Source organism: Apium graveolens, unplaced genomic scaffold (genome assembly GCF_009905375.1).
Source record: "Apium graveolens cultivar Ventura unplaced genomic scaffold, ASM990537v1 ctg2057, whole genome shotgun sequence".
NCBI lineage: Eukaryota > Viridiplantae > Streptophyta > Magnoliopsida > Apiales > Apiaceae > Apium > Apium graveolens.
In genome coordinates this window covers 1-70,068 of record NW_027417509.1, presented here as the reverse complement: position 1 = coordinate 70,068, position 70,068 = coordinate 1, and the positions used below count along the sequence as shown (strand labels likewise).

At 39.2% G+C, this 70,068-nt stretch overlaps 3 protein-coding genes and 1 long non-coding RNA gene across 6 annotated transcripts; all 4 read left to right on the top strand.

Annotated features, from left to right (window-relative positions):
* Positions 1 to 24,872: 24,872 nt before the first annotated feature.
* LOC141700293 (uncharacterized) lies at positions 24,873 to 25,661 on the top strand. Its single transcript, XM_074504087.1, has one exon. It carries the CDS (start codon positions 24,873 to 24,875, stop codon positions 25,659 to 25,661), a length of 789 nt encoding a protein of 262 aa, XP_074360188.1.
* Positions 25,662 to 36,495: 10,834 nt separating this feature from the next.
* On the top strand, positions 36,496 to 44,304 carry LOC141700294 (KIN14B-interacting protein At4g14310). The gene is made up of 3 exons (XM_074504088.1): positions 36,496 to 38,188; positions 38,380 to 38,993; positions 43,460 to 44,304. The coding sequence occupies exons 1-3, from the start codon at positions 36,635 to 36,637 to the stop codon at positions 43,986 to 43,988; spliced, it is 2,697 nt and encodes an 898-aa protein (XP_074360189.1). The 5' UTR covers positions 36,496 to 36,634; the 3' UTR covers positions 43,989 to 44,304.
* A 17,146-nt stretch (positions 44,305 to 61,450) lies between these two features.
* Positions 61,451 to 67,244, top strand: LOC141700291 (long-chain-alcohol oxidase FAO1-like). 3 transcript variants are annotated; one of them, XM_074504083.1, is made up of 3 exons: positions 61,451 to 62,021; positions 62,120 to 62,392; positions 65,575 to 67,244. In XM_074504083.1, exons 1-3 carry the CDS (start codon positions 61,797 to 61,799, stop codon positions 65,743 to 65,745), a joined length of 669 nt encoding a protein of 222 aa, XP_074360184.1. In that variant the 5' UTR covers positions 61,451 to 61,796; the 3' UTR covers positions 65,746 to 67,244. The 3 variants fall into 3 exon arrangements, with proteins under 3 accessions (XP_074360184.1, XP_074360185.1, XP_074360187.1); XM_074504084.1 differs by having other exon boundaries at positions 61,462 to 62,021; positions 67,029 to 67,244; XM_074504086.1 differs by having other exon boundaries at positions 61,465 to 62,021; positions 67,022 to 67,244.
* Positions 62,403 to 64,379, top strand: LOC141700292 (uncharacterized). Its single transcript, XR_012566281.1, has 2 exons — positions 62,403 to 62,755; positions 62,899 to 64,379. It is a non-coding gene; the product is annotated as an uncharacterized LOC141700292 (long non-coding RNA).
* Positions 67,245 to 70,068: the final 2,824 nt, after the last annotated feature.

Here is a 70,068-nt window from a genome sequence, read left to right as displayed (position 1 = left end):
CCATAAAAGATCCAATAAGGACTCTACAAAGAATCCTTTAAAAGAAGTGGACTTTCCTCCTCCAAAAGCTGATGAGAACAAGCTTTTAGGTAGGAGTATTGCTTATCTCAAAGAGACCATGGATGAGGCTGTAAGGAGAAATAGGGCTATTATCTCTAGAGAGGGAAAGAACATATGTGTGATGCAAGGACATCCCAAATTCTCAATAGCCAAGAAGGAAGAAGTCAAGCAACTAAAGGCTGACAAAAGAGCACAAGCAAAGCTTGAACAACAGCTAAAGTCAAGTCAAGTTGAAGAAGAGAAAGGAATTGAAGTCAGGGGTGAAGACAAGATTGCAAACCTAGATGAGGTTTTTGGGAGTATATTTGGTGAGGGTATGGAAGAAAGAGAGGAATGGCAGAAGGGAAACAGAAGAAAGGCCAAGGCACATAGAAGGAGTGAAGATAATACTGAAGTAACCAAATCTATATCTAAACCACTACCTTCCATACCTGAACCTCTTGTTGCTAATCCCACTATAAACATCCATAGTGAACCAATCATTCCAAAAGAGGAACCTATTGATTGGGACACCATCAAATTGCCTACCTTTCTAACCACTCTTCCACTACCAAAGAAACAGAAAAGAAAACCCAAATCTACACCTCCCATAACCTCTAAGAAATTCACTCAAAAACAAAAGCCTAAGCCTAAGCCATCCATTTCTAAAGATGATTATGTTCACATCTGTGACATAAAAGAAATTTCAGACATTGAACTCTATCTGGATGAGCTGGAGGATGTAAGAGGAATAGCTGCTTACAGACAGCTACCAGAGAGATTAGTGTTCAGATACAAAGGAGTTGGGGAAAGAACATGGCCTCTCCACAGGATTCTGAATGAAGGCTACTCTACCTTGATTAGAGTCTTTTCAGCTATACAAAAGGATTCTGGCTTTACCAGAACTGCCAAGACTGAAATTCTCAACAAGATTGCCTATATAAGGAAAACTTGGAGGGAGCCCAATGCTTTACCCAGGACTTTACTCATTCAAGAAAGGGGAATTACAATTCACAAATCACCTCATTGGTTGATGGAATTTAGAGATGATAAAGGAGTCAGAAGATTTTTCAGACTTGAAGACCAACTCAAGATTGCCAGCAATGAAACTCTCAAGGAAATGCAATCTAAGTTGGATATCAGTGTTGAAGATGAAGCTGAATTCTTCAGACAACTCCAACTCCAAATTGAGGAAAATGACAAAGGGCTAGGAAAGAAAACCAGGGAACAAAGAAGAAAAAGATGATTTGCTCAGGCTAAAGGAGTATCCTTGGAAATACTGTAAATCTTCAATTTCCTCCTAGTACATACATTTTTGCAGCATTTTCAAATTTCTACTTAGTTTCAATTCATATATCTGTTAAGTGTTTTGTTATCATCAAGTTAACACTGAATTTATGCCTACAATTCTTATAGACATAAATAGGGGGAGATTGTTAGGAATATATGAGCATTAGTTTGATGATATGTTTAACAAAACACTTAAGTAGAAATTCAGTGTCTGTAGCCTCAACGGATAAGACCACTTTGGCTATCCGTTGATGGTGTAGCTTTACTTAGAAATAAGTCTAGTGTTGTAGCATATTTCAGTCTCTGTATTTAAGATGTAATTCTTAGAAGTTGAGAGAAACTATGAGTCATGTTGACTACTAGAAGATATGCAGATAGGAAGGCCAATTGTAAATATTTCATGCCTTGTAATTTTGTATAAATGAAGTGGTATCAACGGATGACTTAAAGACCTTCAACGGATGAGAAGCTAAGCTTCAACGGATGTCTCTAAAGCTTCAACGGATAACATCCTTCAACGGATGAGTGCATCAATGGATGAAAGCTTCAACGGATGTTCTGTTGATTAACCGTTGATAAGTGGTAGTTGTACCTACAAACAGAGGCACGTGGGTGAACAGAGATAACTGAAATGTGGCAGCCTAATTTCAGGAACATCAGAAAAAGCAGCCGTTCTACTCTAGTATAAAGAGACATTAAGTCAACAAAGTACTGGAGTGAACTGGAGAAGAAACAAGTGGAGATCTTACTTTATTATTTTATATATCCTTATCTTCACTTGTAAACTTGGTAATATATAAACCAAGTAGTAGCTAGTAATTAGATAAGAATTTTTCCAGAGCTGTTTAGAAAAATCTTGAGAGAAAAATTATCTAGTTTGTACTAGGATGCAGCTGTGATCAAATTCTTAGATCACAGAATTTCTGAAATACCATCTCTGGTGGAACAACAAATCCACCAGAAAAGTTTTTAAAGGTTTATTGTGTTCTTTACATTTGTGTTTGAATATATATCTGTCTGTATCAGCTTAAAGTAATTCACACACTTGTTCATCTTGAACACACAGTCTTTATAAACTGCTCAAAACTTGAAAAAGTTTTGAGATTTACATTCAACCCCCCTTCTGTAAATCTCATTGTTAGTTCTCTAGAAATAACAGCTTCTCATTATCTTTGCCAAATCAACATGTCTCTTAAGAAGAAATACTTTATTCATTCACTTCACATATAATTCACATTTTATATTATTTAATTCCATATTAGGACGGGTTCCGTTCTACTTGACGGCCCGACACCAAGCTTAACTTCTAAGCTGACTCTTTAAATTGGAACGTTTTTATCCACGCTCCTTAACTCTCGCATACAGATAAGACAAATAATCATCACTTAATCACATATTTATAATCACATCACATAACACACTCTTTATTTTCTTAATTACGACGTAAAATTCTCAGTCGCTACAATCTACCCTCCTTAAAAGGATTCTGTCCCCAGAATCTAATCTAAGCAAACAGATGGGGATACTTTTCTTTCATTTCGCTTTCTAATTCCCAAGTCGATTCTTCGACTAACGGATTTCTCCACAACACTCTAACTAGAGGTACAACTTTATTTCTAAACATCTTTTCTTTTTGATCCAAAATTCACACTGGTTGTTCTATATTGGATAAATTTGGATGGATTTCCACTGGTTCCAACTCGATCACTTGGCTCGCATCAGCATTATACTTCTTCAGGAGAGATACATGAAACACATTGTGCAGATGTTGCATTTGCGGCGGCAGCGCCAATTCATACGCCACTTTCCCAACTTGTCGCAATACTTCAAATGGTCCAATGTACCTTGGACTTAGCTTTCCTTTCTTTCCAAATCGAGTTAAACCTTTCCATGGAGATATCTTCAACAAGACTTTGTCTCCAATTTCGAATTGTACATCTTTTCGCTCTTGATTTGCGTACTTTGCCTGTGGGTCTTGAGCTGCAATTAATCTCTTTCGTATCATTTCAACCTTTTCCTTCATTTGCTGAACTAGCTCTGGGCCAATTAACTTGCGCTCACCAACTTCGTCCCAATAAGTAGGGGATCTACACTTCCTTCCATACAACGCTTCATAAGGCGGCATGCCTATACTTGTATGATAACTGTTGTTATAGGAAAACTCAATTAAGGGCAAATGATCGTCCCAATTTCCTTTGAAATCTATTGCGCAGGTTCGCAACATATCTTCAATCGTCTGAATTTTCCTTTCACTTTGTCCGTCTGTCTGCGGATGATATGCCGTACTCATTTTTAATTTCGTTCCCAAATGATCATGGAATTGTCGCCAAAATCTCGAATTAAACCTTGGATCTCTATCAGACACGATAGATACAGGAACTCCATGACGCATCACGATCTCATCCAGATACAATTTGACCAGCTTCTCTAATGAAAACCTTTCGGTTATCGGCAAGAAATGTGCTGACTTTGTCAATCGATCAATTACCACCCAAATCGCATCATGATTTGACTTTGTTTTAGGTAATCCTGCCACGAAATCCATCGCGATATGTTCCCATTTCCATTCAGGTATGTCCAGTGGCTGAAGCAATCCACTTGGCCTTTGATGTTCCGCTTTAACTCTTTGGCACATGTAACATTTACTTATCCATTCCGTAATTTCCTTTTTCATATTTGGCCACCAAAAATTTTCTTTCAAATCGTGGTACATCTTCATACTCCCAGGGTGAATTGAAAATCTCGAGTTATGCGCTTCTTGCAAAATCTCGTGCTTTAGTTCCACAACATTAGGTATCCAAATACGTGAGTTAACACGGTATATCCCTTTTCCATCCTTTTAAGCTTTAATTTCTTCTCCCGTCATCTTTTCCTTTTCGCGATTCATTATTTGCTCTTGACAGCATCGAATCTTTTCCAAAATTTCAGGTTGAAACCATATTGCATACATAGCTTCATCTCCACATTCTGGAGTCTGCACCTCTATTTCCATCTTTTCAAAGTTCTTGATTAATTCTTCCGATGACGTTAACATATTCAATCTTTCCTTTCGATTTAAAGCATCAGCTACCATATTTGCCTTTCCAGGATGATAGTTTATCGCACAATCATAATCTTTGATCAACTCCAACCACCTTCTTTGTCGCATATTCAGTTCTTTCTGAGTAAAGATATACTTTAACCTCTTATGATCCGTATAAATCTCGCACTTTTCCCCGTACAAATAATGTCTCCAAATCTTAAGGGCAAATACAATTGCTGCCAATTCCAAATCGTGCGTTGGATACTTTTGCTCATGCGGCTTGAGTTGCCTTGATGCATATGCTATTATCTTCCCGTGTTGCATTAACACGCATCCAAGTCCTTTATATGAAGCATCACTGAATATCACAAATTCCCCTTTATCATCAGGTAACACCAACACTGGGGCGGTTACCAATCTCTTCTTTAACTCTTGGAAACTTTCCTCACACTTTTCTGTCCAAACGAACTTCTCGTTCTTTCTCGTCAACTTTGTCAATGGAACGGCAATCTTTGAGAAACCTTGCACAAATCTTCTATAGTATCCGGCTAATCCCAGAAAACTTCTGACTTCCGTCGGAGTCTTGGGTCTTTCCCAATTCATTACAGCTTCTATCTTGGTTGGATCCACTTTAATTCCTTCTTTATTAACTACATGACCAAGAAATTGCACTTCCTTTAGCCAAAATTCACACTTTGAAAACTTTGCATACAGCTTCTCTTTTCGCAGAATTTCCAAGGAAATCCTCAAATGCTCCTTATGATCTTCTTCCGTTTTGGAGTAAATCAGTATATCGTCAATAAACACAATCATGAACTTGTCCAAATACTGCTTGAACACTCTGTTCATAAGATCCATAAATGCAGCTGGCGCATTCGTCAAGCCAAATTCCATCACCAAAAACTCATAGTGTCCGTATCTTGTTCGGAACGCTGTCTTGGGTATATCTTCCATTTTGATCTTTAATTGATGATACCCAGATCTTAAATCAATCTTTGAAAAGCACGAAGCTCCTTTCAATTGGTCAAAAAAGTCGTCGATCCGCGGTAGAGGGTACTTATTCTTAATCATCAACTTATTCAGCTCACGGTAATCGATACACAATCGCATACTTCCATCCTTTTTCTTCACAAACAACACCGGTGCGCCCCACGGGGATACACTCGGTCGGATCACTCATTTGTCCAATAATTCTTGCAATTGAGCTGCCAATTCCTTCATTTTAACCGGCGCCATGCGATAGGGAGCTTTTGATACTGATTCCGTACTAGGAGCCAAGTCAATCGTAAACTCAATCTCTCTGTCTGGAGGTAGTCCAGGCAATTCATCAGGAAACACGTCCGGAAAATCTCTTACTACCGGAATATCGTCGATCTTTACAGATTCTTTTTCCATGTCCACGACATGAGCCAAATAAATTTCGCATCCTCGACGTATTAATCTTCTTGCCTCAATAGCCGTTAGAAATTTCTTCTCTTGCCTCTTTCCTTTAAATATCACTTCCTCACCATCCTTGGTTCTTAACTTCACCTTCTTACTTTTACACTCTATTTGCGCCTCATGGTTTGACAACCTATCCATTCCTAGTATAACATCAAATTCTCCTAACTTAAAAGGAATTAAGTCAGCAGAAAAGTGCCGACCTTCTATAGACACATCACAGTCAGGACAAATCTTATTAACAACAACTTTCTCTTGATTTGCTACCTCTATAATCAAATTAGGCTCTAGAGGGTATGCAACACAATTTACTTTATCAAGAATACTTACAGAGATAAAAGATCTAGTTGCTCCAGAATCCATCAAAACTTTTACTTCTACTGAGTTTATAACAAGCATACCTGCTACCACGTCCACATCTTGCACCGCATCTTTCATTGTCATGTTAAAGGTTCTAGCTCTGGGTTGAGCTGATGGTGCTGGAAGAGATGGCGGTCCAACAATTATGAGAATATTATCCTTCTGCACAGGCTCCTTGCAATTCCTGGCCATATGGCCCACTTTACCACACTTAAAACAAGCCAAATCAGGTTTCCTTACTCCATTTGAACATTCTGAAGAATAATGCCCCTTCTGGTTGCACTTGAAACATGTTATGTCCAGCTTATTACACCTCCCCGGGTGTCTCTTTCCACAGTTCCTGCATTCTTACATCTGGGGTCTGCTATCCTTTCCCGGTTGTCCAGCTTTCTGGAAACGGTTCTTCTGAGCTCCATTCCCGGGTCTAAACTTCTGGAACTTTTGGTTCTGACCTCCACCATTCTTCCCAAACTTCCCTCTGAACTTTGAGCTTCCTTGCTCTTGCTCGGAGCTTTCAAACTTCCTCTTTCTTCCTTTATTTTCTCTTCGAGCAGCTTCCCGCTCACCTTCCACTATCATTGCTTTCTGAATCAAAGCAGCATAGTTCTTGATCTCCAACATAGCTATCTGACTCCTAATCCACGGCTTAAGTCCCTGCTGGAACCTCTTAGCCTTCTTCGCTTCAGTATTCACGTACTCTGGTACGAACCTTGACAATTCTGAAAACTTCACTTCATATTCTGCTACCAACATTTCCTCCAGTCTAAGATCCAAAAATTTCATCTCCAACTGATCTTGCATATAACTTGGCAAATACTTTTCCAAAAACATCTCGGTAAACTTCTCCCAAGATAAGTCTTTGCCTTCCAACAACGCCTTAGACGACTCACACCAGAAACTTGTTTCATCTTTTAGATAATAACTTGCGTACTGAGCTTTCTTATCATCCTTAACTTCTGCTAACTCAAAGGCTTTTTCCATCTCTCTCAACCACGACTGCGCTTTAATCAGGTCTGGTAAACCTAAAAATTCTGGAGGATGAACAAATTGAAAGTGCTTGAAATTTCCAACTTTTGGGGCCACAGGTTGTTGCAAAAGCTGAGCAAGTCTACTCATCATAGTGGTTTCTGGGTTTATTTCTGGATCTTGGGTGGGAATTTCTTCTTCTTGGTGATCTGGTGAGTTGGCCATTTCTTACAAACCTGATTGAGCAATTATTTAGCAATACGATAGCATGGCATCTATATAACAATTTTATGAAATCTCTTTTGTGGGTTTTAAGTTTTACCCAATTTGCACATGTAATCCTATTACTACATAATTCTCATATCAGTGTTGTTTTATCATGGCACAGAATAGGGTTTTATGATCTTTAAGCATGGTTGCATTAAAACATGGCATTGAGAACAGTTTACAAGATAGTCAAGGTGCGCAAAGGAAAGCAAGATAATAAATTTATTTAATCAAAGGTTACATAGGGAATATTTTGGATTTTAAGGTTCTGAAACAAGGTACAATAAATAGCAGGGTTAAACAGAGGAAAAAATTGGAAAACATTCCCCTATCTACCCCTAACTTCCAACTACTACTACTACTACACTGGTCTGAAATACAACAAGATAAATGAAAAGGGATCCCGGCATCTGACCAAGTATCCCAAAGCCTACTGGCGCTGAAAACAACAATAACAATCTACGGGCTCAACCAACAGTCATGTCTAATCATCTAGAATCTCTCTCAACACAACCAACATCCAGCGAATGATCTTATGCAGCCTCCGGGCCTCAGCATCAGCATCACTAGTGGATGGTCCCTCATCCAATCTCCTCCTGGCAACCTGCTCCACCATCTTCACCCGAACTCGCCACTCATCATCCATAACAGAAGCACTCTGCCTAGACTCTCTGGCTAGTCTATCCACCAAAGCTCCCAACTCAGGAATGCGGGAGTACACAAAGTCTCGGTCCTGGGCTAACTTGCCACCAACACTGACAGGAACAGTCTTAGGCATCTCTGACTCTGGCTCAGGGGCAGGGGTCTTTGAATCAGGCCTCAAGGGTGAAATCTGCATGGGGATCTCATTACTCTCAGAAGGGTCCTCCTCTGGGTCTGAACTAACATACACAGGCTCCTCTGGAGAGGGTGGAACGGGGTCCACAGGGGTACCAGTCAAGCTAATCTCTGAGTCTGAGTCACTACCATTACTAGGATCCTGAGAGAAAACACAAAACAACAACCAAGAAACAATGTTAGGGTTAAATAAAGCTTCCAGCTACCTCACACCCTAACTCTAGTTTCCACTTTACCAATCAACACTTTCCTTAGACTATACCTTAATAGTCTAACACAACTCTACATGAGTCGAACTCTCTCGCGATATAGATATATTCCCAAAATACCCTTTTTAAAACCTAACTTGTCTCAGGGTCTAGATCCTGTAGCTCTGATACCAACTTGTGATGCCCTCAATCTCGGGGTTAGGAAATGAGGACTCACACACCTCTATTCTAATAATTAAATATGCATAAACCCCGATTAACTACTAACAGGATCAACAGGATAAAGTATGAGAAAAGATTACAAATACCAATCATAAAATATAACTCACAAACCCAAAATATTATTAAATAAAAATATCGATTCCGGCTGGGAACCGACAGATAACCCATTGTATCCTTATACACCTCTTCCTAGGCGCGAGCTCACTCATAAACACCACTACCTGCTCTGGCAACGGGAAGCCCTCAACACGGTAGGGACCACCAGGTACGCTCTTACAAGCAGTGCGCCTAAGCCTGGCCATCTTCTTGCTTAACTGCCATGGTTAGATTAAGACAAAACAAATGAGTATAAAACTCAGCAAGTAACTATATAGCAGTTCTACAATATCAATTCTTAATATACTTTGAACAAACTAGGGCATTCTACTTTAATTAATCTCGGTGGCAGATTCCCAATTTTTTTTTGTTAGAATAAGGAAAGGTATCTGAAGAATAGTAGGGCTTTCAAGAAACAAGGCTCGAAACAGGACGAAAGCCGACATTATCACAAATCATTATAGGATCAAAATAGATCTTTCAATAGAGGAAAGCAACAGTATTTTAAGATATAAAATCAATCATATGATCAACAATTTCAAGAATTATGGTTCTCGAGCTTTAAGCTCCACAATGACATAATCAACTATTTTCAAAGCAATATAAACCATTTTCATTTCCAAAATCAATTTACTGAATAAAAGTTTCAGTTTCCTTTTAAATATTCAATTAGAACCTTTGATTGGATCACTTTATCTTTCCATTTCATTATATACGGGTGATCAGCCCGTATCGACCTCCATTCCGGTCTTTAAGGTACCAATCGGCATAATTTCAGCCTTAAATTGGACTAGTCCCACTAGCCTCTTACCATGACTGGACTAGTCCCACTAGCCTCTTACGTCTCAATCCAATCCATCAGGAATTCATTTGGAAAACCTTGAGTTGGAAAAACAAATCGATTTTCTAAAATCCATTTTATCATTACCAAGCATTTGAAATCATTCGGATTCTTTCAAGTCGAAACTCATTCTTAAATCAGATTTTAAAGAAACAAGGTTCAGGGAGTGAATCAAAGATACACAAGGAACAATTCTCAAGAATTCTGTATCAAGGACAACAAGGCACTAAATTAGAAGGATCAGCATTAACTTAGGGATCAATAGGGTGATCCAGAGAAACAGGGTATCATTAAACAAAGTTAACCAAGATAATCAATAGGTTCAATATGATTCATGGCATTATAGGTAACTTGAACAGAAAGGTCTGGTTATCAATGAGTGAAGTCAATAGGCTTATCAATAACATGTTATCAAGAACAGGGATTCTTTAAATCAATAACAGGGTTTCATAAAACATGGGTCTCATAAAACAAGGGTTTCATGCTTAAACAGTTCAATACTCTACATGGTATGAACAACATTTCCTTTATAAACATTTACACAAGTAATCAAAGTTACTTGCCTGAAATTGCTTTCCTGAGGGTTGAACTACTGCCACCTAGTAAATCATTTCCTTTCCTAGCCTGAATGCCCTCACGTTCCGAATCTTCAATAAAACCAAAATCTTAATTAGATTCTCAACTCTCGTTCCCGGAACGATCACTCTATACGATAACTCGATTATACCTTTGACTCGAGTATACGAATACAGCTTATACGTATAAGCACATAGCACTTAGCACATAGCATAATCCTTTCTCGTAGTTTTTTTATATCCTTATATACTTAGCAATCAAAGTGTACTCGCTTAACCTTGGCTACTTCTTAAATCATACTAACATAACTCTTTTACGACCACAGCTATCACTATAGCTCTTAGTAACAAACAATTCAATTTCCTTTTTCTTTTATCCCTTAATTCGAACCATACATACAAAACACATCCACATATATTCAATTTCAATTTCATATAAACAAACACAACTACTGCAATTCACAAGGATCATTTAGCACTTAAACTTCATCCCTTTTTAACCAAAAAATCCGAATCCTACTTTCATTAAGATCGAAATCAACACTTCCGTTTAATTACCAAAATTCGAACATAACACTTCTTAATCTTTGTCATTCAATCAAAATCTCACTTAGCAATTCAATCCACTTAATTTCACCTTTTTATTCCTAAGAATCCATTCGAGTTTTTTTTCCATAAATCAATATACAAGAATGGGTTTTAACATGCAAGGCAATACATCACATTTCCCACTTATTTTAGTTCTTAACTAGATCATTCCATTCACTTAAACACCAAATCATGTAACACCTAACTCATTCAACCATCATGCATTTGCTTAATCAATAATTAACCCCTTTTTATCTTATTTTCATTCGGCAAGAACATAATTTTCAACTCAAGAACTAATCAATAACATGCACTAATTGATCTTCTTTAAAACTATCATGCAATCACCTTTAAGCCACATAAACCTATTGTTCAACAAGATTAACCCACAAAACCCGAAGTCCTCTTCTTTATTAGCAAAAGCCGAAGCAAAAAACCACATGCAAATCCTCAATTTTTGATTTTCTAAGCAACAATCATATGCACTCATTCATTTTCTTCCTAACACAATCAATGGAATCATTTAATCAAGCACACACTTGAAATTTCATCAAAGAAACAAAACCCTTTTCTAAATTTTCAAGAAATCATAACATGCAACACTAAATTCCAACGATCACATCATGGAAAATCCACCGGCTCTCCTTTGGATCATGGTCGGTGGTGGTCGAACTTGAGAGAGTCCATAACGGATCTCTTCTCGAGTTTATGACCTCCAATCACGCTTAAATTCACTCTCTTAGTTATGCATCAAGAAATTGTTTTTCTTGAACACAACCATAGTGATTACTTCAACAAAACCTTTATAATCACTTACATGCAAGTAGGAATCAAAGTATATACCAAGAATAACAACTAATGGAAGCAATATCTCGGTGTTTGAGTGTGTTTTAATGGTTGCATGCGAGTGAGAGATGGGAGAGCCGAGAGAGAGTGAGAGAGAGTGTGTTCGAGAGGGAGAGGAGAGAAAAAGAAGAGAGAAAATAGTGAGTTTACGGGAATGAAGAAGAAAATGGAGGAGGAAGGAGTTATTTATACTCCACCAAAATAAGGGCAATTTAGTAATTCAATAATTCCTTTTTGACTTGCACTTTATTTCTCTTTTTACTCAAATGCAACGAAATTCAAAATAAAAATATTTCTCTCTCGGAAAGTCGAAGATTATTGAAAATGATAATTTTAACACGTAGGTCTTGAAATTAGCTATTTATCTATTACTCATGATAAGAATTTGAGCGAACGGTTGATTTTATATGAATTTCGCAAATTATCTTTAATAAATACATTTTCCACATAAAATCGATTTAAAAATGCAAAGATCAATAATCAAATTCACTTATTATTTTTAAAAAGTCTCTAGGATCTTTACGAAGATAACAGAACAAATCCCATGTTTTTATCGTTCTCAGATGATTTTATAAAAATGCGCGAAGGTTAATTAAACCTTTACTTAAATCACATAATTCCTTTAAAATTCACAAAACTGACACAGAACACATAGTTATGCACGCATCCAAGCAATCACACACATACAGTCACATAACGACTCAGGTCTGATCATAGAATCTATCCCTCTTTAATCTTTATCATCTTTTACGCGTACCGGGTCACGTTCAACCTGACGGCCCGACGCTCAGCGTTTCGATTAGGCTTCTCATTATCTTTGCCAAATCAGCATGTCTCTTAAGACGAAATACTTTATTCATTCACTTCACATATAATTCATATTTTATATTATTTAATTCCATATTAGGACGGGTTCCGTTCTACCTGACGGCCCGACACCAAGCTTAACTTCTAAGCTGACTCTTTAAATTGGAACATTTTTATCCACGCTCTTTAACTCTCGCATACAGATAAGACAAATAATCATCACTTAATCACATAATTATAATCACATCACATAACACACTCTTTATTTTCTTAATTGCGACGCAAAATTCTCAGTCGCTACAATCAATATCTCTTTTGATGATAAGAATATTACTGGACTTGAAGATTTCAATGATCATGATCAGCTGAGATTTGAAAATGAAGACTTAAATTATGATACTGAAAATCCTGACAGACTAAATCCTGATACTGCAAACTCCGATGGATTAAACTCTGATGTTATTGAAACTATGGTGACTATGCCAAAGGAAGATGCACCTATGCAGGGGAGCATACTCAAGATATAACCACATCTCAAGAAGCATCAGAACATACATCTGGCTCTTCAAGTTCTGATTCATCAAGTTCTGATAAGCTAAGTTCTAATAATTCTGAAAACTTAAATTCTGAAGAATCCAACTCAGAGAGCATAGTTTCAGGGGGAGCATCAAAAAATGTTGATGAAGATAGCATGGATCATGGGGGAGCATCCAGTTCTAGAGAAAACCTTCCATCTGCAAGGAAGTGGACTAAATCACATACACCTGACTTAATAATTGGAAATCCTGATGCAGGTGTCAGAACTAGAACAACTACTTCAAGTGAATGTCTTTACAATTCTTTTCTTTCTCAGACTGAACCATAGAAAGTGGAAGAAGCTCTTCAAGATGCTGATTGGGTGCAAGCAATGCAGGAAGAGTTAAATGAATTTGAAAGAAACAAAGTCTGGACCCTAGTGTCAAGACCAAAGAACAGATCTGTTGTTGGTACAAAATGGGTATTCAGAAATAAAACTGATAGTGATGGCATAATTATAAGGAATAAGGCAAGGTTGGTTGCAAAAGGATATTCTCAACAGGAGGGAATTGATTATGATGAAACATTTGTACCAGTTGCTAGATTGGAAGCCATAAGGATATTTTTGGCTTATGCTGCTCACAAAAAGTTTACTGTCTTTCAAATGGGTGTGAAAAGTGCTTTTCTCAATGGAGAATTGGAGGAGGAAGTATATGTTGAACAACCTCCAGGCTTTGTAGATCCCAAATATCCTAATCATGTCTACAGGCTTGATAAAGCACTTTATGGCCTTAAGCAAGCTCCAAGAGCATGGTATGAGACTTTAGCTCAGTTTCTTCAGGAAAGTGGATTTAACAGTGAAACTATAGACAAAACACTGTTTTAACTCAACCATGGAAAGGACTTACTTCTGGTTCAGATATATGTTGATGATATCATCTTTGGTTCTACAGATGACAGACTTTGCAAAAAGTTTGCCAAACTGATGCAGTCAAGATATCAAATGAGTATGATGGGGGAACTTAGCTATTTTCTAGGCCTTCAAGTCAAGCAGAATGAAGAAGGCACTTTTATTTGTCAAACTAAGTACACCAGAAACTTGCTACAGAAATTTGGAATGCAAGATTGTTCAAGTGCATCCACTCCCATGGCCACTGCAATAAAACTGGATAAGGATATTGGTAAATCAGTAGATATTACTGATTACAGAGGTATGATTGGCTCTCTACTCTATCTAACAGCTAGTAGACCTAATATCATGTATGCTACCTGTCTTTATGCAAGATTTCAAGCAGATCCAAGAGAACCTCATTTAACAGTTGTGAAAAGAATTTTCAAGTATCTTAAGGGAACAGCTGATCTGGGATTGTGGTATCCCAGAGAATCAGATTTTAAACTAATAGGTTACTCAGATGCAGATTTTGCAGGTTGCAAAATTGACAGGAAAAACACAAGTGGAAGCTACCAATTTCTTGGAGGCAGATTGGTTTCTTGGTTTAGCAAGAAACAAAAGTCAATTTCCACATCAATTGCAGAAGCAGAATACATTGCTGCAGGAAGCTGTTGTGCACAGATTTTTTGGATAAAGAATCGGTTACTGGATTATGGGTTAACATATTTTAAAATCCCTATTTACTGTGATAATCAAAGTGCTATTGCTATGACAAGTAATCCAGTTCAACACTCAATGACAAAGCACATCAGCATTAGGTACCACTTCATAAGGGAACATGTGGATGAAGGTATGGTGGAATTGCACTTTGTTCCAACAGATCAACAACTAGCAGATATCTTCACAAAACTATCGTGTGAAGCTACTTTTACAAGATTGGTAAATGAACTTGGAATGGTTTCAGGTTCTTTCTCTAAATCTGCTTAGCTTTTGTTCTGATGTATCAGACTTTATGATCAGTATTTACAGAAATTACTCTCTTTGTGTATTTTGTGCTTAATTGAAAATTGCTTAAGTACTGATTGTTATTTGATGTGAATTTCTAAACTCTGATAGTGAACTGACTGTTTCTGTGACTATTCAATCCTATGAGGATAACTGTGCTAGATGTTGACCTAGTAGTCTTTAACATACTAGAGATCCCATGTTAGAAGTAATTATTTATGTGGAAATCTATTGACACAAGCAAATTCTGATATTGAGCTTAGTCACGTTTACTTTGTCTATCTTATTACTAAGTCAAAAACTAGAATAATGCTTCTCATCTGTTAAGTTCTGATGTTAGTAAATCTGATGGATGAACTAAGTGCTGATAAACCTCACTTATTAAAAGAAAAAGGAAAAGAAACAATGAATAAAAATCAGGTACTCCTTTGAGATCTAGAGTAAAAATGTGGAAGGGACGACCAAAGTGCATTGCTGGTATTAAGTTATATGCATCAGAAAAGCAAATAATTATTTTTCTTGGTGACTTTTCACACTCTATGATTACTGGAGAAATACTCTGATAATAGCATAAATTCTGATAAGCAGTCATGACTCACTTACATTGAGAAGCCACTGTAAAATGGAATTTCAAAAGATGCATAAAATAAGCACAAAACAGTTGAGGTGGACTCGTGCATGAACTCATTCAAAAGTAAACTTCAGAATAATGATAGATTTTTAGTAAAGTTCTTAGTTATGCCTTATTTCTAAGATGTACTGAAGTGAATCAGACTTTACTCTTTATCTGATATTTTGCTTAATGCACACACTTACACTCCATATGAATGATGAAAATTACTGTGGCGTTCAATGTTGTTTTAGATGAACAGTTTATGTGTCAGATTGCATAAATTCTGAGGACAAGTTCTGATGGAAGTTCTGATAAATAAGTTCTGAAGAACCGAAATCAGAATTTGTGTGAAGAATCACAGAAATAGGCATTCATTTTTCGAGTTAAGAATCCATATTCTGATGACCATTTTAATTACTGATATAAATTAAGTTCTGATTTTAAAATATCAGTACTTGTTTACTTGATTTATTTATTTTTTGGTCATTCTCACACTTGAATATTTTTACAGAATATTGGTTTTGCAGTGAAAATGATTAAATAAGTGGGAACAGTTTAAATTTTGAATTAAAACTGACTTACCTCAATTAATGGGATTACTTGGTAAGTGGAACGATTTTTTCTTGAAAAACTGCATGTGATAAGTAATGATTACTATTTTCCCGTGCCCATTAACTATTCATTATTGCTGCATGTCTGACAGGTGTCCAATAGTTATTTTTTTTAACCATGTATAAGTAAGAGAGAGAGAAGATTATACAATCTTTTATTTACTTTTACACTTTATCTCTCTTTCTTTACTTTTACTCTCTCTCATCTCCTGACGTTGGTTTTCATATAGACATTTTTATCAAATACCTTACAGGAAACCTTAATTCTCAATTTTTTTTCTCATGGCACCTAAGGATTTGATTATAGATGGAGCCAAGTTCGTTCCCAACAACTATGCTGCAATCCTAAATCATGCTGAAGCTCCATCTGAGTTGCACTTTGTGCAAGATCTTCTGGCACATAGTGAAATTGGGTATGCATTGACCCAACCTCAAGTCATTTTCAGCCAACAAGTTCTGACGTTTTGGCGGACTGGGCATTTTGATAATGGTGGTGCTACTGGTACTCCCAGCATTTTTTTTGAAGTCAATGATGTTGAACATGTGGTAACTCCTGGAACAGTTCATAAAGCTCTACATTTACCAGAAGGCTGCATTTTCTCAACACCGGAGGAACCAGTTCTACAGCAGCTCATGGCCAATTTGGGGTATGAGAAGAGTTTGGCTAAGCTTGGACAGTTGAAACGAGCACATATCAGAAAGAAATGGAGCTTTTTCTTCGACTGCATCACTAAAGCCTTCGGGAATAAGTGTTCCAACTTTGATACCATTCCAATAATGAGTCAACACATCGGGTATGCTATTATTAACCAAACTCATTTTGATTTTGCAAGTGCTGTGATAGGCTTTATTGGGGATAGGATGACAGAGGATAGAAATGTAGTTTACTTTGCTAGATTCTGTCAGCTTATATATACCTTTTGCTGTGTTGATGACCCTCAACTAGCCAGTTCTTTATTTCCACCTTTTAAACTTGCAAAACGGGCTTTTAATGACTTGGTAAATGCTGACCTTAAGAAAACGGTGGTTAGAACTTTACAGATTCCTCAGTCTGTAAAACAGATCCTGGTAAATGCTGATCCTCAAACCTATAGATCTGTTTATCCTGATGTAAAACCTACCACCACATCCCAAACACCACAACAACCATCAGAATATACCACTCATACATCTATACCTCAATCCTCTATCAGAACACATCTCCAACTTTCACAGATATCTTAAACTTCATCATCAGCACCTACTGTGAAGCCTTCATCTTCCAAGCCCAAGAGGACAAAGACTGTCCCTCAGACACCACAGAAGAGAAGGCGGATTGTTCTGAGAGATGAGTCTGATAGTGAGGAACAGGTTTCTATATCAGAACCTGTTGTTAAAGAAGCTGAGAAGGTCCCTTCTCAGAAGGACTCTGGAATTGGGGGATCTAAGCTTCTCAAAAGGCTTAGAAGAATGACTTATGCTGAACCTCCCAAGAAATCCCCACCTTCAAAGAGATACAAGAAACAGAGAGCTAAAAGGCCAGCTTCAGATGATGAGGAAGCAGCAGCTAAGGAAGGAGATCAGGAATCCCTGATCTCAAAAGAACCAGAATTTGCTGAAGCTACTGCATCTCCCTCTCCATTATCCCCAACTCGGGAAGCTGCTACAGACAAGGCAAACACACCATCTGTGTCTCCTGTACATGAAACTGTATTACTGTAGACCCAGGCACAAGTGCTAAAATTGATATTCACAACCTAGTTGTGCCTGAGGTTCTCTACTTAGAAGCTCCAACAACAATTAATCCATCAACAACACCTTTTACTGATGCTACTCAAACTCCAGAATTGTCTACAACACCTTCTCTGCATCTAGATGTTGATGATCAAAATATAGGTGATCATCAGGATATGGTTGTTGATCAGAACTTAGAAATATATCAGTACTTAGAGGATGATGCTGAAGCCTCAATTGCTTCTCATACTGTTGTTTTATCAGAAGATGTTGATTCCGTCAGTTCTGATGCTTCAAATGCTGATACTACTGGTGATGCTGCTATTAATGCAGATGCTGGTTAAAAAGTTTGTTACAAGAGCAGCACCAGTACCTTGGAGTGAAACTCCTAAAGGACAGGAGTGGAATAAGGAATGGAACTCAGTTATCTTTGTTCCATCTGAATAGATTCTTGCTGAGCACTTAGCAAAAGCTGATGAAATGTTAATTAATGATAATTTCAAGACACATCTTAGAGTCACTACATTGAGTACTAGACATCTTCAAGGTCTCCATTCAACAACTCATGCAGAGTTACATAAAATTCATGAAGAATTGCTCAAGCAAGAAACGACTCAGAAAATTGATAAGAAAAAATTCTTCCAACCTACCTTTAACAAAGTTGCTTACATTGAGAAGACCCAAGAGAAGCAACAGTCTCAGATTGATGATATTTTGAAAAATCAAGCTTCTCAGCAATCTCAACTCGATGAAATCCAAGCCTCAGTGGAATTGCTTGTCTCTCTTCTCTTACCTGCTGATGCCAAAAAGGGGGAGAAGGTAATTAAGTCCAAATACAAAACTGTTAAGACACTGAAGGGGAAAGATGATGAAAAAGATGATCAGGGAAACTCTGAAATGGGTGGAGGTCATGGTCAAGGTAGAAGTTTCTCATCAAGAAGAGCTGAAATTACAAGTCACAGGACAAGTTCTGATGCTGGAAAAAGAATTACTTCTGCTACTGGTAAAAGGATAAGTTCTGATGAACTTTTGGATCTTGATGAAGAAATATCAAGACAGCTATTTCTGAAAGAAAATCCAGGAATGGACTTTGAGAGTCTGATGGAAGAAGAAGCTAGACTTAAGTCAGAAAAAGTCAAATCTAAATCTGAAGCTTCTGTTGGTAAAAAGAAACTTCCAAAGGCCAAAGGCATTATGATAAAAGAAAGAACAAATCATGAAGCAACAAAGGCTAAATCACAATTGCAGATAGATCCAAGGTCCAAGGGCAAAGAGAAAGTTGGTGAACCTATCAAGGTTTATGTGCCTCCTGTGGATGAAGAAATTACTGTTGAAGATGTTGATCTTGCTCTGACTTCAAGAAAAATTTCTAAGACAACCTCTGACATGGCTCAAGTTGTTCAGAGTCAAGATATAGTTAGTTCTGATATCTCAAAGAAGCAAGTAACCTCTGACATAGCTCAAGTTAACTTAATATCAGAAGATAAATCAAAGGAAACCTCTGACATTGCTCATGTTAAACCTTCAAAGTTACTCCTACCAGGATTCACCAAAGCCAAACAGACTCAACCTTTGAAGACTGCTATAGGTGGTTTTGAAGCAAGAGTGGTTACTGGAAAGGAAGCAAGAGATAAATCTGGATTGGGTAGTGCTGATGAAAGAAGAATACAGAACACAACCAATGATCCAACTTCCTTAAGTGAACCAGGTATTGGAGCAACTCGTGAAAGATTGAATCAACTAGAATCTGTACAGATGGTTTACCATACCTACTTGAGAGAACACATCTTGTTGTACTTCATGACAGATGGTAGGGTTTATCATATAAGGGAAAATGCCATTCCACTGAAGTATTTTGAAGAATTGGAACATGTATTATTCTTACTTCAAGTGAATTACAAAATAACAGAAAGTGCTGCAAACTATTTGAAGAGTCAAATTCAGAGACAGAAAAGGCTTTATTCTGTAAAGTCTGACAGCACATATCTTCCAAAGTACGGAGATCACAAGGGTGATATTGTTGAGATGAAGCCTAACTATGCTAAGATTATAACTACCTTTCTGGGTTACAAGGCTGTGGAATTCAATCTTGAGTCTGACAAGGCGTATTTGATTAGACTGGATCAGGACATAAGGAAAGCTAAAATTAATGATCTCAGGGCTGCAATCTTTCAAACTGGTGAAGATTCTGCAGAACTTAAAGATGCTAAAAGGAGGATGATTGATGAACTCAGATATGCTGAGAGATGTTTGTTAAAGAACTATCTCAGAACAACTCCTGACATCAGAGAGAACAGAAAGTGAAGCCAAGTCAAGATCTACAACTGCTCAAATTATGATAGGAATACAGACTGAAGTTGTTATCAGAAGTTAAAGTTGGTAAAGCTTTAAGGACTGTAAGTTGTAGTTATCTAGTCAAATTCTCATGCATTTGTACTTCATGTTTTTGACATCATCAAATATTTGTTAACTTGTATATTATGCTAATTTACAAGTTGGGGGAGATTGTTAGATATATTTGATAATGTCATGTCTAATATGATTTATGTTTAGTTTTCAGATCTTACTTAAACAGGACAAATCAGTACTTAACTGAAATCAGCACTTATACTAAAGTCAGAACTTAAGTCATCAGTACTTAAGGTTCAGGAGATATTTATCAGAAGATAATATCAGGACTTAAAGGAAACGTTCAGATAAGGAAGGCGGCTGATTGAAAGGAAAAGAAGATCAAGACAAACGTAAGAAGAGATATGCATGAAGAAGGAATTCTATGAAGAATAGAATACTTGGAAGAAAAGATATCTGATTGATATATTTTAGGAAGCAAAATTATATTCCATATCAATTAGCGATTATCTTGTAACTGTGTAGTATATAAACACAAACATAGGGTTTATACTATAAGTGTTATCATTATCGAGAAGATTATTCATTGTAACCTTAGCAGCTCTCGTGATATTTGTTCATCACTGAGAGAGGACAGTTCCATACTGTATCAGAATTTATTGCTTTGAATAAAGTCTGTTTTCTGTTACTTGTGTTATTAGAATTTGATTTGATTGTGCTATACACTGTATTCACCCCCCTCTACAGTGTGTGTGACCTAATAGGGATTTTAGTTGTTGATATGTACTATAAATACAAGTTAAGTGTTAGACATAAAACACACCACATCTACTCAAAAAAAACATAGAATATACGCTCTTGTACTCATAATTATTACATAGTGAAACTTTACTTTTGGTTGGGGAAAGTCCCACCCGCGGTTTTTACTTCTTAACGGAGGTTTTCCGCGTCAACAATTCTCGTGTCTTTAGTCTTTTATACTTGTGCCATATTATTGATCGATTAAATTATTCTTAGAATTAAAACCTACAATTTTATACCAAAATAGTTTGGCGTCGTCTGTGAGACTTTTTCTAAGAATTAACTCGATTAACAACTATGGACGACGACACCCCACAATAGCAGAGAGAAGGGTCTCAACAAGGCGACAATGGTGACTTACTAGCAGCTATAAATAAGTTGTAGACTGACATGGAGACTCTACGGTCTGAGAACGACAGTTTGAAGAAAGAAATAACTACGATCAAGTCCAACAACAAGGGCAAAACTAAATAAGCAACAAAGATCGTTACACGACGACTGTTCAACGATGAAGGAAAGAAGAAAGAACAGCTGCACGAAAACGAGATCATCATAACAGACAAAGATGGACATGTCTTGGAGACTCACACCAACGTAGACCAACAGGGAGAAAGCACACACGATGGTACAACAGAGAAGAGTATCGGAAAAAGAAGTCACAGACACAAAAAATCTAACTCACGTTCAGAAATTTCCGAGTCAGTAAGGAAAGAGTTGCAGGCGGTAAAAGATATGATTCAACGTATCCATGGTATTCCAAAACCATTGGAGAAGGCAAATCCCACAAGTTATGTCGATCGCCCTTCACTGACGACATTGCTTTAGTCGAGATCCCAAAAAGATTCACTGTACCACACATGAAGCAATACGACGGATCGTCTGATCCATAAGAACACATTGCTCAGTATAAACAAAGAATGTTTACGGTGCCAATTCCAAGGGAATATCGAGAGCCTTGCATGTGTAAGGGCTTTGGATCAACACTAATAGGACCTACTCTACAATGGTTCGTGGGTTTACCAAATGGGAGTATATCCACGTTCGCGGACTTGGTTGACACATTCAATCTACAATTTGCCAGCAGCCGATAGTTTGAAAAAACCACGAGTGACTCTACAAGGTGTATCAGAAGTATCGAGAACCATTACAAGATTACCTAACCAGATTCAACAGAGAAAAGGTTACAATCACAAACTGTGACGTCCCAACTGCAATAGAAGCATTTAGAAGAGGATTGGAAAAAGATTCGCCACTCTATGATGAATTGACGAAGTATCCGTGCAAAATAATAGACGACGTGCAAGCCAAGACAATGGCTCAAATACGTCTGGAGGAGGACAAAAGAGAAGACGACGACAAATACTATTGGCCAAACAGAAAAATCACGTCAACAAGAAATAAAGACTACAAGAACGATAACAAGCCATACGTCAGGACGATAAGAGATGAACAATATGTCAACTCATCACAAATTCGTCCAGATTGGAGAAGAGACCCAAATCTACCCCCAACGTTTGATAGCTATGGGTTTAATGTAACCCCTACAGTTCTTGTTAAGGAATTCGCTAAGTTAGGCGATGTGGTGAAATGGCCAGCCAAAACCAACAAGCCAAAGTCGAATCCAGATTCAAAGCCATGGTGCGAGTTCCACGAAGATTATGGTCACAAAGCTATTGATTGCATGGCTCTGAGAAGGGAAATTGAAGCTTTGGTCAAAAGGGGATACTTGACAGAGTACATGTCGTCACATAGAAGTAATCATGTTCGAACAGAGAAGACACATGCGAATTTACCTCCTCCTCCACCTCATCACAAAGTCATAAACTTTATTGCTGGAGGATCATAAATGTATGGGGAAACGTACTCACAAGCCAAAAGACGAGCTAGAGGAAAGGGAATACACGTTGTGCACGCTGAGGTTGTGACATACGACTCTTCAGTGTTACAATTTGACGCATCTGACATGGAACATGTCCAGTCACCACAGCAAGTTGGACTGGTAATATCTTTACCAATCGGAAATTGTTTGATAAAGAGAATTTTGGTGGACAATGGAAGTGTTGCGAACATAATGATGTTTAATACGCTACATCAAATGGGATTATCGGAAGCTGACATAGAGAAATGATTTACGACGTTGGTGGGTTTTAGTGGCGAAACGAAAAAGACTATTGGAGAAATACACCTACCCACATATGCTGGTGGAATCAATTTACTTCAAAAGTTCTTAGTCATCGATGCAGGCTCAACCTACAACATAATTCAGGGGCGAGCTTGGATACATGACATGAGGGCTATACCGTCAACTGTTCACCAAGTCGTCAAGTTCCCAACACCCTGGGGGACACAACAGATTAGAGGTGATCAGGTCATGGTCAGAGAATGTTACAAAACATGCTTAAAGCATACAGTGCAACACGAGCAAAAGGAAGCAACAACCGTAACAATGAAGGGTCCGAAAACTCTCAAAGAAGTAACGGTTATAGAAGGAGAAAAGAAAGTATTAATTGGAGAAGACATCCCAGTTGATATAGAAGCCAACTTGGTGGAATTCTTGACGACACGACTAGACACGTTCGCATGGGAACAAGAAGACATCACAGGAATAGATCCTGACATCATCACACACAAGTTGAACGTGGACCCCAACCACGTTCCAGTCCAACAGAAAAGGTGAAAATTTGGAGCTGAAAGAAATAACATAATCAATGAAGAAGTAAACAGGTTACTAAAAAACGGTATGATTCGAGAAGTAGACTATCCTCAATGGTTGGAAAATATCGTGATTATCCAAAAGAAGAACAAAAAGTGGTGTGTATGTGTAGACTACACTGATTTAAATAAGTCTTGTCCGAAAGACCCTTATCCTCTCCCACATATCGACACCATGGTTGACTCAACAGCAGGACATGAACTATTAACTTTCCTTGACGCATCGATTGGTTTCAACCAAATACAAATGGAGTCATCTGACGCAGAAAAGACGGCGTTCATAACAGATAGAGGAATTTTTTGTTACTTGGCAATGCCTTTTGGTCTGAGAAATGCAGGGGCAACATTCCAACGGTTAGTCAACAAGATGTTCAAAAAACAAATTGGACATACGATGGAAGTAGACATCGACGATATGGTTGTAAAGTCAAAAAATGCAGAAGATCATGTCAAAGATCTAGAAGAAGCGTTCGACATCTTACGTATGTACAACATGAAACTAAATCCATCTAAATTCAATTTCGCCGTATCTTCGGGAAAATTTTTGGGACATATGGTGACAAGAAGAGGAATAGAGGCAAGTCCGGAACAAATAAAGGTCATCTACGAGATTACAAGTCCGAAAAATATCAAAGACGTACAGAAACTAACAGGAAGAGTAGCAGCCCTGAACAGGTTCATTTCACATTCGTTTGACAGATGTCATCCATTTTATGATGTCTTGAGAAAAAACAAAAAGTTTGAATGGACTGAGAAACATGAGAAAGCACTTGATGACTTAAAGAAGTACTTGTCCTCTGCATCGTTACTGTCAAAACCAGGAGATGGAGAAACACTCTACGTCTACTTGTCTGTCACAAATCATGTTATTAGCGGAGTCTTGACACGAGAAGAAGGTGGGTCTCAACTCCCCATCTACTACGTAAGTAGAAGTCTACTTGACGCTGAAACAAGGTAAACGTCAATGGAAAAACTAGTATTGGCATTATCCATGACCTCTGTAAAACTTCGACACTACTTTGAATCACACAAGGTCTGTGTTAGGACGAATTATCCATTACGAAGAGTACTTAGTAGGCCAGAGTTGACGGGAAGAATGGCAAAATGGTCAATTAGATTGAGCACATACGACATCATCTACAAACCACGAACAACTATCAAGTCACAAGTCTTAGCCGATTGTGTGGCTGACTTCAGTCCCAACTTACTGAATGAGGCATATGAAGAACTTCAACAAATGCTTTCTACCTGAAAAATGGAGTCGTGGTCATTGTACACTAACGGAGCCTCAAATGTGAATGGGACATGTTTGGGTTTGGTATTGAAGTCGCCACAGGGGGACACCTTAGCCTATTCCATTTGTTGTGAATTTAAGGCTACCAACAACGAGTCCGAATACGAGGCCTTGATTATTGGATTAACTACGGCCGTGGACATGAAGATCGTACATATAGAAGTAAACTGTGACTCTTTGCTCATTTTCAATCACATAAAGGGGGAATACGAAGCAAAAGATTGCAAGATGTTGGCCTATCTAGAAATTGTTAAAGAATTGCAAGGCAAATTTGACTCGTTCAGTATTCAACAAATACCCAGAGAACAGAACTCTCAGGCTGATGCCTTAGCAGGTCTGAGTGTTGTCCTCAAAAAGGAAAACGTGCTCACAGTCCTGGTAATTCACGTCCTAGAACCTGCCACAGTTAGAGCTAAGAAGGAAAGAGATGTCACAATAATGGCTATCGATAATTATGAAGAGCGTGAAAGTTGGACTCAGAAATATAAAGACTACATCACAAAGGGCGAATTACCAAAGGACAACAATGAGGAAAAATCGTTAAAGATAAAGGCTACGAGATTCACGATCATTGATGATATATTATTCAAAAAATCTATGACGGGATTAATTCAAAGGTGTCTTGAAGAATCAGAAGCCAACGATGTCCTACGGGATATACATGAAGGCGATTGTGGTAATCATTCGGGTGGAAGAAGCTTGTCATATAAAGTACTTCGTATGGGGTATTACAGGCCTACTCTGAAATAAGACGCAATTGGTTATGTCAAGAATTGTGATGCATGTCAAAGGCACGCCCCAATCATTCATCTAGCTTCGGAAGTGTTACACCCGTCCATACCTTCATGGCCATTCATGAAATGGGGAATGGACATTGTGGGAAAGATGCCTCCAGCTCCTGGACAAAAGGTGCATATTAGAACACTTGCCATAGGTGACCTAGTATTGAGAAAGGTGTTCCAAAACACTATGAACACGACGGCTGAAAAGTTGGGCGACACATGGGAAGGACCTTATCTGGTCGACGACATAGGTGGGCGTGGAGCATACAAACTCTCCACCCTTGACGGAATTCAAGTTCCAAGAAGCTGGAACATATTGCACCTCAAAAAGTACCACATGTAATCATCTTACTTCTCATTTATCTCCTCAATTTTTAGGTTTGTTTTGAATAAGTCGATAGGACATTTGTTTTATTCCTATTCAGTAAGCGTCCATTAGCAGTTAAGAACGTTTGTGTTCAATTTGCAACTTATTTGCGTCCTTTTTAAGTACAAATAAAAGTTACATGTGGTATCAAGTCTTAAGCCTGTGCAGTTTTTACATATATTTACTTCCACATGAGTATCTTACTATAATTGTTAGAACTACACTATTAGCTTAACAGCAAAATGCTTGACACAAACGACAAGAAATTACAATAGACGAGAGGCTTAGTTTCTCAACTCTATTACTACAAAGGGCTGATCACCCATTAACGTCACGACGTGAGCAAAGTTCAACTTTCACGATTACAAGAAAATATAACTGACAAGACAGGAAAGGGACATAAAACCACCTGTCAACATGAAAATCCTACTTGATTATTTCTAGAGGGAAAGGCCTCTTAATAATCACTCACAATTAATCGTCTACGACCAACAAGTGATTCAGCAATAATTATTGACGAATGATACAAAAAAAACATATACGAACAATTCAAACTACGAGTTTAAATTAAATCACGACGATAATGATGTCCAAAACACATTAACACTCCCCATCTCCATGAGACGAAATAGGAGTTTAGCCAACAAAAATAGTCTTGAGATTAAAAGATTCAAACAACTAAGAAAATTAAAAGGCAAAAAGCTATTTGCCAGCGACGTCCAAGTCCTTTGCAGACTTGTCGCCTCCTTCTTCGATAACGACGTCAACAGGTAGAGGGACAGGGAAAGCATCATCAGGATACTTGTCATTGTAGATTTTGACAGTCTCGTCGACGTCCCAATTCTGCCATTCCCCTCTGCTATACTCAAGCATCATTTCAACTCGAGTCTTCATGACATGTTGAGTGATGACTTTGTCAGCTTCTTCCTTCATTTCAGTTTCCAGCGATTGAACTTTCGTAGCGAACTCGTCAAACTCCTCTTGGATGTCAATAGCAGTCTTCAAGTTCTCGGACGCTCGATCCATAACAGGCTTTAATTTGGTAGGACACTTCTTATGCTCTTCCTCGAGCGCCTTAAACTTCTTGGCTTCGGCAGTATACGCTTCATATGCAACCAATGCATTTTGAAGAGCCTACGAGATTAAAGCACAATAAAGAAAATGAGTTACTAATATAGCATGACGTAAACAATTAAAAAGAACAAACAAACTATAACTTACGTGAAAGATATGTCCCTTCGTGTCGTCCAGAATGCTCTCTACAGGTTTGGAACTTTGCCCATCCATAGACTGGGGCAACAACATATCTCCTAATAAGTATGCAAACGAAGAAGGCTTGGCTTCTTGACCATAATAATGGGATACCAGGGGCATGAAGTAGTTAACATCACCAAATGTGGACACACTAGAAGGTTATGTCCTGATCTTTTTGGTCAAAGGGCTAGCAATTGGACTAACTATCACAGGGGCTTTCGAGTGTTCGGTTTCTGTGGACTTATCCTCACGAGCTCTTTTAAACAAGTATTTACTAGATACTATCAATGGCTTGATTACTGGAGGCTTAAACTCTACAACAAGGAAGAACAGATCAATTGAACATAAAAGAATCAACACAGAACTAGTCAATAAAAGAAGACATATCAAGTTGTAAAGCACGCGACCAATACCTCTAGCATATTTGCGTCCAGAGCTCATCTAAATATCATTCAAAGGTTTGGGACTCTCTCTAGATCCTGAGGAAATACTTTGAATGGACAAAGAAGGCTTATGAGCGATAAACTTACTTCGGGTTCTTGAAGAAGCACCCTTCGCTGCAGTCGTAGCCGATGGTGGAACGACATCTCCTTTAGAAACAGTTTTCTTCATCAAAACAATAAGTTCACTCGCGTCAATTGCTGAAGCATTCCTGATTGAACGATTGAGGTAATTCAGCCACACTCTATCAGCTACAGGAAGGGACATAATTCTCTCTGTAATCTCCTTGGCCACTACGTCGTCTTCTTTAGCCTCGAATTCAACACCTAAAACATGAACGAGAAGGAAACATAAGAAAAGTGTGACACGACAGTGCTTACTTTAAAAAAGTATGACATGTAGAACACGATCCATGGATTAAATACGAAAGACGTTATTCAACAAAACTTTACAAATAAAGAAATTACCATCCACGTTCCACTTCTCCAACATGTAGCCCACGTCATCTCCCAGAGTCGACTTCTCCGCATAAAAATATTCACCTTTCCATCCACGGTCGTTCACCATCTCATTATTCAGAATCAGGGGGTTGTTCTTGTCCTTATTTACAAGGCTAAAACGACAATTACTAAACTTCTTGAGAGAATAAGAGTATTTTACCACATCCACATTGATGCCCAACTTGTCTTTTGCTTTAATTGCGTCAAGACAGGCTAGGGTTCTCCAAGCGGACGACATCAATTGCCCTGGTGAAACATGCAAAGCCGTAATGACACCCTTAATCAAGTCGGAATACGGTAGTGAAAGTCCGATGCTGAAAGGATAGAAGTAGAAGCAAATCCATCCATATCGGTACCGGTCGGCAAGCTCTTCGGAAGAAGGAAGCACCAGGTTGAATTTGTCCTTGAACAAAGCCACGGCTTCAGCAATTCGATCGTCTTTCCAGTTTTGCTTACCATTATCTCGAGGGTCGAGTATGTTGGTAGGAGCCCATTCGCTTTTCTCACTTAAATCAACCATGGTTTTGACAATTTTAAGAGAGGATAGTTTTGATTTCTTTTTGGGCATATATGAATGATGAAAGAGGGTTGAGTGAAGGGTTAAATACAGATTTGGGGATATAAGGGTTAATTAACCAATTTACGAGGAGCATGAATCTAGAGGTAGAGTATAAGAAGGGGTGTGTCTTATCGTTTCATCATTGAAATCTAATTCTACACGTTAGTGAATTAAAATGATAAGGTTACTTTTATCATTTTAATTGGGGCAATTGTTATGACCAGGATTTTGTAGATACGACGACAATTGTAAGATTTGACGACAACCTTCTAAGACGTGAAGGCTTGACGATAACCAGTTAGGACGTGAAGACATGACGACAGCTAGGCAAGACAAGAAGGTTTAGACAGGAACAAGCTGGGAAATTGTCAACATAGCATAGATAAGGATAAGGATTAAGAAATGGTCAAATAACAAATATATTTGAAGAAGGAGTCCAACCCGAAGAAATAGGAGGACATGCAGTTGGAATTTGAACGTGGAGCATAGAGTAAAAATAGGGATTTTAGTTGTTGATATGTACTATAAATACAAGTTAAGTGTTAGACATAAAACACACCATATCTACTCAGAAAAATATAGAATATACGCTCTTGTACTCATAATTATTACATAGTGAAACTCTACTATTGGTAGGGGAAAGTCCCACTCGCGGTTTTTACTTCTTAACGGAGGTTTTCCGCGTCAACAATTCTCGTGTCTTTAGTCTTTATACTTGTGCCATATTATTGATCGATTAAATTATTCTTAAAATTAAAACCTACAATTTTCTACCAAAACAATCCTCAAACTAATAGATAGCCCAAAAAAATGGACGAATTGAAAAAAAATCACATACCTTCGTCATCACGAATTTGAAATCTGAAGGAGTAAAAGTCTTTCATTGACAATATATCTCATTCTTTATCAGAATTGGAATCAGCAGATTGAAACCTGATCTTATTGTGGTATCCATCTTCACCATTATGAAATAATAATGGATATTGCAAAGACATTAATTTGGGATGAATATATGATACACGTGATAAACTTTGTCATTTACGCTCTTTAGATACAAGTAACAATCAGTAAACTAAGAAGAGGATGAACATGAACTTTATGTAACAGACTCCATTAATGAAAACTAGCAGATGTTCTGTACATTACCACTGAAGAAGAAGAGCTAAACTTAGAGAGAAGCACAATTAAGAGAGTTTATTTCTACAGATTGTATCTTAGCCATTAAGCTTGCTAACCAACAAAAAAAAAGTAAACACTACTTTATAGCCAACTATGTCTAACTAACTTTTACAGCTGTCATATGGTGGCAAGTGGGAGAGGAATATGGAAGTATATTCTGGAGTGCATGATCTTCAGCATAACTAGTGTGTGGAGCTGCTGTAGTAGCTCCAATACCCCCCCTCAAGTTAGGATTGGATTAATCAATCAAGCCTAACTTGGAAAGTAAAAGATTGAACTGAGGTGAAGGTAAAGATTTTGTAAGAAAGTCTGCAAGCTGAGCATTAGTAGGTAAGTAAGCCAGCTGAATGAGCCCTTCCAAAACTTTGTCACGAGTAAAGTGGCAATCGATTTCGATATGCTTAGTCCTTTCATGAATGACTGGATTCTTAGCAATATGTAAAGCAGATTGATTGTCACAATGAAGAGTTACAGGAGTCAAATCTGTTATACCAAAATCACCAAGCAGTCTGACTAGCCATGTAACCTCAGTAGCAGCACAAGCCAGAGCTCTGTATTCAGCTTCACAAGAAGACTTAGAAATGGTAGACTGTTTCTTAGATTTCCAAGTTATAGGTGACTGTCCCAGAAGTAAAAGATAACCGGTGATTGATTTTCTAGAATCTGGACAAGAAGCCCAATCACTGTCAGAGAATGCCTGAAGACTAAGAGAAGAGGATGCCTTGAGCAAAATTCCTTGACTAACAGTATGAGCTACATACCTGAGGGTATGATGAAGAGCCTCAAAATGTGTAGAACGAGGAAAGTACATAAACTGACTTAAAGTTTGCACAACAAAAGAAAGATCAGGTCTTGTATGAGTTAAGAAATTCAATTTACCAACCAAGGATCTATAAAGTTCTGGATCTGGAAATAATGTGCCAGAATCTGCAGACAATTTTAAAGTAACAGGTAAAGGAGTAACAGCCCTTTTATGAAGATCAAGACCACAATCTGAAAGTAGCTCCTTAGTAAACTTATGTTGAGTAACAACAATACCATCAGTGAGGTAGCCAATTTCCAGTCCTAAAAAATAATGCAGCTTGCCCAAATCCTTAATGCCAAATACAGTGTGCAAATGTGATTTAAGAGACTGTATGGTCAACACATCAATGCCAGTCAGAATGATGTCATCAACATAGACAGCAGCAATACAAATACCTGAATCTGAAGTCTTAGTAAAAAGATTGTAATCATTTTTAGACTGGATAAAGCCTTGTAAAATGAGTTCAGCAAGTAGCTTAGAGAACCATTCCCTGGATGCTTGTTTAAGACCATAGATTGACTTAATAAGCCTGCAAACCCTATTGAAAGGATTTGGAATGCCTGGAGGAACTCTCATGTAAACCTCATCTTGTAAATCACCATGGAGGAAAGCATTGTTGACATCTAGTTGGAAAAGAGACCACTGCTTACTAGCTGCAACTGCTAACAAAGTTCTGATAGTAGCCATTTTAACAACAGGTGAAAAAGTTTCTAGATAATCAAGACCATACTTCTGATTGAATCCCTTAGCTACCAACCTTGCCTTACACCTATCCAATGAGCCATCAGCCTTTAGTTTCACCTTATACACCCATTTAGATCCTATGGCTTTCTTTCCTTTAGGTAAATCAACTAATTCCCGTATTTTATTTTCTTGAAGAGCATGAATTTCCTTATTCATGGCTTCAATCCATAAGGGATTAGAAGAAGCTTCCTTATAAGAGCTGGGCTCAGTAATTTCACAGGAATTAGCAAGAAAAGCTTTATGAGTGACTAGCATAGAGGAATAATTGATGAGATTACACCAATGAGTATGATTGATAGCAGAATGACAATAATAAGAATTCAAGTATGAAGGTGGTTTGTGTGATCTGGTAGACTGTCTAGGAGGAATTGATAAAAAGTCAGTATGAGAAGGATTTGATGATGAATTATGCAAAGAAATGTCATCAGAAATATCATCAGAAATATCAGTAGAAATATCAGGTATAACAGTGTGTGTAGGCAAGTAGATTGTATCAGGGAAAAAAGAAGATATAGAGATGACAGGTTGATTGTGAAAGGGAAAATGAGTTTCATGGAATATAACATCTCTGGAAACATGAATTTGAGAATCACTTAAATCTAGAACTTTATATCCTTTTTGCCCTGTAGGATAGTTTAGAAACACACATGGTATAGCCCTAGGATCAAATTTTGATCTATGAGCTTTAATAGTACTCATGTAGCATAAACAACCAAATGTTCTGAGAGAAGTCAAATCAGGATGTGTTTTGTGAATTTTAAAATAAGGAGATTGAAAATCCAAAGATCTCAATGGCATTCTATTAACCAAGTATACAACACACAAGATACAATCACCCCAAAATTTAGAAGGTACCTTTGACTGAAAAAATAAAGCTCTTACAGTCTCCAACAGATGCCTATGATTCCTTTCAGGAATTCCATTCTGCTGTGGAGTGTACACACAGCTGCTTTGTTGCAAGATTCCCTTAGACTCACAAAAAGATTTTAAAGCACCTTCAATAAATTCTTTAGCATTGTCTGATCTGAAGGTCTTAATTGAAGTGTTAAACTGATTTTCAACATATATGGTGAACTTGGATATAACAGCAGCTATATCAGACTTATTTTTCAATAAATGTACCCAAGTAAATCTGCTGTAGTCATCTACAATTGTCAAAAACATAGTACAACCAGATGGAGTCTTAGTTTTATAAGGTCCCCATATATCAAGGTGAACCAATTCAAATATATTTTTAGTTTTGATACAACTATGAGGAAAAGATAGTCTAGTCTGTTCTGCTGCAGGACAGACTTGACAAATGTTTTCTTTCACACATAGCTGAACATTACAAGAAGGTAAAACAAGTTTCATCTGCTGAAAAGGTAAATGTCCAAGCCTTAAATGCCACAGCTTGACATCTTCAATAGCTGACAAGCAAGCAACATTGCATATGTGAGATTTATCAGCATCTAGAAGTGTGACTTTATGATTTTGAGCATCCATAGAGTAGAGACCAACTTCAATTTTACCAAGAGGAATCACCTTTTGTCTCTGAGAAGGGAACTGAAGAATACATTTATCATGAGCGAAAAGAATTTCACAAGATAAATCTTGACAAAGTTTTTGAATAGATATGAGATTAAATTGAAACTCTGGTACATAGAGTACATTATGCAGAAAAATATCAGAATTCAATTGTACTAAACCAGTATGAGTTACTTTAACTTTTCTTTCATCAGGAACAACAATGAAATTGTCATTGAGTGTAGTTGGTGTAAAATCAGAAAACCAATTCAATTTTGAACAAATGTGATCTGTGGCACCACTATCAAGAATCCAAGTAGCAATATTGGAAGAAAATAAACACTTGCCTGCTAGAAGAGCATGACTAGTTGAAACAGTATCATTGTTGGAGTTAACCTGATGATTGTTGAATAGTTGTATAAGCTGGTTGTATTGCTCTATAGAGATTACTGGATCTGTAGTGTTAGAAGAAGAATCACTCAATTGATTTTGAGATATAGCAGCAACTTTCCTTTCTTTGAACTTAAATCCAGGTGGATAACCATGGACCTTAAAACATCTCTTCAAACTATGTCCTGAAATCTGACAATGAGTACAATAGTAAGTCCTTTTAGCATTTCCAGAATTTGGAGCTTTCCCTTGATTAAAAACATTAGGCTGCCTTTGAGATTGAGATGCATTAGAATATCCTCTGAAATTAGATTTGTTGTCATATGGCCTCTATTCTGCAATAAAAGCCAATGATTCAGTTTGAGAGGCACTTGACAATTCTCTGTGTTTTTCTTCTTGAGCAAACAGCCTAAAAGCCTGTGATATAGCTGGAATTGACTCCATCATCAGTACATTTCCCCTTGCAACACTAAAGTTATCATTGAGCTTCATCATGAACTGTATTAATCTCTGTTCTTGTTGCTTTTCAACAATTCTTTTAGTCAAATTACAAGTACAGTGATTACAGGTACAAGTAGGCAAGGGACTGGTGTCATTGATAGCATCCCATACATATTTGATTGCAGTAAAAAATTTAGATATAGATTTGGAACCTTGACTCATTTCATATAATTGTTGTTCCAGAGAGTACAATTGTGGCGTACTAGTATAACCAAAACGTTCATCCAAGTCTGACCATATCTCTCTTGCAGACTTGAAGAAAAGCACACTCTTAGCAATAACATCATCTAGATTAAACAATAGCCAGGAGCAAACTAGATCATTACACCTATCCCAGGCTTTTCCTTCAGGTGTGGTATTAGAAGGTCTAGTTAAAGATCCATCAACAAAACTCAGTTTGTTTTTAGCAGAGAGACTTAGAATCATCGATCGCTTCCAATTAGCATATCCAGTGCCATTGAACTTAGTAGATACAAGCTGTGATGAACTTGCATCTGAAGGATGTATGAAATATACGCTAGCAGGATCTTGATTAGGATGTAAGTTTCTATTATTCGCCATTACCTCAGTAGATTAAACAATAAGCAAAGAGTAGAGAAGAAATTAAAACTTGAGAGATTTGGAACAATTGCACCTGATAATAGAGAACAACGATGTATCATACGAAAACGCCATTAGAGATCAGAATCAACAAAGAAGATGAAGAATCTATTCGAAGAAGATGCAACACGTTCGTAAAATCTCAAATCAACGAAGCAGGCTCTGATACCATGATAAACTTTGTCATTTACGCTCTTTAGATACAAGTAACAATCAGCAAACTAAGAAGAGGATGAACATGAACTTTATGTAACAGACTCCATTAATGAAAACTAGCAGATGTTCTGTGCATTACCACTGAAGAAGAAGAGCTAAACTTAGAGAGAAGCACAATTGAGAGAGTTTATTTTTACAGATTGTACTTAGCCATTAAGCTTGCTAACCAACAAAAAAAAGTAAACACTACTTTATAACAAACTATGTCTAACTAACTTTTACAGCTGTCATATGGTGGCAAGTAGGAGAGGAATATGGAAGTATATTCTGGTGTGCACGATCTTCAGCATAACTAGTATGTGGAGCTGCTATAGTAGCTCCAATAACGCGTTCCAATTTTCCAATCTTTGGCTGTATAATAATGTCACGGTCAGGGTTGTGCAACTACTACTACCCACCATTATTCCAGCCACCTCATTCGAAGGTGAAATGTGATTCTCCCGTCCACTTCCTGATCGACAAACTTTAAGCTCAACCTTGAGATCAACTAAATCATTATTTTCAATCATAATTAGAAAACTCTCACCACCAGACTATGAGGAACAGTACCAATCAATTTGTCAACACCAAAAATTTCCAAATATGTTACATAAATATGTCTTCAATTATGATAACTAAGCCAACTAATATAATAAGCAATTGTTACCTGAACTATAATCGGTATCGGCATCATCATCATAAACTTATTCAGTAAAGTAATCATCTAAGAATAAATTGACCGTAGTTAGTGTACAACTACTATCTTATTAACCTAATCATAATTTTTCTTCTAAGAGTTTGTCGCTTCGCAGCTCTACGGGCCTTAGTAGCATCTTTGTACCTTGCCACATAATGTGTCATTCTAAAACCCAACAGTGGATGTTTGATGTTTGAAATCGAAGCTACAGTGGATGTTTGATGCTTGATGTTTGTAGAGAGAGTTCAGGCTAGCCAGGAAAAGGTGGATGAAATTCAAATTTCAAATTACAAATTTCTTGCAAGTATATAATTCTATGCAAGTGTTAAAGCTTCTCTATGCAAGTGTTAAAGTTTATTCAAAATAGTACCATTGAGGGTGATTGTGTTGTATTTTGAACCTCATATACTATAATTGGTTATAAACCTCAGGAGTAACGTGCAATCCCACGTGCACAGAAGAAAGTTGAACATGAGACTGTACAGGTGGCGGTGGCACTAAATGTAATAAAGCAGAATGGTAGGGGTAATAAGCTAAAATGAAGAAAAACACTGTTCATAACACACAACAGAAACTATTATATATATATATATATATATATATATATATATATATATATATATACTCCATCCGTTCCATTGAGAAGTATACATTTCATCCATCCGTTCCATTGAGAATTGAAAAGTATACATTTGATTTGGGTATGGAATTTAAGAAAAAGTGGAATGTTCGGAGAAAAAAAAAAAAGAAAAGTGAGTCAAGTGTTGAGGTCAATCAATATATAATGTACAAAGTTAGTGTAGAGGAAGAAAGCAGTAAATGTGAGTGGGTGTAATTAATTTTTATATTATAAATTTTTTACTATTTTTGTCAAATTTTGAAGTGTATAAAATTAATTGGAACATAATAAAAAAGAAATTGTATAGAAATGAACGAGATAAAGAGAGTAGAAGTTTGTAAAAGTAGAGGAAAACAAGAGATGTGAAAATAAAAAAAGCCTGTAAAAAATAAGAGAGACAAAGCGGAACTTTGAAAAATCAAAAAAAATCATTTTCCCTCGTAAACAATAAACACACTCACCCCACGCTCCTCCCAACTCATTCAATCACTCAAACCCCCAAATCAATCAATCCACAAACAAACACAACAAACCCAAATTATAACACCAACCCACATCAAGATTTACCAAAACACACTGTAAAAATGTCTGCTTTATCACTTCGCCGGAGCAAAGACCCTACTTCCGGCACCAAATTAACCGCTGTAAAACCCACAATTACATCCAAACCCATCAAATCTACAACCCCAGTTGCTAAATCAGTGATGGGTAGTACTGGAAAAGACTCAATTAAAAGATCTTGTGGTAAAGAAAACCCTAGGCCCAGTTCAAGAATTGGGGGTTTTGAGGGTTCTGTTAGGCCTGTTATTCGAAATGTGCCAAGAATCGAAAAGGGTTTCGATAATAGGCTTCGGTGGTCTACGTCTTCGGTTCCGAGAGGTAGGAGTGAGAGTCCTTGTGAATTTAATAGGGGGGTTGGAGGTTTTAGTAAAGCTAGGGTTTTGGATAGTGGGAAGAGTAATGTGGTGGAGAATGGGAAGGAAAATAAGGGTTTTTTTCGGGATTCGAGTGAAATTAGGCGAAGGGGATCGAGAGATTTGGGGAAAAGTAGTGATCTTGTTAAGAATATGGAGGTGGAATTGAAAGGAAGTGGTGGGAATAGAGTTAGGGAGGAGTCGAGGGGGCGGTGTAGTGATCGTTTGAGGTTGAGTGAGGGAGTTGAAAAGGGTGTGAAGGAGGTTGGGAGAGCTTTTTTGAGGAGATCAAGTAGTTTGAATGGTTCGAATGGGAAATGTGGAAGTGGAGGAGGTGGGACTGTTTCGGGTAGTAGGTATCCGAGTAAGTTGCATGAGAAGCTTGCGTTTTTGGAAGGGAAGGTTAAGAGGATAGCTTCGGATATTAAGAAGACTAAGGAGATATTGGATTCGAATAATCCAGATGTGTCAAAGGTGATTATTACTGATATTCAAGAAAAGATATCTGGAATTGAGAAGGTGATGGGAAATGTTGTTGGTACTACGGAATCAAAGTTTGGCATTGTTGACAGTGCTTGTGAGGATAAAGAACGTATATATGTAGCAGAGATGAGTCAACATGATGTGGATCTTGGCAGAAGTTCGGTTAAAGGGTTGAACACTGAGGAGTTAGAAGCAAGATTATTCCCACATCACAAGTTACTTAGAGACAGGACGGCACTAAAACCATCTGTAGAAGGCTTTGTGAGTGGCTCACAAATCGGGGAGCCTGACGTTGAGGAAATTGCAAGTGCATCAAAGATGGAGGTTAAGTTATCTATTCCTATTGATGAGAACCCAATAGCAGTGGAATTTCTAGCTTTACTGAAGGATGAGCAGTTTAAGGATTCGATTAAGGGAGACAATCAGAACATGGATTACGATGCTGTCCAAGAAATGGATGGTGTTGGGAGTTCAGCTGTTCATGAGTCTTCAAATATGGTGACTGGAGGCGGGTTGTCTGAACTTGTGCTCACAACAAGTGAAACACTTGATGAGTTTGAAGATCAAGAGAATGTGCCAACAATGGTAATTGATGAAGAGTCTGAAGAGAGCTGCATTTATCAGTTGAATGATATTGGTCAGAAGACAACGACTGGAGGATGGTTTGTGTCCGATGGAGAATCCGTTCTTCTTGCACACGATGACAGCTCATGTACCTTATATGATGTTCCCCACTGTGAGGTATGCACTTTATAGTTGCGTTAATTGTTAGTATTTAGTATTTACTAAGGTGAAATTCATTCTGCTTCTTACCTTGACTTGAGCATCTGTAAGACTGTATCCTCTCAACATTTTTTGTCATGCTTATGTTGCCAATAACCACACTTTTAGTAGACCCATAACACCTACTTACATGATGTCACACAATTCAGGAGAAAGCTGAATATAGGCCACCGGTTTGGGTTTCTCCTAATGTCTGGAGGGACTGTTGGGTAATTCGTGCCCCTAGTGCAGATGGTTGTTCTGGAAAATATGTTGTGGCAGCATCGGCAGGGAATACCATGGATTCGGGTTTTTGCTCATGGGACTTCTATACGAAGGAGGTGAGAGCAGTTCATATCGAGGATGGGACAATTAATACAAGAACAGCTCTTGCTCCTTTACCTAATAACACATTATATAGAAGGAATACTCTGTCTAGTATTATGGCACCTGAAAACCAGCAATGGTGGTATAAACCTTCTGGACCCCTCATCATATCAACAGCTAGTCATCAGAAAGTTGTCAAAGTTTATGATATTCGTGATGGGGAGCATATCATGAAATGGGAGGTGCAGAAGCCTGTGCAGGCAATGGACTATTCAAGCCCTTTGCAGTGGAGAAACCGAGGAAAGGTTGTCATAGCCGAGGCAGAAAACATTTCCCTGTGGGATGTCGACTCTCTAAATCCTCAATCATTGGTGTCGGTTTCTTTATTTGGCAGGAAAATTTCAGCCCTTCATGTTAACAATACAGATGCTGAGATGGGTGGAGGAGTTCGGCAAAGGCAAGATATTTATTTGTGAATTTCATATATATTTATATTTTATCCTGGTTAAGTTATATCTTTCCTTGCGTTCTATAAAATTTTGATGGTTTTCACTTTTTAAATTGATAATGCTGAAAATTGTTGACGTTGTCTAAAATAGAGTCAGTTCTTCAAATCCCAGATATATACTTTAGTATCATAACTTTTGATTATTACCGAAGTTAAAAAAAACCATGTGATAACTGAGACTAAGAGTTGTGACAGTTAATTTTCTGGTCTGTGCTTATGTGGCTTACCTCATGGTTATCTGTTTTGTGATGCATATTTGATTTATTTCTTTATAAGCCATCAGCGTAGATGCTCATAAATTACTTCATAGCGTAGTAAAGAGGCGGCGGTTGAAAATTTTCACCAGCAGGGTGAGTTTAATTGATGTATATGTAAGTCTAATATGTTGAAGTCCAATGAGGCGGTTGAAAATTTTCAGCAGCAGGGTGTGTTTTAATTTATGTATATTTTAAGTCTAATCTGTTGAAGTTCAATGATATCCCTCCTCATATTCTTCTTTCCCGCATCAGTAATAACATACCTTAGAGCAAGTTCAGTGTTGGTGTTAAAATAGATGTAGCTACTGATATAATTTGAAATCAAAAAATGATTTTTGGTATTAAAATAGAACTTATGACCCAATAATAGATGTAAAATAACACTAAATATATCCAAATAAAGCTATATTCTAATTAACTAATCTTAAAGTACACAATTATATTTATCACTATTTCTTTATTAATTTATTTTGACACTTGCATGCTTAGGTGGCAATTTTAGCAATAGCTATACTTGGTTCTATATTTAGCACCAAGTATAGCATTTTGTTATTTTGCATCTAAGAGCATCTCCAATGCATTATACTATTTTGATGTGAGTTTGTACTTTTATTGTCAAAAGTACAAAAGTAATAAAGTTGGTTGGGTTCAAACGAAAGAATTTTGTTTTATACAAGAAGCATAAGGGCATCTCCAATGGTTGCTTTGAAAGCCCCCTTCAATTTATATTACTCTATATTTGAAGTTGAAGTCTCTAAATTCGTACTTTGATTGTCAAAAGTACAAAAGTAATAAAGTTGGCCGGGTACAAATGGAAGAATTTTGTTTTATACAAGAAGCACAAGGGACATCTCCAATGGTTGCTGTGAAAGCCCCCTTCACTTTATATTACTCTATATTTGAAGTTGAAGTCTCTAAATTCCATCTCCAATGATAGTTAACTTCATCTTTATTTTTGAAGTAATACACTGTTCAACTCTATATTTGAAGGTGCACTATACATATAAGGCAACGTATAGGCTGACACATGTCCATTCCACTTGTTCCATAATATAGTGGTACATGTGTGTATATTTATAGTTTTATATGTATATAAAATGGGTTTGAAGTAAAATTTGAAGGAATGGTTGGAGAAGAAATAGTGATTTGAAGTGAAAAAGGTGAAAATTTAAAGATAAAGTTATATTAAAACAAAGTAATGGTTTGAGATGGCCTAAGGGTAATGTTGAAATAAACAAAAACTTTAAAAATTTAGTGTAACACCAAATTTGATGTAACATTTGGTGCCACCAAAATGGTGTAAAATTTAGAGTTAGGTTGGAAATAAATTTTACACCATTTTGGTGTAAAGGTACACATTAAGAGTTGGGTTGGAGATGGTCTAAGAGTAAGTCCAATGGTGGTGCTAAAGTGGGTGCTATTGCTATAATATAGCACCCACACAAAAAAAACCCAACTCCAATCAGGTGTTATACTTGGTGCTAAAATAGCAAAATGCTATACTTGGTTCTAAATATAGATATAAGTATAGATAGTGCTATAATTGCCACATAAACATGCAAGTGGCAAATTGCATTAATAAAGTAATAGTGACAAATATAGTTGTGTACTTTATGATTATGTAATTTGAAATAGAGATTTATTTGGATATGTTTGGTGCTATTTTGCATTGATTCTTGGACTATAAGAGCAAGTCAAATGCAATGCTATCCTTCTTGCTATTGCTATATTATAGCCGCAAATACAAAAAAACTTAACTCCAAAACGGTGATATACTTATATGCACATATGCATCCTTGGTTCTATATTTGAAACTCCTTGCCACATCATATTTTACTACAAATAGAGGGAAAAGTTAAACAATTATTGTATTGTACATTACAAAGTATCAAAACTATATTGAATTAGGTAAAAATTAAAATATTTATGTAAATTTAAAACTAATTATAAAACTAGCATTTGAGTGCAACTTTTATTTTAGCACTCAAAAACACTTTTTGGTGTTATATTATGGCAATAACTATAGCTATTTTGAATTTAGTATTGGACTTGCTCTAAGTTCTATTTTAGCATCAAAAATCACTTTTTGATTTCAAATTATAGCAATAACTACATCTATTTTAACATCACCATTGAACTTGCTCTAAGTTTAAAATCTCATTGGAGTTGATTTTTTTGCTTGAGTGCTATATCATAGTAATAACACCTACTTTAGCATCATCATTGGACTTCTTTAGTCCAATGATAATGTTAAAATAGATGTAGCTATTGCTATAATTTGAAATTAAAAAATGATTTTTGATGCTAAAATAGAACTTATGATCCAATGGGGTAGATGCAAAATAACACCAAACATATTCAAGTAAAGCTCTATTTCAAATTACATAATCATAAAGTACACAACTGTACTTGTCACTTTTACTTTAGCACTAAGTATAGCACGCCATTGGAGTTGGTTTTTTGTGTGGCAGTGTGGGTGCTATATTATAGCAATAGCACCCACTTTAGCACCACTTGGACTTGTTCTTACATTCTCAGTTACCCACCTTTTAAAACTTATACTCCTTGATGTCATTTCATTTTATCCTATTATCATTTGATTGAAGTACCGAATCACTTGATATTGTCATCACTTTCCTCATTTTTACTTCTTTACTAATTTCTTTACCAGGGTTGTCATTTTAATTCTATGTTGTCTATGTTACTGTATTGTAAAACTTATACTCCTTGATGTCATTTCATTTTTATCCTATTATCATTTGATTGAAGTACCGAATCACTCGATATTGTCATCACTTTCCACAATTTTACTTTACTAGTTTCTTTACCTGGGTTGTCATTAATTCTATTACTGTACTGTAAAACTTATACTCCTTGATGTCATTTCATTTTTATCCTAATATCATTTGATTGAAGTACCGAATCACTTGATATTGTCATTTCATTTTTATCCTAATATCATTTGATTGAAGTACCGAATCACTTGATATTGTCCTCACTTTCCTCAGTTTTACTTCTTTACTAATTTCGTCACTAGGGTTGTCATTTTAATTCTATGCTGTCTATCTTACTGTATTGTATTGCGCAGGCAAAGGATGTTGATTTATGTACAAAAACCTGCTACTTAGTGTGTTCACTAGTTTAACCCTATACTGTTTCTAGCATCAATTGAATTTATTTAAAAAGATTAAAAAGGTATGAGGATGTTATTTTCTTCTCTTCAATTTAGAAAGAAACAAACTATAAGAATTATAAGTTTTTATTCTAATTCTGTATGTGTGGGTAGCAGCTACTTAAACAACTATATTATATGAAATCGCGACAGATGTAAAAGTTTTACACTTGTACTTCTATTTTAACTTAAGGGTTAAATATCAAAGTGGTCACTGAAGATCATATATCAATTTAATCATCAAACTTAACGGGGTATCATTTGGATCACTAAAGTAATAATAAATATCAAACAGATATCTCAAAATATGTGCTCGAGAATTAAAATTTATTTTATGGAGTTCTAAACATTTTTTTTAAATCTTATTACAACCAAATGAAAAGTTATGAATTCATAGTATTTTAGATGATTTTTTGAGATTTTTAAAATTTATCTACTAATTATTTTTATTTAAATAAAGCAAATGACTACAAAATTAAAAATAAATAGTAGATAAATTTTAAAAAATCTTATTATATTATAGAAAATACTAGAATTCATACATTTTAATTTGGTTGTAATAGGATTCAAGAAAAATATATAGAACTCCATAAAATAAATTTTAATTCTCGAACACATATTTTGAGGTATATGTATGATATTTATTATAACTTTAGTGATTCAAATGATACCCCGTTAACTTTGATGATTAAACTGATATATGTCGTTCAGTTGAATGACCACTTTGATATTTAACCCTTTAACTTAATACTAACTTTTTTTTTGTGGGGAAACATCATGAATGACATGCTAAATTTTAAGCTGTAAAGTACACTGTATTATACTTCTTTATATCTACTAAATAGTTTCATAGATCGTTGTATGCAACATAATCTGTTTATTTAACAAAATAAAACATAATCTGTTTGAAGACATTTTAGACGATGTGTGCCTGACAAGTAGGGACTGATAATCAGTATTAATGTTTTTGATAAATGCAATTGCAGGGTAAGCTCTTCTGAAGCAGAAGGTAATGATGGTGTGTTCTGCACTTCTGATTCTATAAATATATTAGATTTTCGTCATCCAACTGGTGTTGGTTTTAAGATACCCAAACTTGGAACAAATGCACAATCGGTTTTTTCTCTTGGAGACTCCGTATATATTGGCTGCACCAACTTAAATCCATCCATGAAAAAGCAGTCATGTTCCCAGGTCCTACAATTTTCCTTGCGCAAGCAGAGGCTTGTTAGTACCTACACATTGCCAGAGTCAAATGCTCACTCCCATTACACAACCATAACACAAGTCTGGGGAAATTCAAACTTTGTCATGGGAGCATGTGGTTTGGGATTATTTGTTTTTGATGCCTTTGACAATCAGTTGCAATCTTGCAGCAGCGATTATGGCAGCATGCAAAAAGTGAGAGACATGATTGGACCAGATGATATGTATTCTCCATCTTTTGATTACTCAAGTTCCCGAGTGTTGCTCATATCAAGAGACCGCCCAGCAATGTGGAAGTACTTGTTATAGTATATCTAATGAGTTTGAACTATTGCTGTGTGTGCATGTTTGTGAAGCACTCAAGCATTTTTCTGTTTTTTTGTGTTGCTTTTTTCTAGTTATCGGTGTTAAGCGCCGATACTGTATATTAATTTACAGCTTTTCTTAGAGTGAAACAGTAGTTTGTGTGTTTAGCCATTTAATGAAAATCAGATAGTGGTTAGATTGTGATTTTCTGGCATCACCTTGTATGTTTTTTTTAAAATATGAGTACCTAAAAATTTTAGCTTCTCAAATTGAGGGGGAAAACATATGAAGTTTTAAATACGAGGTTCCATGGTATAAAGTTTTCAATGCTACTATATTCTATCATGGAATGATTTCTTCATGATTGTCAGAATACTGTTCAATAACAATATCAGTGTGAGGAGATTGTTGAATTGCCTCCAATTGAACTTGTACAATTGCCCTCTTGGTAGAAGATGAGGCTACATTGTTATTGATGAAGTATGTGAGTTCATTTTTTTTTTGTCTTTTTTTTGTGTTTAGGCCGCTTTGTTAGTGTGCAAATGAGGTTGCTGGTTTGGTTGTTCTTGGTTTTACAAAATTACATTTTTCATGCGGTTCTGGTGTTGTTTTGAGTGGGCACTCCTAAAAGATTACTGCTTTGCAAGCAGATTTATCTAGTTTAATTATTGATTGATTTTCCGCAATTTGGATCTTTGTTCAGTCTAATTTTCTCTTAGTCCTTGGGATTTCTGGCCTGTCATGGATGGAGATGAAGCAGTGGTTGTGGGCTAATGATTTGTCATGGATGGGAGTAGAGCAGGCCAAACGAGCGGTTTGGCTCGGCCCAAACGTAACTCGGCTCGTCAAATATTTGCCTGACTCGCCTCATCACATGCTGGTTTAATATTCGGCACTAATCGGATATCCACACGAGCCGAACACGAACTGCAACATCCGAAACCGGAACCGCTCGCCAAAACCACACCCGAATAACAATTTATAAAATAGTTGAACCAGCCCTTCTATTCGCGGTTATTCGGCCTGCCTATTCACACAAACACCGCGAGTGAGAATTGGGTGGTTTAGAGTATGAAAATATAAAAGGTTTGTTCCGTTTTTTAGATAGGAGTACTCTCAAATCAATTGTAACAATTTTCTAATTAATAAAATTTACAGAGGTACCGTCCGCTTTTCCTTATTTTAATATATATTATATTTTAATACATATTAGTTTTTCAAGAAATTATATTTTAACAGAAAAAATTAAGATCGAGAAAAATAAAATGTAAAAACAAAACATGTTATGTGTACAATTTGCATACTGTGTACAAACAAAGAAAACAAAAACAAAAATAAATAGTAAAAACGTGTCTGTAAAAAACATAAACAAAAAACAAAAGTAAAAAGTAAAAGGAAAACAGATTAAGTAATACTAATATACAAACTCTGCTGCTGACTGCTGTGCATACAAAACAAATGTGCATACAAAACAAATAACAGAAAGAAGTAAAAGGTTATTAGCCGCCTTTATTCGGCAGTGAACCGCTGTTCAAAGTAGGGCTGCCAAACTGATAATTCGGATCATATTCGTATCCGAATTCGAATTCGAAAATTTGTATTTGTATCCATATCCGAATCCGGAAATATTTAAAAAATAATATTCGAATTCGGATCTGAATCCGAATTCGATTTTCAATTAAATTTTTTATTTGTATATTAAAAATTAAAAAATATGGTAAAAATTGTAATTTCATTTTTAAAAATTAAAATAAGATTTAAAGCGATTTTATCCTATTTTAATTTATTCAAAAAATAATTTTTATTTATCTTTTTAATATATTTGTTATCTTTAAATTGTTAAACTCAAATATTTTTTTTTTACATATGTCAATATTGTTTCAGAATTATATAAAATTTGTATTAACATAATATTTAAATAAATATATATATGTGTGTGTATGTATTTATATACACATACACACAATATAAATTTAATATAATAAATTTTAAATTAAATAAATATTTAAATATAATATATTTATTCGGATTCAGATATTATCGGATACAAATATGCCTATATTCGTATCCTTATCTGCAATCGTCGATTCGAATAAGGATAATATCTGCTTTGTTTCGAATACGAATAATATCCGCTTTATTTCGGACGAATAACGGATTTTTCGAATTTTTTGACCGTCCTAGTTCAAAGGAACCGTTTTATTCGTCTGAATCGCGGGCCGTTCACGGGTCAGTAGTTTCAATAACCGGCTCGGCACGGTACGGACCGTTTATTTACACGGGCATTCGCGAGTTCTGTTGTAAGTAAACCGACCCGTTAAAAATTCGGTCCGGCACGCACGACCCGTTTGTTTGTTCGGCTTTAGATGGGAGCATGTACACATATTTAAATACGAGTACTTCCTCTGTTTTGTTTTAATTATCTCTTGACTTTTTTTATGCTTTGACCGCATAAAGAAATCATCATTTTTAAAATTTTCTTTTACAAATGAATGCATAAAAGTCACTAATAAAAAAAACGAAGAGAGTACGTTATATGACTTCATTATCACAATTATTGGTGTGTAACATGTGTATCATATCAGCATATTCGACCCTGTAGTGGCCAAATTTGGAGTAAAATCATCCCCTTTAATCTCTTTCCACTTGAAATTGGTGATTAACTCCCTGATCTGGTAAATACAAGATTCAAGCACAACGCACTTTGAGTCTTCCTTAAGTTCAAAATGGTGGTTCCAACGGAGCGTGTTTGCTTGCTTCTGTGTAGTAAAACAATCACAAACATTTTTGTGAATGCAACACTTTTGTGAATGCAATGGATGAATTTGAACCCAAATGTTTGTTAGATGCTCAAACGTTGCCTATATAAGTTGCAAATCTATTATTTACAGGAAATATACTATTTTCATGATAAAAATTATCACATGTTCTTAAAGATGGAAGCTAATAATTCGGTACAACTTCAAAATTCTCAATGTTTTCCCAGCAAGAAATTTTATCGAATATGATTTCTTTCTTCTGAAGAGAGCAGAGGATACGATTTACATATCAGCCTACGAGTCTACGATAACTTCAGAGAACTACTAGTCTGTGTTTAAAACGAGGTTCTTACAGGATGGAATACTAAAGAACAGAAGCCTGGAACTGGAAGTCATAGTATCTTAGAAAATGGTATAACGAAATATTCAAACTTCATTCATGTATTTAGTTGTTTATCCTAATCACAATTAAGGTTTTGATGGCCCAACGCTACTCAGAAACTTTGAACTCTTGAAATTAAGGCCACTCACTCAGCTTTCCTATTTAATTTCGATAACTGTATCAGTTTTAACTAGTCCTATAATTAGTTGAAATATACTGTCAAGAACCTCTATAATCCTTTAGATCCCCAACAATCAGTATTAATTCGTTGTTGTTAAGCATTAAGGTGGTAGGCTTAAGTGGGACATTTGATACTGCAGACTTACTGTTTTTGTAGGTCATATATGCCGTCAAGAAAGCATGCAGAGAGTAGGTACGTATAACTGTCGCTTACATCAAAATTTATTTCTTCATTTGCCCTCTTGTACAACATGTCTGCCCTAATAACCCACCAAAAATTTCAGGCTATACAATTTAATTTCGACAAGTCCTCTGTTGTTTTCCAAATCAGAACTGTTGACGGAGGAATTTGGTATCAACAAAGATTGAGGTTTCTCGCCGGAATTAAGATCTGTGACGGTGGTTCTTTGCCGGAAACTTAAGCGGTGTATGGTTGATTGTGGTTATTTTAGGCTGAGATTGATCAGAGTAAGTGGTGGCTCTCTTATCAGCTCTCAACTTCTTCCCCTCTCAATGTGCCTACGTACCCTTTATATAGGGATCAAGCCTGACGTAGTTCTCGTAGAACAAGAAGTCTAACGCGTTAAGACTTCTTACTCTTAAACCCAGTAGAAGCCCATCCGATATCCATCTTCTGCTAGCTTTAGGAATGTCCAACTATGAGGCCCAACCGCAAAGGCCCAAGGCTCGTCCGTAATCGCAGGACTTCACGGATAGTGCATCTCCCTGCGCAAGGATAACACTCCGCTACAGCTATCTCCCTTGATTTACGAACGCAGGTATAGCCACGGTTCACCCCAAGTGCCAGACGCGTCCCTGTCCCCCGAATGAGGATAACCCACCAGATAACAGGACAGGTGATCCCAAGCTCTTGGGTGCAAAGTGCAGGATGACTCCAAAGTTCTCCAACGAGGACACCCGTTGAATACAAGAACAGAGCTCCCAAAGCACACACCAAAGTAAACCCCACATCCCCAACGAGGACACCCGTTGAATACAGGAGGAGGCCTTCAATCATCAGGTACACCCCTGGAGGCCTTCAAGCTTTTCACGGACATCCCCCTCCTTGACCGTCTCAAGGAGGGAATTCTTCAAAGAATACCTGCAACAAATATGTTAGTAAAAATACCTCTTCATTGCTCCTTTCCATGCGTGCTTTGTCTTGAACTCAACATCAAATGTACACAGATCAAACTCAGGACGCGTCCTTTCTAATTGGGCGCGTCCTAACTCCCACAAATCAAAACCTGTTTCCTCATCAATCGTTCTTTATAGCAATCAAAATCACAGGACACGTCCTAGAGCTTTGGGCGCGTCCTTAACCTCATCAAACTTGCAACATCCCCTCTAAACCATCATACACAGCATTTCGCCTCCTATGACATGTCCTCGCTAACTTAGACGCGCCCTAGAGCGCCCATCACCATAAGATTCCATCTGCCAAGCATTTTCATAAACATTGGCGCGTCCATAAATTCTGGGCGCGTCCTCCCTTGACCATGCACTCTTCTAGCTTCGTAACTTATTTCTTCCAAAGTAGGCGCGTCCTAAGGTACTGGACGCGTCCTCTCTTCCACAATGCAATATCGGGTTTGACTGTCTGTAAGCCGCATTTGACCCGAATCAATCTCAATGCCAAATTTTGGGTATAACAACTACCCCCCAACTTCCATTTGCAGTTAAAAACAAAATTGGAAGTTTTATCCTTAAATCCCAGTACCAAAAGTTGGCTCAAAACAATCGGACGCGTCGTAGCCTAAAGACGCGTCCTGCCCTTACTTTCTGCATGCGGGGTACAGCTGTCGTCCATAGGATCATCCTTCTATAAATACTCTAATCTCCATCATACCACCACCATCATCTCTCTCTCTCACACACAACCGCCATTGCCGCATCGTTAAACAGGAGCTTCGAGGGCCACATTCCGGTGATCTGTTCAACCATTCCCCTACTTTTTTAGCTCAACTCATTCCTCAACTCAAAAGGTACACAAATTTCCTCTCATTTCTTTATTTGACTGAATACATTAATCTTAATGAGCAAGAAACTATTCGTATACTCCATGCTCATATAAACTGTTCTTCATGTCTGCTTGTATGTATATATGTATGTATAGGTAAATATAACATGTTTAGCTTCCCTGATCTCCCAACAACATATTTCTAGAATTTCGTCATATTTTCCCCAAACTGCCAACAGTCGATTAACATTCCGCTATCATAATCATGTAGGACGCGTCTTCCCGTTAGGGCGCGTCCTGTATTTTCTGATTTAAGGCAAGTTCAAGTTATCCCAAACAAGGGTAATATAGGGCCAAAGGTTTATTAGGACGCGTCATTGTAGCACACCCCCCTGCGGTGGATTTTCAGGACGCGCCCTCCCAATATCCTTCTTCCATCTTTCCTTTTCTTTTCTTTTTTTATTTTAAAAAATGGACGCGTCCTCAAATTTTTATTCATTCTTTTGCAGCTGGAGGACGCGTCTTCTTCTTCACCATTTCACCCGTTTAAAGCACTCAACAAGCGTATTGGAACCTATTCCCCACACCTGATCTCCTTTAACCCCGACTTTCCCAACATCCACAGGACGAATTCCTTCCTTAGAGCAGAAAGACGCGTCTTCCGTTCTCTCAAATCAAAAAACTCAATAATGTCTGATTCTAGCTCTGACTCCATGGACCATGTTCCCATAATTTCAAGAATGGAAAAGAAGGGAGTCAAAAGGCAAAGAACTCCAATTCTCCATTCAAGGGCTGCCATCGAAGATTGGACGGACGACGAAATTATCCCTACTACAAGCCAAAAACCTCAAAGAATGGCTATTTCTGATATGGACGCGTCAAACACACAGGACGCGTCATCTTCCCAGGGCGCGGCTCCTTCCGAAGACTTGTCCCCACACAGTGTAAGCGAATTCGAAAGAAGGATTCCTGATCCTGAGACATATCCCATATCTCCTCAAAAATCTGATCCTCCCCTAGAGCATTGGGAACCTTCAGATGTGGAAATAGATTGTGACTGGGCGAGGCTCGGTACCCTTACTGAAGCAGAGAAGAATGCCAGAAGGAAAAGAGAGGGTAAGCTGGCATGCGTAGCTCTTGACTCAACTGCAACCGACTGGGAAATTCAATGGCACATGAAGTACTATGACATGGAGGGCATCTGGGCGCGCCCTCTTCGAACCATGAGGCCGCATATTTTTAACGTCGGGAATCAAAGGATCCCCCGAATGGTGCTTACTCCAAAGCTGATTTCCCTAGGCGTGGGCGCGCCCTTACATCCATTCATTAAGAGAATTCTGAAATGGTACGACGTGGCTCCAGTCCAACTATCACCAAATTCATATAAACTAGCCTGGGCTCTGTACATTATGTACCATAATTTGAGGTTGGGCGCGCCCTCAATGAAAGAGTTCAGCTTCTTTTACAGCATCAGGAAATCAATTCCCGGGTACCATTTTCTGGTAGTCAACAAATGGTTGAACAACAAAGGATTTAATGAAGGCAAAATTAGCCACGAGAGAGACTGGAAGGAACCATTTTTCTACATTTATGACGTCAAAAGGACGCGCGTTCGCTTCAATTTGGAACCAAGTGAGTTCAATGCTCTGGACGCGTCCTCACTTTCAAGACGCGCCTTCCCTTTTATAATCCTTTTCTTTATTTTCCTTGTTGTAACCTATCATTCCTTCTTTTAGACAAAAGGACCCAGAAAGAGCTTACGGGAAAGAAGAAGAAGAGAGCAGAGAAGGTTTTGCAGTATGCCGAAAAACATTTCAACCTCAGAGACATGATTACCGAAGAGAATTTGAAGAAAATAGGAGCTTTGTCCCCACGAGTGGGTTCTCTCTGCAAATTTCGAGATTTCCACAATGGGAAACCCATCCTCACCGCTTCTGAAAAATCCAAAGGGCTCCAAGCCACAGAAATTATTCAGCCAGACGTCAACAAGAAAGTGGATTTAGAGCAAGGTAAGAAATCATTATATATAAGACGCGTCACGACTTTAGGACGCGTCATATTTAGCTTGACCTATAAACGTTACTATATATGCATTATCACTTTGGACGCGCCCTACCCCCCGGGCGTGTCTCATTATCACAGAAAACGTCTTAGGCAAGACGCGTCATTCTCACACCCATTTATACATCTTTGCATTCATCCATATCTGCCCTGCATGTAGATTTTATATCACGTTATGGGCGCGTCCTTCTTTCAGGACGCGTCTTTTTGCACATAACTAATTCCTTTTTATGTTTATACCGCAGATATGGCTTCACTCCCCAAAGGATTCGCAATTGGGGCTTCTAAAAAACTAAGGACAAGGAAACAGGCTCCTACAAAAGTTGATCCACAGGCAAAAACCCCACCTCCTGCAGCAACTCCTTCTCCTCCTCCAAAGATAACTGAGACTCCCGTGTTTGACATTCCTGAGAAGGAAGAGGACGCGCCTTCTAAACGCCAAAAGATCATTCCTGACGATCAATCCTTTGTTCTCAGATACCTGGGCGCGTCCTCTGTTGGGGATTTTTCAGAGGAGGAAGTCAGAGGCTGGACTTTCAGAATGGAGCAACAAACAGAACAAGCCATGGTGAAGGCTGCTGCTGAGCTTCACCTTCATGCCAGACAGAGTGCCAACATGGCGGCAAGGCTCAGGGCGCGCCTTGCTGTTACTGATACTGCAAAGAGCCAGGCCGAAGACAAGATCAAATCTCTGGAAAAACACATTGCCTTGCTCACTCAAGAAAAAGATGCTGAGATTAGACGCCTGGAAGGGGAGAGGACGCGTCTTCAAGCAGATAAGGCTGTTTTGGAAGGCAATGTCACTGCAATGGAAAAACAAGTGAACAGCGTCATCACTCTGAACTCCACCATGCAGCTGGAGCTCGACATCCTGAATGATGATAGGCTGCATGGGTGGACAGAGGAGAAAAAGCTAGTTTACCAGCATGGTTTCCAGGCTGGGTTTGAAGAATGGTGCTCTGGGTTTATTGCCAACGACCCAGAGTATACATTCTCAAAGTTTGATGCAGATACCCAGATATGGGTAAACGACTTCAGGGTAAGGGCCGCAGACTCCATCAAAAACAAGAGGATTTTCCTGGGCTTAGAGGAGGAGGACGCGTCCCCTGCTCCTCTCCAAACTCAACCTCCCCCTCAAGAAGGCCAAAACAAACCAGATGACGCGCCTCCTTTCTAGGACACGTCCTTATTTACTTGAACTATTTAAGGGTGCAGGCCCCTTGAAGCCTTGCAAATTGTAAAAACTATTTCTAAGCATTCACTCATTCTGCACCTCTTTTTTTTTTTTTTTTTTTTATAAATCCTTTTTGCTTTATTCATGCATATTTTTACTCAAGTCTTTTACTTTACCATGCATATGGGCGCGTCCTACTCTTAGGACGCGTCTATTTCATTCACATGCTTATCGCCCACATACATCAATTTGGGCGCGTCCTTCCCATTTGGGCGCATTTTTATATTTTCTTGTCTGCAAAAATATATGAGCACAGTACCATATTATACACAAGTTTGATCAAGGCACAAAGCTCTAACGGGCGCGTCCTAAGCAGCAGGACGCGTCCTGAGACCAAACACAGGATATCCTGGGGACATTTAATATAAAGGAGCATCAACCAAGATAACTTGGGCGCATCCTTAAAATAGTACATTTCACTTGAGTTTCATTGTTCTCTTTGTCATCCATTACTTGTTATTCACACAAAACCTTTAACTGAGGGCGCACCCTACATCTAGGACGCGTCATGGGACCAAGCAAACTGAGCAAAAATCCTCTTAGAAAGTTTCAAAATTTTATTTATAATACGCTCTGGTGTCAAAAGTGCACCAGTCCCACGGCTACTATGCTTTGTGGGGAAATTATTTCTAAAAATTGACCCTTCAACTAGTCCCAAGGTAAGTAGTACATGCACTACCCCCCTAGGCTAGGAGGAATTTATTTAATTCTAGCCTATAAACTGGGCATAAACCAAAATAATAAAAGAAATATGCAAGGGGCCAAAGCCACGCCTTACTGGTAATACTTTCGGAGATGTTCCGCATTCCAAGCTTGCGGAATCAGCTTCCCGTCCATGTCTTCAAGGTGATAAGTCCCCTTCCACAGGATAGACTTTATTCTGTACGGTCCTTCCCAATTAGCTCCAAACACTCCATGTTGGGGGTTCTTCGTATTGGGCATCACTTTCCTAAGTACCAAATCCCCCACCTTCAGCAACTGTCCTTTTACCTTCTTGTTATAATACCTTGCGACGCGCTGCTGATATGCTGCTAGCCTTAGCTGAGAATTTTCCCTCGTCTCCTCTAAGAGATCTAAATGAAGCCTTTGATTAACCTCAGCGTCCTCTTTCCCGTAACAGTCTCTGCGAAGTGATCCCGATCCAACTTCCACGGGGACCATAGCTTCGTAACCGTAAGTCAGCATAAACGGCGTTTCTCCCGTAGTAGATCGCGGTGTAGTGTTGTATGACCACATCACCTTCGGGAGTTCTTCAGGCCAATTCCCTTTACGTTCCTCCAGCTTGGTTTTGAGGGTATGTTTTATTATTTTGTTAACAGCCTCTGTTTGTCCATTGCTTTGAGGATGATAGACCGCCGCAAATTCCTTCTTGATTTTCAACTCCTCACATAGCTGTCGCAACTCCTTGCTATCAAATTGTTTTCCATTGTCGGAGACCAGCTTGTAAGGGATTCCAAACCTGCATACAATTGAGTTGAAAACAAAATCTCTGATTTTCTTTGCGGTGATAGTAGCCAGTGGCATAGCTTCCGCCCATTTAGTAAAGTAATCGACCGCAACCACTGCATATTTGACGTCTCCTTTAGCTTTCGGCAATTCTCCGATAAGATCGATTCCCCACATGGCGAACGGCCATGGGCTTGCCATAGGCGTCAAGAGTGTAGCCGGCATAGACGAGTAGTTTGCAAAGCGCTGGCAGCGATCACATGCCTTGACGAAATTTGTAGCATCTTCTCTCATTGTGGGCCAATAATACCCTTGGCGCAACACTTTCATTGCCAACGAGCTACCCCCCGAGTGATTGCCACAGATTCCTTCATGCACCTCTCTTAGGATGTAATTTCCTTCTCCTTCTTCAACACACCTGAGTAGAGGTTGGTTGAACCCTCTCTTGTATAGGACTTCATCGTATATCACATATCTTGCGGCTTGATAACGGAGTCGACGAGCCATAAACTTATCTTCGGGGAGTGTTCCCTTGCGAATGTAAGCTAGAATGGGCGTCATCCATGTTTCTTTGGGAGCTTCATCCACTTGCATAGTTTCTATCTCTGGGATACTAGGAACCTCCTGGATTTCAAGAGGGATGGATCCTAACAACACAGCCTCTTGTTGTGACCCCATTTTTGCCAAAGCATCCGCATTACTGTTTTTCTCCCGCGGAACGCATTCCAATCTAACTTCTTTGAACATTCCAATCAGGCGCTGTACACATCTCAAGTATAATTCTGTTCGCGGGCCTCGCGCTTGAAATCCCCCATTCACCTGATTCACTACCAACTCTGAGTCACTTCTTGCAATTAAGTTTCGCACCCCCATTTCCAGAGCGATTTTCAGGCCATTAATCAGCGCCTCATACTCCGCATCATTATTAGTTGCATAAAACTTGAAATGAATTGCACTCATCAGGTGGTGGCCTTCCGGAGATACAAGTACTATGCCCGCACCTGCTCCTCCATTGTTAACCGCCCCATCCACATGCAAGATCCACCAAGGATGCGGAAACTCCTCCAAAGACTCCTCGGCATGAGGTGGATATAGCATCACCAAAGCTTTATCATCAATTTCAGAATCAAATTCCAGCAAGAAATCGGCTAAGGCTTGCCCTTTTATCGCTGTTCGAGGCACATATTCCAAATCAAACTGTCCCAGCTCCACAGCCCATTTCAGCATTCTGCCTGATGACTCTGGTTTGTGCAGGACCTGCCGCAACGGGTATGCTGTACGAACTTCAACTCTATGGGCTTGAAAATACGGCCGCAATTTTCTTGACGCAAGAATCAGGGCGTAAACCAGTTTCTCCATACTTGTGTGGCGAGTTTCCGCATCGTGTAACCGCTTGCTCACGTAGTACACTGGTGATTGCTGCCCGTCTTCCTCTCTTACCAGAACCGCACTGATCGAATATTCAGACACTGCGAGGTACAGTATTAGATTTTCCCCCTCCAATGGCTTTGACAACATGGGAGGATGTCCCAGTTGCTCCTTGATTCTTTTGAAAGCCTCTTCACATTCTGACGTCCATATAAAGTCCTTCCCAGCTATTTTAATCGCCTTGAAAAACTCCTTGCATCTATCAGACGACTTGGAAACAAATCGATTTAACGCGGCGATTCTCCCAGTCAAACTCTGCACCTGTTTCACATTGGTAGGTGACTTCATATCCAACAATGCCTTGATCTTCGCGGGGTTGGCCTCAATTCCCCTGTGGTTGACAATGAACCCGAGAAACTTTCCCGATTCCACGCCGAACACACATTTTTGCGGATTTAATTTCATACGAAACCTCCTCAAGATATTAAACATCTCCGTCAGGTGCTTGATATAGTCAGTTGTCACCTTAGATTTCACCAGCATATCGTCTACATACACTTCCATGGTTCTCCCGATTTGGTCTTTGAACATCATGTTTACCAGCCGCTGGTAGGTCGCGCCAGCGTTAATCAAGCCAAACGGCATTCCTATGTAACAGTATAACCCCCTGTCTGTAATAAAGGATGTATGTTCTTGATCGGGGCCATACATCGGAATTTGATTGTATCCGGAGTATGCATCCATAAAACTCAACAACGCATGCCCTGCCGTCGCGTCAACCAACTGATCAATTCTTGGCAGCGGGAAGCTATCCTTTGGACATGCCTTATTGAGATCCGTGAAATCCACACATGTCCTCCACTTCCCATTCGGTTTCTTCACCAGTGCTGGATTTGCAAGCCATTCGGGGTAGAACGATTCTTTGATCAACCCCACTTCCAACAACCGGTCTATTTCTTCTTTTAATGCTATCGCCCTTTCTCCACTTACTGGGCGGCGTTTCTGGCGTATGCCCTTGCAATTCGGGAGGATATTCAAACGGTGACACATTACTTCCGGGTCGATCCCTATCATATCTGAATGACTCCATGCGAAAACATCGAGGTTTGCAATTAGAAAGCGGGTAAGACCTCCTCTCATCTCCTCATCCAACTGAGATCCCACTTTCAAAACCCTGCTTGGGTCATTTTTATCAACTGGAATAGATATTGTGTCTTCGGCCGGTCCCGTTTTTTCAATAGGCATAGGGATCCTGGGATCCAAATCGAAATCAAAGTCTCGGGGGTCTTCAATTTCCACTTTTTCACCTGAGGGCGCGTCCTCGTTTGGAGGAGCATCAACCTCAACTTCATTCAAGGGCGCATCCTTCTTTTGAGGAGCATCAACCTTGCAGTTATCGCCGAGACCTTGCAAAATCTCACTTCTCCCTTCCAACTTTTCCCCGTTAACCTCTTTCTGCGTGATTCCCTCTGTATTACTCACCATCACTTCTTCTACACTACGGATTTTCGAAACACGTCCCTGCGTCACAAAAAGGTTCCTAGAGGTATTGGTTTCTTCCTTTCCGGGGTTCTCAAGAAAATAGTGGGCATGGACCTCTCCACTCGGTTTTGTATGAATATCTTCTATATCTTCAAATGGGAGACCTTTCCCTTCATACCTTCTTCTGCGAAATTCCTTGACAGCCTTGTGATAGCAGTCACGTGACTCATACTGTGACCCTCTCAGGCTGCCAACTCCGTTTGGCGTCGGGAATTTTATCATCAAGTGGTGTATCGAGGTTATCACCCTGAACGCCCGCAACCAAGGCCTGCCGACCAGTACGTTGTGCGCGGAATCCTGATCTAGCACCTTAAAATCTATCATTTGAGTAACCGACAAAGCCCCTTCCCCAAGCGTGACGGGAAGCCTGACTGAGCCCATAACTCTCACTGCTTCCCCCGTAAAGCCATAGACGTGCGCATCTTCAAAATACATGTCACTATCTGGGAAACCCAGCTTTTTGTAGGTGCTATAGTACAAGATGTTTGTAGAACTCCCATTATCCAGGAACACTCGATGTACGTTCATTGCCCCAATAAGCATGGTAATCACCAGCGCATCGTTGTGAGGATGATGCACCCACCTAGATTCTTTTTCCCTGAATGTAATATCAGCGGACTCCCCCTTAAAGACCTTCGGGGGTCTATCTTCCAAGCTGTGGATGTTAGTGAGCGGTGGATGTCGCGCTTCTCTCGCATTTCTCTCAAGTGCTCGATTACTGTCACCAACAAAAGGGTGTCCTCCAAAAATTGCCCTGATGCTGCCGGCCCTCTGAAACTTGACCTCCGCTGTTTTCTCAACATCCCCCGCCCGCGGGGGTTGTTTTTCATCTTTACCCTTGTCATCAAGTCCCCTGCGTCGCTTCACCTTGTCGATCCATTCTCCTAGGTGTCCAGCCTTGATCAATTCCTCAATCTCATCCCGCAAGTGACGACACTCGTGGGTGTCATGGCCAGTAGACTCATGGTAATCACAGTACTTCTTTTTATCTCTGCTTTGCCACGAAGTTAGACGGTCGGGCTTCTTGAAGATTCCCCTGTCCTTATTTACCTCGAAGATATGATCAATGGACGCCGCCAGCGGGGTATAATTGCTGACTCTTCTCTCGTAGTTCGATGGTGGGCTCCATTCTCTTCGCGAGCTCACAGAGTTTACCCTGTTAGGGCTTCTGGCGTTTCGCCGATAACCCGGACTTACAGATCTGTCCCTTCTCTTGGATCGCCCCTTGGAGTTATAGGTATCATCATTCTTTTTTGTTTCTGCAAGCGACTGCTCGATTGCTTTGAACGACTCCGCCTGTGCGAGCACATCAGCCAATGACACTGGGTCTTTCCCTTGTAGGTGTTTCCAGAAATCCGTCCCCACACGCAACCCAGCTATAAGCAATATTTTCAATGTTTCGTCAGTTGCACCCCTCACCAAAGTAGATTCTGCATTAAACCTCTTAAAATATGAAGTCAAACTCTCTCCTTCCTTTTGTTTCACATTAGCCAGCGTGGTAACAGGTGGTGTGTACTTCACCGCGGCTTGGAATTGTGTCAAAAACAAAGTTTTCATCTGTTCCCAGGATGTAATTATACCTGGACCCAGCTTTTGGAACCACTGCTGAGCGCCTTCTCTGAAAGTGGCTGCCAAGAGACGGCATCGAGCCAAATCAGGTACTTGATATACATCCATTTCAATGTTAAAACGCCCCAAGAACTCCACAGGATCAGAGTTCCCGTGGAAACGCAAGTCGTTGGTTGTGTTCCGGTATCCCGCGGGCAATTGCGCCTCCCTCACAATAGCAGCAAAAGGAGAAGGAGCTTGCGCTGTCGCCGTTACTCTTCCTCCCTCAAGATGGTTGAGTAACCGCTTGAGGTCGTTCACATTAAACGTTCCTACCCCAGGAATGGTTTGAACATTAGGCTGCTGGGGCTGCTCCGCGACTTGCTGAAATTCCCCTTGATCACCCCCCGGGTGTGGCGGAGGATCTCGCCGCCCCTCACCTTGAGGCTGCGGCGGTGGCATATTACCATTTTGGTTCTGAACGTTTTCCCGTACACGAGGTTCATCCTGACCGTGTCGCGGAATTTCGTCATTGTTCTGCATTCTTACTTGAGTCCGCCCGCCGTCCTGGTCATGAGGACGCGCCCCAGACCTATTACCAGTGACGCTGTGGGAAGCTACGGGGATAACGACGGGGATTTCTCCGGCGGAGTGTGTTCCACCTCTCCTACCATTGTAAGGGGCTCTTCCGTATTGATATCCCATTCTTCCCCGTCTATTCCTCTGATATCCCCGGTAGTAATTCCCGGGCCTTCCTCGCGGGGGGGCACGCTCGTGCTCGCGGTGCCGCGCCCCGTCATCCCTTTGGAATGCAGGGGGCACACGCGTTGTGTCACGGGGCCTCGCCTCTCCGGCGTTTCCTTCCCTTTGCCATTCTAGCAGCAACATTCTCAAATCGTCATCCTCCAACCTTATGCCAAGCCTCCTTTTCAAGGCTGAAAGATCCCTTCCTTCCTCGTCTTGGTTTTGAGCGTTCTCCGCACGACGACGCTCGTCCATCGTACGCCCAGACCTATGTGGGTGTGGCACTACCTGGTTGCCTAGGCTAGGCATTTCTCTGCCTTCAGTGTCCTCATCCGCAAGCTCCACAATAGGTTCTACATCATCCGAATATTGCAAACGCCGTGGAGTGATTCGCGTGTGATCCCCGCTCCCCTGTGTATCTCCCTCAACTACAGGGGCTTTCCCCAAGGCATGACCATGACGGGGGAAACGACGACCTCTCCTCGTCTTTCGGCGCTCCACCGTACTCAGTCTTGAGTTAAAACTGTTAAGAGTATCCCCCATGTGATACAGTTGCTCCAATATATCAGCGTTGCTGATGAGAATTGGAGGTGTTCCCCCCACATCTGGAGCCCTCGGTGGATCCGCCATGTTTCTGGGAACGTAAGGTTCGTGGCGAGCATAGCGCCCCCCGCCTTCTTCTTCAGACCTGCTGTCACTTCCATCATAAGAACTTCCATCACGGTTGTAAGACATCTTTTCCTCCTAAGATTGCGATCTTAATTAGCGCCCTCCTTCTAGCGCCAATTTGTTGACGGAGGAATTTGGTATCAACAAAGATTGAGGTTTCTCGCCGGAATTAAGATCTGTGACGGTGGTTCTTTGCCGGAAACTTAAGCGGTGTATGGTTGATTGTGGTTATTTTAGGCTGAGATTGATCAGAGTAAGTGGTGGCTCTCTTATCAGCTCTCAACTTCTTCCCCTCTCAATGTGCCTACGTACCCTTTATATAGGGATCAAGCCTGACGTAGTTCTCGTAGAACAAGAAGTCTAACGCGTTAAGACTTCTTACTCTTAAACCCAGTAGAAGCCCATCCGATATCCATCTTCTGCTAGCTTTAGGAATGTCCAACTATGAGGCCCAACCGCAAAGGCCCAAGGCTCGTCCGTAATCGCAGGACTTCACGGATAGTGCATCTCCCTGCGCAAGGATAACACTCCGCTACAGCTATCTCCCTTGATTTACGAACGCAGGTATAGCCACGGTTCACCCCAAGTGCCAGACGCGTCCCTGTCCCCCGAATGAGGATAACCCACCAGATAACAGGACAGGTGATCCCAAGCTCTTGGGTGCAAAGTGCAGGATGACTCCAAAGTTCTCCAACGAGGACACCCGTTGAATACAAGAACAGAGCTCCCAAAGCACACACCAAAGTAAACCCCACATCCCCAACGAGGACACCCGTTGAATACAGGAGGAGGCCTTCAATCATCAGGTACACCCCTGGAGGCCTTCAAGCTTTTCACGGACATCCCCCTCCTTGACCGTCTCAAGGAGGGAATTCTTCAAAGAATACCTGCAACAAATATGTTAGTAAAAATACCTCTTCATTGCTCCTTTCCATGCGTGCTTTGTCTTGAACTCAACATCAAATGTACACAGATCAAACTCAGGACGCGTCCTTTCTAATTGGGCGCGTCCTAACTCCCACAAATCAAAACCTGTTTCCTCATCAATCGTTCTTTATAGCAATCAAAATCACAGGACACGTCCTAGAGCTTTGGGCGCGTCCTTAACCTCATCAAACTTGCAACATCCCCTCTAAACCATCATACACAGCATTTCGCCTCCTATGACATGTCCTCGCTAACTTAGACGCGCCCTAGAGCGCCCATCACCATAAGATTCCATCTGCCAAGCATTTTCATAAACATTGGCGCGTCCATAAATTCTGGGCGCGTCCTCCCTTGACCATGCACTCTTCTAGCTTCGTAACTTATTTCTTCCAAAGTAGGCGCGTCCTAAGGTACTGGACGCGTCCTCTCTTCCACAATGCAATATCGGGTTTGACTGTCTGTAAGCCGCATTTGACCCGAATCAATCTCAATGCCAAATTTTGGGTATAACAAGAACTATACAATTAGCAGGGGTGAACACGATTCGGGGATAATCAAGAAACTCGAGTATATCTTAAATCGTCGTACAAATCAGAAATCTATAACATATGATTCTGATACAGTTACCAAATCTTATAATCTGAAGTTTTAAGAGTATTGATAAATTTAAATAAGAATAAGTATAACTCGAGTATTTAAAATCGTTCTTACGTAATTGGTTCTGACATAATTGGCAAGTTGTTTGCTGATGTAGTCAGCATCAATCTGTTATATTAAAGGGCTGAGAGCTCAGACAGCTGGGGAACAATGAGGCAGATGACTTGGTCATATCAGATTAATTTCGCACGTTTTAGAGCTGTGCCATTGTACCTGCAGGATCTGTGACTATCTGCTCAACCATCTTGAACCTTTTTAATACTATATATACTGCAATGTGTAAGACCTTAACTCGCAACAAACTGAATACTGAAGCATATTAGAGAGTGAGAGAATGGGGAAAGAGTGCCATCCTTTACTAAAAGGTGGAAGGAGAGAAAGTAAGTATACTCATGGCCTAACTCCGTCTGATATGGAGACTTTGGCTAGCATCTGCGAGGTCTTTCTACCTCCTATACAACAAAACTCGGTACATGATATTAAAATTAAAGGCCAAACCCACGAACAAATTCAGTCATTCCTCAAAGCTTCTGGCTCGGAAAATCTTGTTCCCGAGGAGGTGAGTTATTAAAGTATCTCTGTATTTTTGAAGTTATTAGTAATAATTCTTATAGTTGGTATGGTATGTTGGATACTGTACTATATATATATCTGCAGGTTGCTGAAATTCTGATGAAGAGAGGATTTTTCGAAGGAGTATTAGTTGTTAGGCTGGTCGTGAGAATTCTTTGCAGCAGGCTGGGGACTTTCTTACTATGTGGATCTTTGTGTATTGGTGATAAGGTGCCATACATGAAGGAGTTCTCTCGTATGTCTTTGGAAAAGAGAGAGCGAGTTGTTCAGAAATGGTTGAGGAATAGGTTTCTGACACCTATTCGCCTCGGCTTCATATTCATTAAATTATTGTGTGTCTTACTTTTCTTCTCACAGGTAAACCATCTCAGATTCTCAGTCTCATATATTTTGTTGCTGTGTAAGTACAATATGCCTAACGAGTTCCAAATTTACTAGTTAGTAAGTGCTGCACCGTGTATGTAAATGAAAGTAGCTACATCAGGCACAGAAAAAATAGGTATGTTGTGATAAGTCGGTCTCTTGTCAGGTCTTCTCCTTTCTCACACGCGCTGGGATCCAACTTCTGTAACGGTTGGAGTGTGGTTAACCTGTTAAGTAGGGGTCTCTGCAAAATAGAACCGGAGGGGTTGTATCCCGCGGCAACTCCGGTGTGAGAATAAGAAGTGGGCTTTCTTGAAGAAGAAGAGGGAACAAGGAGCTATTCAAAAATATGTGAGGGTGCGTATGTAGGTGTGTAGAAGTCAAATATTTTTCAACCCCTAAAACCCTCTTTTTGGGGCCTTATATAGGTCCCAAGATTTAGGGTTTTTGGGGTTTGTACCTCTTCATCCTGACCTTTGATCATTCTTGGTTGGTGATAGGTTGGATGGTTCAGATGGGCTGTGTGGTCAGGTGTCCTTTCTCCATCAGAGTTGTCTTGGGATGATTACTCGTGAACGGCTGGGATGCAATTGTTCCATTTTGGGTAACATGAGACAGTTGACTCTTTTGTCCTGTGCCACGTGGCACCGGGGACCACCCTGGCTTGGGCCTGGGGTGTTATCTCTTTTGGGCCTCTGCTCTTTTATCTGGGCCTGATTACTTCAGGCCTATCATTTGCCTCCCACTCCCTTATGCGGGTTTTCCCGGATGGTGAGTAGTTGTCTAGGAAAAATTTTCACTTCTTTGATTTGTCCCCTGACCCCGGGATGTCGTTGGGTACAAGTCCCCGGGGTGGTTTTTGGGTAGGCCCTTTGGTTCTTGGCCCTTTGGAAAAATTTTGTCATTTTTCCTTTGATTTGTGACCCCTAACCCCGGGGTGTTGTTGGATACAAGTCCCCGGGGTTGTGTTTGGGTAGGCCTTTTAGTTCCTGGCACTTTGGAAAAATTGTCATTTTTCCTTTGATTTGTGGCCCCTAACCCCGGGGTATTGTTGGGTACAAGTCCCCGGGGTTGTGTTTGGATAGACCTTTTAGTTCTTGGCACTTGAATATTTTTTTTCACCGTTCCTTTGATTTGTGGCCCCTAACCCCGGGGTGTTGTTGGGTACACGTCTTCGGGGTTGTGTTTGTGTAGGCCTGGGTGCAGATGTGACATGTGGGTAGTGTCTTAGCGCTTTTTCCGGAGTGTCAGGCGGCGGTTGAGCTTCTTGTACGAATATATGTGTAAGTATATGTATATGCACGAAACGTTGCATTTTCCCCCTTTTTCTCCTCAAAAGCCGCGCCTGTTAAATAATTACAGCAATGTAATCATTAACTGCATCGGTTATTTTCTGGACGCTCAGGATTGTGCCACGTGTCCTCGATCAACGGACCGGATTGCGAGGCAGTTGAGTGGGTTAACTCTCCCTCTGTGCCTATAAATACTCCGTCTTTCTCATTTCTTTTCTCTTTACGCAACTGCAAACACAAAAACTTTCTGCCATTTTTCTCCAAGTCGAGTTTGGGAGCTCTTTTGCTTTTTGAAGCCGGTTTATTCTCCTGCTTTCTTGTAAGTTTTCGAACTTGTCTTCGTTCTACTCTTTGTTTCTTCGTGATTGTTTAGCGAATACTTGTAGTCTGAGCTTTTAGAATGCATGCGTGCCCAAGTATCTGAATTAGTTTATTTTTGCTGTGTCGAGTTTTGGTGAGTCAAACAGGTTGTTTGTTGTTTAGATTTATAGCTTTTGTTTGCGAAGAAACAGTTGATGTTTGTAGTGAATCTGGGCTTGTATTTTTGTATGCACATGTGTGTGAATAAAGGTTTTAATCTGTGCAAAACTGGGTTTGTTCTTTGCTTTATGGTTTTTTATAGGATGCGTTATAGGCGTATATATGTATGCATAGGTTGTATGATGTGGTTTGGTGTTTTGATTTTGAGTTTAACTGTTTCTGAGTAGCTTTTGTGTTTCTTTCTTTTCTTTTTTCTTCCCAAAATGGCATAGACTCCGGGGTTATATGGTTAGGAGGGGTAGAAGGAAACAATTGGCTAACCTGAAACGTAGACCTGACCGTCCCCACTTTGGATTTCCCGAGCATTCTTCGAATGACTCTTCCCCGGAACCAGAAAATATGCCTCCCCGTCGTCAAGCCATAGTTGAGGAGTTGCCTACCTTCTTGTTGAACCCCGGGCAGACTTTGGGTAGGAGAGACGGGTCCTGGGTAGACATCGATCATTATTTCGTTCAGACCCGTGAGAATAGTCCTCCCCATGATTACTACTTTAGGGACCTTACTACTGCGTATAGGCCCGGGGGCATAGAGCCTTATGATGGGGCCCAGATGGATCAGCTTTTCTATAACGCTCCCGGGACTAGGTATGTTCCAGCTCCCCGTCATCCCGACCTCTCTGAGTATATCTTTCAGCAGATAGATAACCTGGTGAAGGCCGTTTTTCACTTCGGGGATGATATGGAGTGGAGGTGGCCCGAGCCTCACGAGAGGGTTTATCACCGCCCTGTTGGTGGTTGGGTAGGAATTCCTTTAGAGCATCTGCATAGCATGAGGCCCAACCTTCATTAGTTTACCAAGTCCTCGTGTCGTGACGTGTACGGGATACCCTTCACCCAACTAGCTCCGAACTCTGTTAAGTGGGTTTCCTGGTTCTTGGCCTGCTGCCATGTGAAGAAGTACCTTCCTACGTTTAAGCTTTTCCACTACCTCTTTAAGATCAAAAAGTCCATTTTGCCTCCCCTTTTTGAGTTTACCTTTAATATAGATGGTTGTGGGCTCCCTTCTGATGCCAAGAAGGCTCCCGTTTTTATGTTGAACTCCCTCCGGGGCTGGCACCAGGAGTTCATCTTCGTCCGGGGCTGGGACCTGGAGTTTATGCCTTTGTACAAAACTGTTTTGAAAAATAACAGGTTCCCATCTGAGAGGCTCGGTGGAGATGCCCTGGTGAAGATGTATGACTTTGTGGTGGCTCTTGGTGCCCAGTGGACCCGGGATACCTTTTTAGATAATCAAATATTGTTTAATGTTGGCTGTAAGTGTTTTACATTAGTGGTTTTTCCCTTGTACTTTTCCTGATGTATATCTTTGTCTTGTTCCTCTTTATAACTGTTGTTCCTTGTGCAGGCCTTCCCTTCCTTAATCCTTTCCATTACGCTATGTCGCAACAATTCAAAGATTTGGCTGGAAGGTTCAAGAAGATTGGTGGTGCCGTTCAATTGGACTCGGGGAAGAAAACAGCTGGTGGAGGTAGTGGTTCTCAGACGCGGGATGCTGGTTCCTCGGGAAATAGTGTAAGGTAAAGTGCTCACGTGGTTACTACACCTGCTGTCCCGGAGCCTGAGGAGGTTGAGGTAGTTGAGTTGGAGGAGGTGGAGGTCGGATCATTGAATCCTCGGAAGAGGAAGGCTGTAACGGAGGATGCTGGTGGTTCCGGAACTCCCCAGCGTAGGAGGGTTTCTGGGTCGGGTCCTTCTGAGAAGGAGAGCCAGAAGTTGGTGGAGGAGGATGCGCTGAAGAATCTCTTAGCCCGGATGACTTTGGATGATCGCCGAAATGAGATGTTTGATAATTATGCCACCCCTGCTGACTTCGACTGCTATGCCACAGAGGATCTGGATACCTTCATTGATCATCTTGTCCGGGATGTTTCGGAGATAAGACTGTTCCCTTATCATTTTCTTTCCTGTCCTTGTGTTAGTACTTCATTTTATTTCTAGGCCAATGCTCGGATCATCGGCTGTTCCACCATTCTCCACAACTTCAATATAAGGGAGGCCAAGAATAAGGCTGCGATGAAATAGCTGACTAAGGAGAAGGAAAACTTCACCAAGTATCGGGAGGTGAAGGAAAATGAGTCTCGAGAACATAAGAAAGCTGTTGCTGAGGCGGTGAAGTCTCGAGAGGCTGCGGAGCAGTTGGTTGGATCCCTCCAGGCGGAGGTGGAGAACTTGAAAAGGGAGCTTGCTGCTAGGCCCCGGGAAGAGGAGGTGCTGGAGTCCTTCTGGGGTACCCCTGCTTACTACGAGGAGCTTAACAACAAGATCTTTGAGAAGGTCAACATCTGCTGGGACATTGCTTCTGCTTATCTGGCTAAGAATCCGGGACGTGACATGGACAGATTCATAGAGCTGTACCTTGCCGAAGAGCTCCGCCGTGAAGAGGCCCGAGCTGCTGAGGCGGGTACTTCCGGGACGCAGCCGCCTCCCGAACAGGGCCGCGAGAAGACTCCTCCTCCTCCTGAGAATTGAGGAATGAAGACCCAGGCTTTGTGCCTTGTAATTTTATTTTTCGTAACTTGCAGTTGTTTCAGACTTGGCCCTTGTGACTTTTAGACTTCGTTTATTTGGTTTCCATATGATTTTGATTTGGATTTGCTCTAGGGCTTGGTTTGCCTCGGGAATGTATGTATATATATTTTCCTTTCGTATTTGGTTTTGCTTTCTTTTATCGAAATTTTTCAAAGTACACGTGGTTCGTATTGCGGTCCCCGGGATAGGGATCAAAATTTTACCTGGATAGAAAATTGTTAGATATATTTGATAATGTCATGGCTAATATGTTTTATGTTTAGATTTCAGATCTTATTTGAACAGAACAAATCAGTACTTAACTGATCAGTACTTATACTGGAAGTCAGAACTTAAGGTACTGGAAGTCAGAACTTAAGGGATATCAGTACTTATGTTATCAGGAGATAGATATCAGAACTTAAGTGCTGAAGGACGATCAGATAAGGACAGTAGCTGATTAAAGTTAAGAAGATCAAGATAAACATAAGAAGAGATATGCATGAAGAAGGAATTCCGTGAAGAATGGAATACTTGGAATAGAAGATATCTGATTGATATATTTTAGGAAGCAGAATTATATTCCATATCAATTAGCGAATATCTTGTAACTGTGTAGTATATAAACACAGAAATAGAGTTTACACTAGAGGTGTTATCATTATCGAGAATATTATTTATTATAACTCTAGAAGCTCTCGTGATATTTTGTTCATCACTGAGAGATAACAGTTCCAGATTGTAACAGAGTTTATTGTTTAAATAAAGTTTGTTTTCTGTTACATAAGTTCTTGAAGTTTGATTTGATTGTAATAAACACTGTATTCACCCCCTCTACAGTGAAAGTGTGACCTAACAAGTGGTATCAGAGCTATCTGTTAACACACATACAGTTAAAGATCCAAACACAATCATGTCTGACACAGAAACTCCAACTAAGCCTACCAAAACTGAGGAATCATCAAAGATATCAACTCAGAGTCGATATGAGACTATCAGAGTTCCCATATTGAGACCATCTGAATATCCCATATGGAAGGTAAGGATGACCATGTTTCTGGAAGCAACAGATCCAGAATACCTTGATAGAATCAGGGAAGGGCCTCACAAACCTACCAAGCTCGCTGTTGTAGTTGCAGGTGAAGCAGCAATGACCGTACCAAAGGAAAAGACTGATTACACTACTGAAGATATAGCATCTATTGCTAAGGATGCCAAGGTACGTCACTTATTGCATAGTGCCATTGATAATGTAATGTCAAACAGGGTAATCAACTGCAAGACTGCTAAGGAGATATGGGATGCACTGGAGACAAGGTGTCAAGGAACTGAAACAGTTAAGAAGAACAGGAAGACAATACTCACTCAAGAGTATGAACACTTTGACTCTAGGACTAATGAGTCATTGACTGATGTATATGATAGATTTGTCAAACTCTTGAATGACTTGTCATTAGTAAATAAGGAGTATGATCTTGAAGATACAAACCTCAAATTCCTGTTAGCTCTTCCTGAATGTTGGGATTTGAAGGCAACAACAATAAGAGACAACTACAATCTTGATGAAACAACTCTTGATGAAATCTATGGAATGCTCAAGACCCATGAACTTGAGATGGAACAAAGAAGCAAGAGAAAAGGAGGAAAGTCAAGGACAGTTGCTCTCAAGGTTGAAGAGGAATCCCCCAAACCACCTTCCTCAAAGAAAGATAAGGGTAAAGCTCTTATCATAAAATCTGATACTGAGTCATCAAGTTCTGAGAGTGATGATGACTCAGATTCTGAAAGCTTGCCTGAAACTGATGCTGATGAGGAGATGATGAAGCTGTGTGCTCTTATGGTGAAAGGAATCACAAAGATTGCATACAGGAAGTTCAGGAAGGGAAAGATGTTTTCCAGGAAAGGCATAAGTTCTGATAAGAAGAATTTCAGAAGATCTGAAGGAAAAGGAGGAAAGTCTGACAGAGGAGATTACGCTAATGTTAAATGTTATAATTGTGGTGAGAAAGGCCACATATCTCCTGATTGCAAGAAGACCAAGAATGACAAAGGCAAAGCTCTTGTCACAAAGCAGAAAAGCTGGACAGACACCTCAGACTCTGAAAGTGAGGAGAACTATGCATTGATGGCAAATGCTGATAAATCAAGTTCTGAGAGCAGTTCTGAAGCTGCTGAAACAAAGGTACCTCAGACTACTTATGCTTTTCATACTGATGATATTGATGAGTTGAGAAGATATCTTAAAACCATGTTTGTTAGTTATAGAGATCAAACTTTAACATGTGAAAGATTAACTTCTGAAAATCTTGCTTTTAAGAAAAGAAATGATTTCTTAGAAAAAGAGTTAGTCATGTTTCATCAAACTCAGCAGGATAGAGATAATGCTTTTTATATTAGGGATGAAGTGCTAAAAATGAATGAATCTCTAAAAACTGAGTTAGAAAAGGAGAGAGAGATTATCAGAACTTGGACTAACTCTGGCAAAACAACTCAAAATTTGCTAAGCAGTGGAAACTGGAAAGAGGGTTTAGGCTATGGAGTAAATGAAAAAGGAACTGTAGAAATTAAGCCTGTTGATAAGCAAAAGCCGAAGTTAAAACCTGTTAAGTTTGTAACTGAAAAATCCGAAAATGAGAAATCAGAAGTTAAAAAGGAATTAGCTTCTGACAAACTAAAACAGGAAAAGACAGCTGAAGTTAACATAGGCTTAATGACGAAGAAGCAGCTTAAGCATAAGCTGAAAGATGTTAAGGATGCAAACAAGGTAAAATCACATAGGAAAAACAGGAATGGAAAGGAAGGTGTGAATAAAAGCAATAACTATAAATCTGTTCCTGATGCTCCTAGGAAAGCATGTCATAACTGTGGAAGTTCTAACCATCTGGCTTCTTTTTGCAGGAAGAATAAGAATATTAACTCCTTATATACAAAGTCAGGAGTTAAGAGTCAGTCTGTTAGATACAAACCACAAAATCCTTGTTTTCATTGTGGTAGTTTATGGCATTCCATTTATACTTGTAAGGAATATCATAGTTTGTACTATGATTATTATCAAATAAAACCTTCTTTAAAGAAAGTTTCTGTTGTTCCTTCTAGTATAAGGTCTGACAAGAAAACTGTTAACATAAAATCTGATGTTAAATCCGCTGCAAATGTTAACAAACCTAAAAAGGCCAAAGGATCCAAGCAAGTCTGGGTCCTTAAAACTAATAATTAGTGGTCTTTTTGATTGCAGGGCAACAGGAAAAATATTCTAGTTCTGGACAGTGGATGTTCAGGACATATGACTGGAAATAAGGCCCTGCTATCAGACTTTGTGGAAAAGCTGGCC

Coding starts and splice junctions, on each gene's coding strand:
- LOC141700293 (XM_074504087.1), top strand. CDS start 24,873: ATGGAGTCGTGGTCATTGTACACTAACGGAGCCTCAAATGTGAATGGG.
- LOC141700294 (XM_074504088.1), top strand. CDS start 36,635: ATGTCTGCTTTATCACTTCGCCGGAGCAAAGACCCTACTTCCGGCACC. Junction 38,189..38,379: donor ATGATGTTCCCCACTGTGAG/GTATGCACTTTA, acceptor CACACAATTCAG/GAGAAAGCTGAATATAGGCC. Junction 38,994..43,459: donor GGTGGAGGAGTTCGGCAAAG/GCAAGATATTTA, acceptor ATGCAATTGCAG/GGTAAGCTCTTCTGAAGCAG.
- LOC141700291 (XM_074504083.1), top strand. CDS start 61,797: ATGGGGAAAGAGTGCCATCCTTTACTAAAAGGTGGAAGGAGAGAAAGT. Junction 62,022..62,119: donor AAAATCTTGTTCCCGAGGAG/GTGAGTTATTAA, acceptor ATATATCTGCAG/GTTGCTGAAATTCTGATGAA. Junction 62,393..65,574: donor TCTTACTTTTCTTCTCACAG/GTAAACCATCTC, acceptor TTCCTTGTGCAG/GCCTTCCCTTCCTTAATCCT.